We start from the raw sequence: 72,089 nt of genomic DNA, 5'->3' as shown, positions 1-72,089 counted from the left end.
ACCAAACAATAGAAAAAATAACAAAGACAAATAATTCAGAAGCAACAACCCAACACAAGGGCTCATCAGGAGAATACACTGGCCTATATAGGGTTTTGCCACTCTAAATTCTCTACCCAGCCAAGTGTTGTGGCTACCACATAATATCCATGGCATCCCTGTGTCAGGTATCACCCCCAAAATACATGCCCATGAAAGAAAAAAAAAACAGCAAATGTAAAACAATCAAGTAACACCAAAACAAGCTTATCCTGTTAATATATCCCTCTTTTTAGCAACAATAGGTTAACTAAATAGATCTTCTGCTTAAATAAAGTACAAGGAAACTTTTTCAGCTTCACAACTTTGCTTAATCCCAGTTTATGAGGATTCAAAGATCTGCAAATACAGTTCCTATTTTTAGAAAAAAATCATTTCCATTGCTTAAAATTCAGTAAATTTATAACAGCTAATATAACTTTCTTACCAATAAAGTGAACATACCACTTGATGTATTTTTTTATGTTCTTTACAAATATAATACTGCTAATTCAAATATAAGCACTTTTAGACCTAACCTATACTAATCTTATTATAAATAATTTTAGCACTAAGAAAATATAGAATTATTTTGTTGAAAACAAGCAATAACTCATACTTTAATTGAAAATTTGTCATTTTAAGAGATCAAAAAGTACTTAAACTTGAATTTGGGGTGGAAGCAACTAGAAGCATCAAGTAGTATGTTCACTTTATTGGTAAGCCAGTTATATGAACTGTCATAATTTTACCTAGAATTCTACTCAAATAACAGGAATTGCATTTCCAGAACTAAAACCAAAGAAAAAAAAACTGATAACTGAAAATTAAGGTAAAATGTCACTTTGTCTAAATTTCAATATGTATAGACATGCCAAGTAGACAAATCTCCTTAGTTAAGAATCAGAAGAGAGTTAACATTGAAACTTGACAATACCTTCCTAGGGTATGCTTTTGGCCCTGGATCTTTTACTAAAGGTTTCATTTTCCTAACCTAATCCTTTCAAAGATAGCAAAAAGTATCTAAACTAGAATTTAATAATTAGCAGTTTAAAAATTTAACTCTCTTTATGTTCTAGCATGTCTCCCTCTTGAGAGCTGTTATTCTACATCTTTACCCTGAAAAAACCTAAACAACAAAGCCCTTGCTTTATTATATGCAGCTTGTTTTTATTAGGCTAATTATTAGCCTAATAAAAACAAATGCATGCTTTTGAATGATTAGCAATTAGCTGCTGATTATATTATTATGTTTTCTTTAGTATTTATCTGTGTTCATAAATTATTTTTTAATTGATAGACCCACTTGATATCCAATAAATTTGAAATTATTTTATAATCAGATATAGGTCTATCACTCTTGACTGATCAAAAAACCTGTTAAAAAACAAAGCATCATAAAATTAGTCAAAATAGCAGTACTAAAAAAATTATCAAATTTTAAGTTTAATGTATTTGATCATTTTTAATTGATCCCATTTTGAACATATGACTTGAGCCTTGTTTGATTTACTTTACTAGTTAACTAATAAATTGATTTTGCTGTTTTTTTTAATTCTTAGTTTATTTTGATTTTTTTTTACAAATAGATTCTTTGTTCACTAAAAAGTTGACTACAAAACTACTAATATGAATTCCTTGCTTTTAGATATCTAGAAAACATTTTTGGCAAGAAATTTAAACTTGATCCAAAGATGGGGATGCAAAATTTTGGCTAGTTGCACCCCTGGGTAGACCACTCTATGGTAAAAGTCTTACCTCTTCCAAATATGATGATTCATTTAGGGTTTCCTGGATTGAATGATGCACTTGTTTATTAAAATTGCTTATTCAGAGAATTACCTACTCATTTTTAGTGCTTGAGGCTGTATTTTAAGAGGTGAAAATGTTTCACAAAGTGGCTGATTTCTTGTTAGTCTAGATGATTTTGGCCAACTTTATTGTTTTGACTGATTCAGGTCTCACCTTTCTGAACCTTATGGGTTGTTCCTAATTTTTGTATGCACATGTTGCATGAGCCATACATGTTGCAAGTCTGTTGAACTTCATTGGTTCACTTTCTGGCATTTTTAAGACTATAAGCCAAAAAGCAGACATGTTAGTTAACTAAGTTCTGTTAGATCAAGTGCAACTTTGGAAAGAATTGATTTATTCTTTGGTGTATTATTGTGGTGTATTTGGTGTATTGTGGTGAGTGAGTTTGGTGTATACAAAAAGCAGACATGTTAGTTAACTAAGTTCTGTTAGATCAAGTGCAACTTTGGAAAGAATTGATTTATTCTTTGGTGTATTTTTAACCAGTTTCTTGTTCTGAAGATAGAGAATTAGGTGTCACTTTAGGGTTCACTTATAGGACTTTAAATGTAATTTTGAGTGAAAGCATTATTATGTTTAGAAAGTATATGAAAAAGGCATTAAGTACTGTGGTCCCATTATCTCTACCTCAGTTCTCTTATGTATTTTTAACAATTTGGGTAACAATCTATATTAAATTGTTACATGAGAAATTTATATTAGAATCTGTATGAGAATCCTGTTAGCAAAGGAAAATAAAGCACCAAGGGATGCAAAAGAATAACCATGTTTTAGACCATCAGAACTAGCCTATGGTATTTGAAAAGAGTGTAAAACGGCAAATCTAATGGTAGTATTATGTTTTGTTCTATGAACATGTTTTTTTTTTTTTTTTTTTTTTTTTTTTTTTTTTTTTTTTTTTTTTTTTGTAAAGCCACTAATATTGACTATTGCTAAGTTTTGTTTTCTGAAAAAAAAACCCTTCAGTAGCAAAAGAGTAGGATTAAGCTTACTTATAGGACAGAAAAAAGATAAAAGGAAATGGAAAATTGTACTTGATTTTGACTTATACTTGAGTACTTGTACTTGTTTGAATTGTACTTGTACTTGAGTACTACAGTCTATGCTGTCTTGTAAAAAAGGATTGGATACCCAAATTTTTACTTTATGTTATGTAGTAAATTTATATTGAACCTATTTTCTAGGTTGAATTCATGTCAGCTGATGCTTAGTATATTGTTCTTTTGTTGTATTTGTACTGGATTAAACTAATTTCGATTGTTCAGTTTTTCCATATAACCATATTTGGAATATTTACATTACCATAAAGCAGGATAAACTTCACCCATGTGTGTGGCTTACAGCAGAACACAGATATTTTTTTAACTGCAACACTAGGTCAAATTCTCATCAGTAGCATCAAAGCATAGCTTCAATTTTAATATCTCCACAATTAGATATAAAATTAAAGATCTATATGTTTCAGTAGAGAAGAAAGAGACCCAATTACCGTTTTTCATGATTAGTGGACACTAACTTTAATTTTATTCAGTTCCCAACAAAATGAGAGGATGCTGAGAACATACATAAATTAACTTGGGGTCTAAGCATATGGACACTACAGTGACCAAAAATTACAAGATGCTGAATCAGCTATCAAAAGTGTTTGAATGACACAAATAGAGGCAGAGAAGACATTCCAAGAAACCCAGAATTAAGATGAAACTGACAAAGTTGCCCTCTTAGGCCCATGGGATTTCAGTGCTGAGTTAAGGCTTGATAGCACATGCTGCAGTTAAGTTTCTCAATGGATAGATTTGAATTGAAGAAGCTGGTTCACCTTGATCACAGCAGTCATTGAGAAGACTGGTTTTGGTTGTAATTTTCAAGGAATGAAGTCTAGTGAGAAATTTTTGAGTAATATTAAACATTCAAAAGCAGCTATTGGATCAGAAGCAGTTAACAAATACTTTAATCATTTGCAGTTGGAAGCTGATGGAATATTATCTGAGAGTGTGTAGAACTAGGTACTAGAACAAAATTAATTTTGCAGATGGCCCAGGGAATAAACTTCAAAAAGTTTGCTATTTCTTTAATTTTCCATAGCATATTGCAATTTTCGGTTGATGTAGCCCCTGTACACTTACAGCCCAGGTTATCTTATATATATTGTTGGAAGCTTCTTCTTTATCTGGGCCCTGAAAAAGAATTGGTGTCCACTGATGATGAAAAATAATGGTTGAATCCCTCTTCTCTACTGTAATATGTGGGTCATTTTCACCCAATATTTTTATTTTTTAGCTTGGTTTTTGGGCACTTGGATGTGAAGCTATTTGAAATTGCATTGGTGTCACTTTTGATTTCTCCATGTACCTATAAAAGAAGAAACCTCAAATATTCTGCCCAATGCCAGTCAGCAGAAGAATTTTCAGGGAATCTAAAAACTATATGAAAATCCTTCTTATACACAGACCTGTTTGTTTTCAGATATATACTTTTAACTCAACCTAGCTCATGAGATTGGTGATTTCTTGAAACTTTTAAATCAGTAGCATAGTTTTTGCATGTTTGAAGGTAAAATATCAAGTGAAAACAGTTAGTTTCGAATACTGTTTTGTGGACTAATGCCACCCCTCAGAAATGCTTATAGAAGGATAGATAAAGATTCCTTATGAAACAAAATAGCAAACACTAGTACAGGCTTTTCATATATGCAGTCAAATTAAAACTATAATATTTATCGGCAACCTTCACACAAATATATATAAGAAAATACATCAAATATCAAATACTTACTAAAGCTGGATCATAAGAGGGCTGAGTACAATAAGGAGCAAAATATTTACAGTACTGTTGGTACAGGAAGTTGTGTAAATTATTAATAGTAGACAATTATTTCTAATTTGAGTCTATGGTTTAGTGCTTCAGTTGCAGGGTTCTCAAGCTCAGGTAATAAACTGTGATGAGCTGGAAAGCTCAAACAATCTAGTCCAAATTGATGTGTCATATCATGTTGGTGACTATCAAGGGAGTTCAAGTTGAGCTGTTTCAATGCATCATTGTATGTTGAGAAGCTGTGTCCAAGTATAATTGTTACAGCTATTTTTGTATCATTTTTTGTCAGCCCTGGGTGCCAAGCTGGGCACGCATATTTAACAAAAGGTTTAAGACAACTGCAGCTTGCAGACTTTAAAGCCACAGTTGCCATACCGAATCTCTTTGGGTCAAAAAAAGAATGCAATGGCAAGGCACTTTTTTAGTCAGACAGTCAATGAGCAAATTCTATCTTTGTCTAATAGAATTCCAATAATTTTTTTTTCTTTTGGTAGTAAGAAATTATAGGAAGTGTAGTTGTCATCTTTTAGAAAGAAAAAAGTCATCAAAGAGTTCTTAGTCTCACTCACCATCAGCTTCACCCATCTTAATTCATTAAAAATTCCCCACATGTCAGTCAGTTCTGAAATGAACCAACCAGTTAAATTGCTCCTGTGGCTGGCAAACGTCTTAAAAATTGGGTTAAAAATGTTTGGAATTGCTCCTGTGGCTGGCAAACGCCTTAAAAATTGGGTTAAAATGTTTGGGATAGAGTTTTCTTAGACACTAAGGAAAAGGCATTGAATAATGTGATAAGAGCTGTTTGAAGTAACTCTTTTACACTATTTTTGAAGCATTGACAGGCAGCCATTGTATTCTTTTTCCAGGTATCAAAACACAACTACTAATGATCTGATGTACTGGGGTTTGGACTACCCGCCACTCACTGCGTACCATAGTTATGTTTGTGGCTATATAGCAAGCATGATCAATCCAAAGTATGTTGAGTTGTTCACATCAAGAGGCCTTGAAACTTTAGATCATAAACTATTTATGAGGTTAACTGTGCTTGTTGTTGATGTTTTAGTGTTTATATCTGGAATTTATGCTTTCTATCGTTCTCTTAGGAAAAAGTACAAAAAAATAGAATTTTTAACTGTGATTTTATTGTACCCAGGCCTGATTTTGATTGACTATGGACACTTTCAGTATAATTGTGTTTCTCTTGGTTTTTTTGTTTGGTCAGTTTACTATCTTCGTTTACAAAAACTGGTATCAGCATCTATTTTTTTTGTTTTAGCACTGAATTACAAGCAAATGGAGCTATATCATGCATATCCTATCTTTTGGTTTATTTTAAAACGAGTTCAATTAGCAAATCATAATTTTGGAAAATGCATTAATTTAGCTAAAGTTTCAATTACTGTAATTTTTATATTTATAGTCATCTGGAGCCCATTTATTGGAGACTGGAATTTATTGATACAAGTTGTTCATAGAATATTCCCTATTCATAGAGGAGTGTTTGAAGATAAAGTAGCCAATTTTTGGTGTGCTTTAAGCCCTTTCATTAAATTTCATTTAATTTTTGAAAAAAATCAGCTTGCAAGAGTATGCATTTTAATCACAGCCTTATCAGCTCTTGGGACTTGCCTATATTTGTATTTAAAACCAACTTTAAAAAACTTGCATATTTCATTAATTAATTGTTCTTTTATATTTTTTCTATTCTCATACCATGTTCATGAAAAGTCGATTTTATTAGTTGCAATTCCTGTTGCATTATATTTGCCATCAGACCCATTCACATGCTTTTGGTTTCTTTTAATATCAGTATTTAGTATGCTATCTTTATATATAAAAGATGATCTTTTCATTCCATATTGTTCTCTTTTTCTTTCATATTTCATGCTAGGAGAAATCATTGAGTTGCAGTCAAGTAGTCAAAAGAATGTGAGAAAGAAAGTTCGGTGTCTGTATTATTTATCCATTTTTGGGTGTTTTGCTCTGAGTATTATACATAAGTTTGTTGAGGCACCATTACTTTACCCTGACCTTTGGTCTTTAGGTGTGGCATTTTATTCTTTTGTACATTTTGTTGGTTTTCTTGCGTATTTTCACTTCAGACAATTTTCTATTTTGGATTATTTGATATGATTTTTTTTTATGTTAGTAAATATGCCAGAAAAAGATGGATTTTGTGTTTCTTAGTTGTTGTGCTTTCAGTTTTCTGTACAGGTTTAGTTTCCATTTTAGAGAAGAATACTCTGTAAACAAAATTATAAATTAAGAAAAAAAAATGTCATATCCATATCAGCACATTAGAGTAAGGGACTGTAATATCGACATGTAAGAGAGAGAAAAAAAACAACATATTGATAGTCAGAGGGAAACTAAACTTTTTCAAATTTCCTCCCTTCTTTAAAAAGATTCTTTGAAAATTGACAATTTCCCGTGTTTATTTACTTATTTTGCTTTTGGAATTATGCTTCACTTGGTATCAATACCATTCCGATTATACTTATAGCAAACATTCAATAATAGCTACCGGTCTATACCAGAAACAATATGTTAACTCAATTGTGGAATTTTACATTCATGACACTTTCTTTGTATGCACACCAAAATAGTAGTCCAGACCAGATTATATAATAGAAATATATATATATATATATTATATATATATATATATATATATATATATATATATATATATATATATATATATACTTTGTGCAAGTTTAGTGTCAGGCAGAGTCGTTCCTAGGGTTGGTGACGTCCGGGGTAAAAATAATTACAGTGCCCTTTGTCCCGATTCAAATATCAGCAAAAAATAGGATCAAAATTGACAATCCCCTTTGGCTGAGGCACCCAGGGCAGCTGACCTGGGTGAGACCGCGGCAGACCACATTTACCAAAATATTTGTTAGAGGGCTTAACGGTTGCTTCGGTTCACGACGAATCAAGTTCCGAAGAAATTGGAACAAATTCCCCTTTTGCGATGAAAGCTATCACTTCTGGAAGAAATTTGGGGTCAGACCTACTAAAAGGCTCACGCTGGATTGTGGATCTACCTTACCTTTTTGAGAATTACGAAAAGCTCGTGATTCGCCACATGTAAGTTTTTTCTTTGTCTTTCATTTTAGGTCATTGATTTACTGCTATCAAAATTATTAGGATGGGGAATTATTCTGGGTTACAATTAATACAACTTGTACCTTAGTAATTCTTGATAACTGTCTTTTCTGCTATAGAGAAAGAATGTTCGATAACTTTTAAAGATATTCTTATCCCAAAACAACAGAACGCTCCGACGGTATCTGCTTAGGTTGGTTTAATTTCACTATTGTTGGTTTTACCAACAATTTAAAGCTTATATAGAATAATCGGCAGTTGTTTCGCTATTTCTTTAGCAATCTCAACTTAGTACTCAAGTTCTGGCTCTTCTCTTGTCATATTTCACGGGTTATCTATCACATTATTTTCAAGCTATGGTTTAGACAAGACAAGATTTATTTCTACAAAACGGCTATTACAAGCCCAAAAGGGCCAAATTCACACTTTAGTGTCAATAAAAAATTAAAAAAATGGTGAATGTCAATCAGTAACAAATATCAAACCAGTTTAAACTCATAAAATTGCAATCAGTAAAAAAGTCAAACGATAAAAAGTCGTAAATTAAAACCGGGAAAGCAAAATGACAATTTAGGTTAACTAGCAAGAATGGTAAAGTTTGCAATTGCAAAATAAGCATTAAAACTACAAGTTAAAATTGGAGTGAGAAGAGGGGAAAGTTACTAATTTAAAATTTCAACTATGTGAAGGATGAACGTTCTTCTAAATCTTTCAGTGGAAACTCTTATTGGGGCAAGAAGGGGATTTTTGTTGAAATAGAACGTGGGGCAGTGGTGGATGCAGGGAGGCGCCCTCCCCCTGACATAGTAGTAGATTTGTGGTTGGGACCGCTTGTTCTAGTTCTGTTTGGGACGAATTTTTTTTTTGTATTTGGTTTTTAATTATTAAGGCTGTTTCTTTTTGCAAACATGTTTTAAACAAGGTTTCAGTTACTTTTTGCAGTCTCTGTTAGATTTTTATTAATGACACATGTCCCCAAAAAGTATTTAGTTAAATTTAAGTTTATCAAGGGAATCTGTCCGTATTACCACAATGCCAACTGGGAGGCGAAAATCTTCATTCGTAAGGAGGGGAGATTTAAAATTCTGACTTAATCTACTGCTAATAGCAACATTAAAAAATCATTATATTTCTATTTCTTTGTTCTATTTTTCCTGCTACACCATCAAACGAACTATTATTTAATGTTTAATCAACAATTAGTTCCAAAGAATGTATGATACCAAAATATGGTACTAATTTTCTTTTTGACAATACAAAGTTTAACTAACTCGCTATAGTCGCCAGAAGTGCAAATGCTACAAATTATGCAGAAAAGATTAAATATATTATTTTTTTGTAGAGGGTGAACAACCTTTTAATTGTTTTTGTGGCGAGGTGGTTCTTATAAACTTACTTTTTTGTATCAATATTTCTAATTGACTTTAATTTCAATAGAACTCATCAGATTTTATATTAAATAAAATTCCATGTCCACTACCTACCTACGACTTAGAAATTGTTTTAATTTCCTTTAAATTGCTGGTTTTTCTTTGCCCACAAGTTAATCGGAGCAACCTTTTATGTGCCCCCCCCCCCCAAAAAAAAAATCCTGGATCCGCCCCTGACTTAGTGGGTGGATAAATGTTCACTAGGGAAAAGAGAAGTAGTACAAGTGTTATGCATGGTATTGTTGGCAAAACACAAGGAAATTTGTACTCTCATTTCCTTAAGGGTGACTAGATTTGCTCTCCGAAGAAGGGAAATGTAAGGCCCTTTACCCTGTTTGAAAATAATTCTTAGACACGGTTTTTGAACTGCTTCTATTCTGTCCCACAATTCATTGGACATGCCAGGATGGCAAACAGAGAAACAGAAAAAAAAAATCTATTCATCCAAAAACGTTCAGAAATAAAATGAAAAAAAACAAGTTTTTCAACTGAAAGTAAGGAGAGACATTAAAGCTTAAAACAAGCAGAAATTACTCTGTATATTAAAAGGGTTTTTCCCTCCTCAACGGCCCGCTCCTTACGCTAAAGTTTTTTGCTGTTTTAAAAAGAAAACTTGAGAAAAGGAGTCAAACTTTAGCGTAAAGAGCAAGGCGCTTAGGATGGAAAAGCCCCTTTGATATACGGAGTAATTCCAGTTCGTTAATGTGGCTCCTTACTTTCACTTAAAAAACTTCATTTTGTCATTTTATTTCCAACATAAAGCAAACTTAACAGTAGAGGTAATTTCAAACAGTTACTACAGAGCTGTAGCAAGGAGCGACCCGGCTCAATAGTAACCAAAACTCTAAATAACAGAATTTTTGATACCAAGAAATACATCACAAGAATCATACTTCTATGCTGATTTTAAATATGTAAGTTTCATCATCAAGTTTAGTCTTACCCATCAAAAGTTACGAGCCTGAGAAAATTTACCTTATTTTAGAAAATGGGGGAAACACCCCCTAAAAGTCATTTAATCTTGAAGAGAATTCCACCATCAGATTCAGCGTATCAGAGAACCTTACTGTACAAGTTTCAAGCTCCTATCTACAAAAATGTAGAATCTTGTATATTTTGCCAGAACACAAATTCCGGATGCGTGTTTATTTTTTTTTTTTCCAGGAGTGATCGTATCGACCCAGTGGTCTTAAAATTTTGCGAGAGGGCTCATTCGAATGGAAATGAAAAGTTCTAGCGCACTTTCTAAATGGCCAAAAATTGGAGGGCACCTTGGCCCCCTCCCAAGCTTTTTTTTTAAAGTCGTCCGATCAAAATCCTGATATAGCAATTTTATTCAGGATAGTTAAAAAACCTTATAACTATGTCTTTCGGGACGACTTACTCCCCCACAGTCCCCGCGGGAGAAGCTGCAAGTTACAAACTTTGACCAGTGTTTGCACATAGTAATGATTATTGGGAAATATACAGACATTTTCAGGGGGATTTTTTGGTTTGGGAGGAGGGGTTGAGAAGAGGGGGTTATGTGGGGAAACTTTCCATGGAGGAATTTGTCATGGGGAGGAAAAATTTCCATGAAGGGGAGGGGGCAGGATTTTCTAGCATTATTTAAAAAAAACAATGAAAAATAAATATGAAAAAGTGTTTTCACCAACGAAAACCATCCATCTTTACTAATGAAAACCATCGTAAAAAACTAAAAGCTCTAGTTGCCTTTTTAAGTAACAAAAAATTGGAGAGCAGCTGGGCCTCCTCCCTCGTCCATTTTTTCTCAAAATCGTTCGATCAAAACTATGAGAAAGCCATTTAGCCAAAAAAAAAAAAAAATATGCAAATTTCGTTTTAATTATTAATCTGCGGTGAGCCAAAATCAAAACATGGATTAACTCAAAACCGTTCAGAAATTATACAAAAAAAACGATTTTTTTAAATGAAAGTAAGGAGTAACATTAAAACGAACAGAAATTACCCCGTATATGAAAGGGGCTGTTCCCTCCTCAACGCCCCGCTCTTTACGCTAAAGTTTTTGCAGTATTAAAAAGTAGAGTTGAGAGAAAGAGTCAAACTTTAGGGTAAAGAGCGGGGCGTTGAGGAGGGAACAGCCTCTTTCATATACGGGATAATTTCTGTTCGTTCTCAGTTTTAATGTTACTCCTAACTTTCATTTAAAAAAACTTGTTTTTTATTTAATCATTAAAAAGTGCGGATAAAGGTTCTGAAAGAATATCTGCAAAGGCTTAAAAGGATTTGAGAAACTAACGAGCTAATTTGATCCTCCTAACTCATAAAAGCATATTGGTATTTTTAATCGTACTAATAAGAACTTTGTGGATTACTCGAATAAAAATCAAAATGATAGTTGAGATGCAACTGAATTTGGGGCACGGATTTTTACTTTGAATTTGATTTTAGGGAGTCAAGTGAGACTTAATTTTTCTTGGAATTCGGTTAGTAATTTTTCTTGGAATTTGGTAAATCGACACGGGTCGATTTAGAGGGCATTTCCTGTCATGCCCCAAAGGATTTTATAAAGTTTTGAAATACTTGGCTTTCCTGATTGGTAGTTTCAGGACAGTTTTTGGCTTGCTTACATACATAAATAAAATTGGGTTGTTTAATCTGACAATGAAATACAACAAATTTTCGGTTAGATCGTATAATTTCCACTTCTCACCCATTTCTAGCTATATTTTATATTTTATTTCATATTTTAATTACCTACATCGCTCACTACTCTACATACTACCTATCCTTTTTGAAGCTATACTATTTTACTTCCTCACAACCAATTAGCTTTTTATTTACAGGTGCCAAGACATCAATTTGGTTTCGAATATGATGTTTTCTAAAGAATATAGAGCTGGATTGCGCTCAAGACTCATCTTCAAATGCGAATCATGTCACGAGGAAGCCACAATTCACACAGAAAAGCCCCTTGCTCCTCGAAGTCTTAAAAAAACAGACTCAATGGAAACAGTAGTCAAAAAACGGAAAAGGATTGATTTTGATAGTGTGAATACTATCAGAAAGAAACACAAAACAGGAACAGTAAGTGTCAACAAAGAGGTAGTGGCTGGTAAAATAAATGGTGGAATGACTCACGCCCAGGCTCAAGAACTTTTCTCTATGATTGGAATAAATACTCCGTCTCAAAAAGTCTTTACGAAACTTTAGAAAGAAATTTGCGTAGAATTGGAAAAAGTTCTCTATGACTATCTTATCGAAAATGGGAAAACCGAGCGAAGCACTGCACATAGCACTGGAAGCAGGTGAGAAAATTCACCCAAATGGAGCTGTAGAGACATGTATTATAGTTGATGGAAGCTGGTGTACAGGAAGTTATGGGAATAGGTATCGTGCACTCTCAGGCTGTGGAGTGGTGATAGGTTTCTATTCGAAGAAACTCTTAAATCTATGAATTAGAAATAAATTGCAGTACTTGCGTGAAATACAGGCATCAAGTAAATAGATCTGTTCCTGACCATACATGTTTTATAAACTGGCAGGGGCCTAATACAGGTATGGAGTCAGATATATTAGTTGACGCATTCCAAATAGCAACATCCATGCACAATCTAAGATATGCTCGATTTGTTGCCGACGGCGATTCCAGTAACCATTCTGAAATTATAGCAAGGGTACCATATGGCAGAAATGTAGAAAAAATTGAGTGTGCTAATCATGCGCGCAAATGCTTGAAAAACAGACTATATAAGAAGCAGCATGAAAATGCCGAATGCAGAAGATTTCTTAGTGCCGCAATAATAAAGAAAATGTGTGATTTTGCCAGAAATGCAATTGCATGTGCCACCACAGAGAAGAAAAGCGTAAAGGATCTCATCAGTTCGGTGAAGGCAGTTCCTCTGCATTTTTTCCGTCACGACCATAGATTTTGTCCTACACGCTGCTCGTTCTCCGGGAAAGTTCTACAGGTTAATCCTGAATACGCCCCTAGCAACATCTTTCTCAGCCATGTGTATTCAGCCTTTGATACGCTGACCAGAAGGGCTCGTCTACTGATAGGAAATAACACGAGGAATTAATGCATGTTTTGATTTTGGCTCTCCACAATGGCTTTCTCATAGCTCTGATCGAATCAATTTGAGAAAAAAAGAAGCGGGGGAGAAGGCTTAGTTGCCCTCCAATGTTTTGGTTACTTAAAAAGGCAACTAAAACTTTTAAGTTTTTACGAAAGTTTTTGCTAGTAAAAGATATACGTAACTTACGAGTTAGCTTGCGTAACAAACTTCTGTATTCTGTTCGTTTTAAATCTTAATGCTGCTCCTTACATTCAGTTGAAAAAAACTGTTTCATATTTTTTTTTATTGTTTTATTTTTAAATAATGCAAGAAAATCCTGCGCTCCCTTCATGGAAATTTTCTTCCCCCATGGAAAGTTCCCCCAACATAACTCCCTGTTCTCAACCCCTCCCCCCAACCAAAAATCCCCTTGAAAACATCTGTACACTTCCCAATAACCATTACTATATATAAACACTGATCAAAGTTTGTAACTTGTAGCCCCTTCCACAGGGATTCTGGTGGAGTAAGTCGTCCCAAAAGACATAGTTATAAGGTTTTTCGACTATGTTGAATAAAATGGCTATCTCAGAATTTTGATCCGGTGACTGTGGGAAAATAATTAGCGTGGGAGGGGGCCTAGGTGCCCTCCAATTTTTTGGGGTCACTTAAAAAGGGTACTATATACTTCATTTCTTATATATAATTCACTTATATATAACTTCATTTCCGTTGGAATGAGTCCGCTCGCAACATTCTAGGACAACTGGTTCGATAAGATCACCCCTGAAAAAAAATATCCACATTTGTGCAGATAGGAGCTTGAAACTTACACGGTAGGGTTCTCTGATATGCTGAATCGGATGGTGCAATTTTGGTTTTATTACTTTTAGCGGGTGTTTCCCTCTATTTTCTAAAATAAGGCAATTTTTCTCAGGCTCGTAATTTTAGATGGGTAAAACTGATGTATTTAAAATCAGCATTAAAATGCGATTCTGTTGATGTAGCTGTTGGTATCAAAATTCCGTTTTTTAGAGTTTTGGTTACTATTGAGCCGGGTCGCTCCCTACTACAGTTCGTTACCACGAACTGTTTGATAAAATGAAGTAAATTGGTCACTTTGCTACGAGCAATTATTTAAATTTTATTTTTGTAAATAGGTCTGCATGAAGTAAAAACCCGGAAACATGTACTTTCTATTTGTAATTTCCACAATTTTATACCGCACCCTGGCAAATAATGTTGACCAGACCACAGGCACGCACGCAGGGGAGGGATTCACCCACCTCAACTTTGTAAAATGCTTAATTTTCCCAGCGAAATGTTTAATTTTCCGTGTTTGCTGGTATTTCTTTCATAAGAATTGAACCCCCCTCCTCCTCAAAAAATTCTCGAATAATAATTTCTCTAATTTTCTCCTCGAATCCTTTCCTCCTGTTTTGCAAATAAATATTCCTATTTACTTGCCAAATTACGAAGAATAACAATGCAATAATCGTAATTTTCAGTGAGAAACCCCTTGAGTTTTATGACGGCAGTGAAATCTGATAACCTTGAGTGTTTGTCGATTTGCCGCATATGAAAAAGAACTGGATAAAGAGTATAATGTCTGGACTCCCGCGTGGCCTTAAGGGAATGACAGGGCTGGAGGAATCTAATATATATCAATCAAAGTTAATCTTGCAGATCTAAGACTAAAATAATTAGGTAAAATAACGTCAGCTTCAGACTACAATGCAAGGTCTGGAGCTTTACTTTAGCCTTTTTTCTACTATTTCAAATTATTTCTTATAATCTATAAAACTGAAAACTATAGGATTCTGATGATTCACAAAGCTTTTCAAAAATTAATTGAGGCTAATCAGGTTTCACACAATTGAGGCTCAATTAGTTTTCACATAATGACTAAGTGCTTCTCCTTTAAAAAACAGAATAGTCAGAAATAGATTGACGAATAAAAATGATTGAAGTAGTATAATAGAAGAACTGACCACCAGAAAACATTGATGAATTCAAATACATCAAAAATCTGATATGATTCAAAGCATAATTTCTGAAAATCTTGAGACCTCTGGTAGGACTTGGCCCCTTTTATCAAAAACCATTAAAAGTTTGTTCTAGAAATTAGAATTATTTTTTTTGTTTGGTTTGATGTATCTCTTTACTTTTCTTCGAAACACTAATTTTGCGGAAAAAGCTTTTTTGAATTAATCCAAACAAGAATAACTACTAACATGACTTCCTATTTTAGTTTGAGCAATGCTTATTTTGACAGATGGCATTTTTCATTATATGTACATATTTAGCTCACCATGCATGATCTGAAGCTTTTCTTCAGCATTTTTTCCGTTGTTTCTAATTCTTTCTTATAATCAACAAAACTAGACTACATAGGATTATAATGATATATAAGCTTTTCAATAATTAATTGAATTGAGCTTATCCCACTCTTCCACAGAGTAGATTAATTAGTTTTCACAGAATCACTAGGTACTTCTCCTTTTTCAAAAATAATAAATAGAAACATATCGACGAATGATAAGAATTAATACGTTAAAGAATTAACGTAGTAATATAAAAGTACTAACCACCGAAAAACACTATCTGATCCAATTGCAGCTAAAATTAAATACCATTTCAAGCATCATTTCTGAAAATTTTTAGACATCAGGTAGGACTTCAGGTATCAAACCAGTCAAAATTTAGATACAATACCAGATACTTGGTTATATAAGAGTCCCATTATTGATGTTTAAAGCAAAGATCACTATCTAGTCTAGAGTTAAAATACAGCTGAAATTTCCGAAGCGTAGCTACCTTCCGCGAAGGTATGCCGTTGCTTGACTCCAGGATGAGAATCTGAGAAAACCTTTCTAAGAACGAACTTGGATGTGAATGAAGATTTATTTTGTGAAGAAGAATCAGTGACATTACTAAAAGGATTAAAATATAACAAGGCCCCCGTTGCTGATAGTGTGGTAACTGAGTTTCTTACATATGGTGGATATGAGGCTAGAAATAAGTTACTGAAGATTATGAAAATGATTTTTGAAAAGGGGTACCTATCGATTTTAGGAAGGCCCTAATTAAACCTCTTTATTAGAAGGTGATAAGCTTAAGTATGATAATTATTGAGTTATTGGCTTGGTCTCTGTATACGGCAAATTACTTAGTATGATGATAATTTTCAGACTTAGAGATGTTGTAGACAAAGTTTTAAGAGAAGAACAGCGCGGTTTCAGGAAGGATAGAGGATGCGTCGACCAAATTTTCACTTTTTGGCAACTGAGACGTGTCCGAGTCATCAGACCCCTGTAGTCCTCAGCTTTATAGATTATGAGCAAGGGTTTGATTCAGCTGATAGAAGAGCTTAAGCGAAGGTTTTATCCTTGCATAGTATACCGGACAAACACATTAGAGTGATTAGGCCTGTGTACGAGAACAAATCTACTGTAGTTCAAATAGGAAACTAGGCTAGTAGCTGGTTTTGTGTTAAGTTAGGAGCTAGTTAGGGTTGGGTTCTATCCCCATTTGTAAGAACTTTTTCTTAAGGAGCATAGGAAAGGCTATGAGAGAGCACGGAGTCAAACGGGGAGGAAAAATTTTCCTGGACTTGGATCATTCTGATTATTTAAGCATCCTAGGTAAAAGTATGAGCAAAAAGAATGAACTTTTAGAGGTTTTGCGAAATCAGGGTTCTAGAGTAGATTAGAAAATAAGTATTAAGAATACTGAGTCGCAAAGGCTAGAAACAAGTGAAAAGGTGAGGTTGGCTACGAAATGATCGATCAAGTAGATAGCTTCACTTACCTTGGTAGTATTAGTAGTAAAGTCGGTAGATGCAGTTAAAATGTTAAAAGTAGAATAGCCAAGGCCCAGGGTGTTTGTTTGCAATTGAAAAGAGAAAAAATCTTCAGAAATCACTTTCTAACCGGGAAAATCCCCCAGCCGAACTTGCAAGCGAAGCGAGTCTGCGCGAGAATTGTGCCGGCTCTGGTGTTGATGTTCTGGCTACAAGTTGACCTTGAAATGCCAGTAAAAATTTGTTCTGAGCATTCGTAGGGGTGTCTTCTACCAATTGTAACATTTCAGATGCAACTGGCTAGTTATCAATCTCCCAAAGTCTATTAAACTGCTCGAAAGCAAGTAGTAGTATGACATGCTGTTCCATTTTTTTCCCCACTATTTTTTCTGAGGTTGTAAGCTGAAGAATTTTCTCTTCTGGTGTTACTGCAAGTAAAAAGCCAGGAAACAAAACGCCTGGAAGCTTCGGGCGTTCAACAGAAAGCTGGATCTAGAAAGCACTCAAACGCGGTTCGGATTTCTATTCGGTCTGTTTAAAAATCATGAAAATTCCGACACCTTAATACAGAAAATCTGACTATTTTTCAGACACTATATGATCCGAAATCCAGCAAATATCCGTGTGACAAAATCTCAAATTCAAGAATGAAGCTTCTCATTTTCTATAAACTCATTGACCCATTTCCTCGCCCTTTTCTGTGGGAAGAAGGGTTGAATTGATTCGACTTTTTAAAAAAAATATTTTTTGTTAATTACAAAAATCCCTATTTGTGTTGCGAGAGAAACACTTTGGTTTTGTCTCTTTTTTTATTTTTTTTTTTATATGAAAGTAAAACAAACGTAGAAGTCATCTACGTTTTTTTGTTTTTTTTTTTCTCCTATGCCGTCGATGTCGGCTAATTCCTGGAAACTGGTAAGGGTCTAACCTGTGCGGTTTTTACGGAACGTGTCGATCGGACGTATTTGGGAAAAAGAGGGCTAGTGGGGGAGGAGGTCTAGTTGCCATCCAATCCCTTTTGACTCTTAAAAAGGGAACAAGAAATTTTAATTTCTAATCATTTGAGTCCCGTCCGAAGTCTATACGACCATCTCTTCCATCAAAACCTTGTATACACCCGGGGCATAAGTTAAAACCCTTCCCCCGGGCTCTGGGATGTTTTGTTGTCTCCCAAGTTTTTACTTTCTGGTCGTTGGACTATGTCGAATAAAATGGCTATATCAAAGTTTGCATTTGGGAAAAAGGGGCTGTATGTGTGTGTGTGTGGGGGGGGGGGTAGACACCCTCTGGTCACTTTTGGCTCTTAAAAAAGGAAATGGAACTTTCAATTTCCATTCAAATTAGCACTCTCTGAAATTTATACGACCACCTCTTGCACAAAAACCTTATATGCCTCCGGAGCACAATCTACAACACTTGCCCCTGGATTCTGGGGAGTTGTGTCGACCCCGGAGTTTTAATTATTTGACCTTTGGACTATTTTGAAGAAAATGGCTATCTCAAAAATTTGATCGGAAGCATTTGGGGGGGGGGTTAGTTGCCCTCCGATTACTTTTGACTCATAAAAGGGTCACTAGAAGTTCCAATTTCCAATCGAATGACCCGTCTCTGAAGTTTATACGATCATCCCTTCCATGAAGACCACATAAGCCCCTAGGCCACAGCTTATGACACCTACCCTCCGGACCCTGGGGGTTTGTGTCGGCCCCGAAGTTTTTGTTATCTGTTCTTTGGACTATTTTTAACAAAATTGCTATCTCAAAATTTTTATCGGATGCATTTGGGGGAAAAAGGGTGTGGGGGACTAGTTACCCTCCAATCATTTTAGACTCTTAAAAAGGGCACTAAGACTTTCAATTTCCAATCGAATGAGCCCCCTCCATGTGAAGTGCCTCTGAGAAAAAAATAATAATAAAACATTGGAGCCTTATGGTCTTTACTAGAGTGGGAGATGCTTTTCGTACAACACTGGAAAAACGAATCTTGCATACGAAGATCAAAATAGGATTTCATTTTTAACATTATTATAAAAGGCACGTAGAAAATACAAAATGAATCGTTTTTAAAATTATAAAAAGCACATAGAAATAGTTATATAAAATACAGTAATGTTTTTATGCTTTTAACAGAAAGTCTAATCTTTGAATTGTAACTAGAATAACTCTAAAATTTTTAAATTGAATAATTTATTTAAATTAAATATTTTTGTTTCATCTCTAAGTTCTATGTTATATACAAAAGTATTTAAACTATCTTAGCAACAAAACAATTAGTATATAAACTGCAAAGATATTACATTAAAAAAAAAAATAAAAAATAAAAGCCATGACTCTCGTGCTCTGTATGCCCGATAAATTTCAGGAACCAGTGAAAACCCAGTCGTGTCGAACTTTCAGGAGGCTTAGTTGGAGGATTAACTCTGTGCCTCCAATCATGCCCGTTTGATATTTTTACATGATTCCACAGGAAACACAAATAGAAGCCGTTGTACATTTTCTGGTAAAACAACAGGAAATAATCAGGGAATGTAGGAGAGGCCATGGAGTCAGTGTTAGCCGTCAGTCAGCTGTAGTAAGAACTTGAAAGAACAGCAAAAGATAACACTTTAATGGGAACTTCCAGATATGTTTTATGACCTCGATATGCAACTGAAACATATTATATGGCTCTCGAATTTATTTTTTTCGCTTCATCACCATAACAAACAAGCATAAAATCATCTTTTCTTCCGTCGTCATTGTCCAACTTTAAACAATTTTTCCTCCATGAGTGACTTTTAAGTGGTAATGAGCAAAAATCTGGAGATATACTTTTATTATCTTCAAAAGCTTTGATTAGGCCAGCAATTATTTCTTGTAACTGGTCTAGATAACAAAGATAATTACGATTGTAGAACGAATAAAAATCTGAAATTCACTAAACTTCAGATGACAAAGAATCTAATCGTCACATTACCAGTTACACGATCTTGAAGTTTTGAGCTTTAAAAGGTAATAAAGAAAAGGGGGACTGAGAAGGAAGAAACGGAAGTTCTACTGTTTTTGACTCTGAGAGTATTGTTTTTTACTTTGAGAGAATGAATAGTCAAGGATTTTGGGGTTTTATGTTCCCTTTGAGATATACATTCCACGACCCAAAGAGACAAGTGAACAAAACAGATAAGATGCTTAGATCACTGAACAGCTTAGTTTTAGGTCTATCCACTCACCAAGACATATCTATGATATTCATTAGACTTTCCTTAGAGAAAGATCAGAACTTGCTAAAAAAACATTTGGAACATTTTAGCATTTTCTAATGTTTTTGACGCATTTTCCGTCTTAAAACAAATGCAAAAAAAAATTCAAAAATGTAACATGTTAGATGGATAGACTACGTTGAAAAAGTAAAACTACAGAACAGCGTAGAGTCTTTTTTTTTTACAGTGACAGGTAGCAAGGCTGTCGCCAAACCGTGCGACAGCAGGATTCGAACCCTAGGTTCTAAGCTTTAACAGTTGCATCAACTTTGTTTAGAGAGCAAACTCAAAAAGGGAAGAAAGAAACATGAACAAATAGGATTTTAAGTCAACATTTAAACTTAAACATGGAGGAGGATCCTTAGGCCCAAACTCATGGGCCCGTATAGGTAAATATGATAAAAATTGAGCTTTGGCAGTTAATTGCTTTATAAATTTTTGTCTATGATAAAACTATTTCTGAATGCAAGATAATGCTCTTGAATCTAAATGTTTTTGTGCGTATACATTTATTGTACTCATATACGTTCCAACATAACACACCCTGCACTGTTTGTAATTTCAAAACTCATTTCATTAAACTAAAACTTACAAATATTCAATTGCATTTGGTTGATCAAATCTGTTAGGTCTATTCAATTTCTGCTAATTTTCTTTTCCGAGATTTTTCAATTAAAGAAGAAGCTACAATTTTTTCTGATTCTCCTGTTAGCCAAGATTCAAATTGAAGCGCTGCTTTTCGCCCAGCTTCATACAGTTTCTTTTCGAGTGAATCGAGAATTGAAGAGACATTGCCTTGTTCTTCTTGACGACTGTGAAGAGAAGAATCTAGTATATTTCTTGTACGAAGACGGAGAGCCTGTAAAAAAACGAATAATGTGATGACTTTTATAAGTAAACTATATAATTTTGAAGACCAAGCTGCCTTTTCATGACGATAAATAAAAGTTCAAACAGGGACGAATCCTTTTAATAGACGGTGATAATTCATAAAAAAAAAAAAAAAACTGGATACTGGTCACTGCACATGTGACCGAAACGTTCAGTATCTTTTGTGAATTGTCAGTGTCTATTGAAAGGATTTATTCCTATTTGAACTTTCATTTATCTATAAGTAAACTATATGCCTTATAAATTGACAAGTCGGATTTTCAGGGCGGAATAGGAGTTTATTATGATTCGAAAGCAAAGGAAAATCCCCCTTCCTCATATGCAGGCATCTATATACACGAGAAGCTTAAAACATGAAACTCAACATTTTTCTAGTTGGAGATGGAGCATTGATTATCAAACAGCGTTATCCTTCAAGAACACATGCTCGTTATTTTTTACTTGGGTTTTTAGGTTTTACATTTTTAAAATAAAACTTATCTCATCATAAACAAAGTTGTCCAATTGTAACTACAGAAAAAGTTGATCTCAAAATCCTGTATCTCTCATTTTCGTAGTCTAACAGGAAAACCTTTGTATAGTCATTGGTTTGCAAGGATTTAAATCAGGAAAAATATATATCTGTAAAAATTACAATATGCTTATGGATATTATGGGTTTTATTTTGGTATATGGTATATAAGACTATTTGGAGTAGTAAGAGCTAGATATCTAAAGATGTTTTCCTCTTAATCAGGGCTAGTCCCCCTTACTGCTATGAAATAAAAAGGCATTTGCGAATCTTACCAAGGGAAAGAAGATTCATTTGTCAGTTCTTGGGTGTAAAAGCTCTTACTGTTCTTTCTATTGCTCAATTCCATAGGCTATTTGAAATTTACATACTGTCAACGAATTACAGTTCAATTAAATATATTTAAATCCACTATTTTTTCCACAGACAACAGCGATTGGAATGACATGATTGAATGACAAAACAATCAATTTTAGTCAAGCAAATAATTTTGAGTTACATTCAGGGCTACAACATGGATCTAAATTCTGAGTTACAACACAGATCTATGTTCAAAGCTACAACATAGAGCTAGAATTCAGAGCTCAGTATATGTTACACAGAGCACATAGCTAAAATTTGGCTTCGTAAATATTCAACCTAGAAATATAAAATTTGTGTTGAACAAAATCAGGGGTGTGGGACAGGGAGGTACAATTGAGATTTGCTTCAAATGCTTGAATTTTGTGATAATTCTCGTGCTCAAACAATTATAATTCTGTTTGGAGCTAACATAACATTTTTAGGCAATTAAATTTATATTTCAATCCTAAAACATTTCCAAGTCACTAAAAATATCAGCAAAATTACAATTCAGAAATATAAAAATTAAATCTTATTATTTTCAAAATTCTACTATTAAAGATGTTCACCAGACCTAAAGCAACTTACGAGTCTATTATCTATCCAAAAAACTTCCATTTTGATGTTCTCCATTCTTCTATAAACCTAAGCTATAAAAGATCGAAGGACCTATTTTGAAAAGAAATCTGTTTAGAAAAAGTGTTAAGGTTGAGGTTTGAGGGGGTGACATCGTCCCTGATATTATAGAAACAGCACGAGTTGAAGACCCTATTGATTTTCTTACCTACACAGAGATATAGATAGAGATGGAGAAGGGAATCGGAATGTTTATAAGACTAAAATCCATTTCAAGAGTCAACGTCCCTTTGAAGTATTGAACATAATTAACTAGATATTTATTTTTCTGGCATTTCATAACTTTAGAATTGTGTTGGTTGGTGTGCTCTGTTTCAGGGTTGATCGTATTCACCCAATGACCTAAGAAAACGGAAAGAAGGCTTTTAAAGCCAGATTTTAAAGGCAAGCGCCCATTTCAATTGGTAAAAACTCGTCCACCGTTAAACTGTTATTTCTGTCATTTTGTACCCCAGTAATAGTTGGATAATAATACATTGTTTACAAGTCAAATGAGTAAATGATTAATGATATTAGACAGCTGTTTGAGTTATAAAAAATTCCTTTCAAAATATATCAATTTCCAAGGATGCACTTTCCGGCAACTCGTCCATCCTATACAAATTTATTTAAAAAAACAAACAAAATCTGTCAGATAAAAGCAAAGAGCGAATTTGAAAACTCTTTCAAACAAAATGGCCCGTGATGTTTCCCTATACTGGTAGAATTCTGAAAAACTACTGCTGTAATGAAAAGACAAAACCAATACCACAGAACATGAATAGAAAAAGAAAAATATTTAAGTGACCTGCAGGAAACAAGAATAATTCATAAAGCTTTCAATAGGTTTTTAGCGGCCACAAAATTAATATCCTTTACGACACGACTTTAATTTTCTAGATAACTAAAGAAAGCTCAGTTTTTAGAACAAGCAGAAGGGGACTATAAACCTCAGGATTGAAGTTTTCAACTATGGAGATTATAATAGTACCCTTTTCATTCTTGCCAGCCTTTCCACTCGGGTAATGATAAACAAAACACATTCTCTGGGTGCTACATGGTGCTTAATGACCACGTTTCAAGTTGAATTTATAAACAGTAATTAGAAATAAAGATTAGCTTGTGAATGGCCCTTATATAGCTCTCTAAAATGGACAAGTGCTACCCCCAACATTTCCATCCCAAAAATAACTTTTTTTTAGAAATAATACACTCAGGATCCCATCCTTTATTTAATTTTTTAGTGTCGTCACTTTTTGTGCGAGGTAGAGTGACAGGAAGAAAAAGCCTCAAAAGGCCTGCAAGTATAGTTGGAACTTAAACATAAAAGTTTATGAGAGCCAGCGTATCCCCCCCCCCAACCCTGAGGAAAATTCCCGCATGGAAAATTCCTTCATAGGCAAAATTCAGAAGCCAAAGAGAAAGTAAAGAATAGGTGCCTTAAAATGTCGATAAGATGTACTAATGAGTAAAATATTATACTGGCATGTTAATAAATTGAAAGGGAGTAGCCGATCCGGACTAGTCCCAGTTAAAGATAGAAATGGGGCCACAATTAGTGATAAGGAAAAAGTTAAAGAAAGATGGGTGGAACATTTTGAGAATGTGCTAAACCGAGATACAGTTGCAGGAAAAGATATAGATGAAAATGAAAAAGTTTGTGATACCTTGGATGTGAAGGAAGATTTGTTTAGTGAGGAAGAATTAGCGACAGTACTAGAAGGATTAAAAAATAATAAGGCCCCAGGTGCTGATAGTATGATTAATGAGTTCCTTAAATATGGTGGCTCTGAGGTTAGGAATAAGCTACTGAAGATTATGAACATGATTTTTGAAAAAGGGGAAGTACCCAATGATTTTAGGAAAACCTTAATTAAACCACTGTATAAGAAAGGTGACAAGAGTGAATGTCGGAATTATCGAGGCATTAGTCTGGTCTCTGTAGGTAGCAAATTACTGAGTAACATGATACTTTTTAGACTGAGACATGCTGTAGACAAAGTTTTAAGGGAAGAACAATGCGGTTTTAGAAAAGGTAGAGGATGTGTCGACCATGTTTTTACTCTTAGGTTAATAATTGAGAAGTCCCTTCGTTGTCAAACACCTTTGGTCCTTAGTTTTATCGATTATGAGCAAGCTTTCGATTCTGTTGATAGAACAGCGTTAACAAAGGTCTTATCGTTATATGGTATACCAGAAAAATACATTAAAGTGATTTGCGCTATGTACGAGAATAATACTGCTGCGGTTAAGGTAGGAAATGAGGTTAGCAACTGGTTTTGTATTAAATCAGGAGTTAAGCAGGGTTGTGTTCTATCCCCCTTTATATGGATCATTTTGATGGACTTCGTCTTAAGGAGCACAGGAAAGGCAATTGGAGACCATGGAATCAAATGGGGAGGAAGAACGCTCCTGGACTTAGATTATGCTGATGATTTAAGCATATTAGATGAAAGTATGAGCAAAATGAATGAATTTTTAGAGGTTTTACGAGTTCAGGGTGCTAAAATAGGCTTGAAAATTAATGTTAAGAAGACTAAGTCACTAAGGTTAGGAATAAGTGAAGATGAACAGGTGACCTTAGGTAACGAAAAGATTGATCAGGTTGGGAGCTTCAGTTACCTTGGTAGTATTATTAGTAAAGATGGTGGGAGCAGTGAAGATGTTAAAAGTAGAATAGCTAAAGCTCAGGGTGTTTTTCACAGTTAAAAAAAGTTTGGAAGAATAGAAAGATAAGCCAACAAACCAAGATTAGAATATTGGAAGCTACAGTGATGACAGTGGTCAAATATGGCTCTGAAGCATGGACACTCCGAAAAGCAGATAAAAATTTACTAGATGTTTTCCAGAGAAATTGCCTACGGATTGTTCTGGGTACCCGGCTGACTGACCGTATTTCAAACAGTAGGTTGTACGAAAAGTGTGGTTCAATCCCGCTTTCTGGGGCTATAATGAAAGAAAGGTTGAGATGGCTAGGCCACGTTCTACGGATGAAGGATGACAGATTACCGAAGATTGTCCTTTTTGGCCAACCGTCTGGGGCTACACGGAAAGCAGGTCGTCCTTGTCTGGGTTGGGAGGATGTCATAAATAAGGATTTAAAGGAAATGGGAACTTCCTGGGAGGGTGTAAAGAGGGAAGCTTTAAATAGATTAGGTTGGAGGAGGAGCGTGCGTAGCTGTGTTGGCCTCAGGCGGCTTGGTGCTGCAGTGAGTTATTAGTAGTAGTAGTAGTAGCTAATTGGTCTCCAATCATTTTCGACTTATAAAAAAGAACTGGAACTCTCAGTTTCTGATCAAATGAGCATCATCCAAAATTTCGAAGATCGTCAGGCGGAGGTAAAGATGAGAAAGAGGAAGCTCCTTCCTATAAATAAATTCTGCTCATTTTGGGGTTTAAGGTTACTCTTTACTTTCATGACAACGGCGTAGACCAGAAATGTTCCCAGAAATCAAGAGGGATTAAATATCTGCCTTTCCCTTTCGCCTCATCCTTAGAACTAATTCTGTATTCACCTGAAGAGTTAGGATGTCTTGGCATTAAAATACATCTTTTGATGTCAGATCCTTTGACAATCAGAGTACCCTATGGCAGAAGTTAAAAGCTCTCATCTGCAAATGTTTGGAATTGTTTATTTTTGGCAAAAGGATGGTCATGGATGAAAACAAGACCAAGTAAAACAACAGGGATTTTGGGAATTCGATCTTTAAGGGAAAGAGAGTAAAATTTGTACCGAAAAAAAAATAATAAAGAGTCGCCCACAGCAAACTACTTATATAAATTAAATAAAACTATTTTATATATATATACTAGCTGTTGGGGTGGCGCTTCGCGCCACCCCAAAACCTGGTTGGTGGGGCACTTCGCCCCCCCCAAGCCCCCCCGCACGCGTAAGTCGTTACGCGCCATTGTATTTGTGTCCCTGGGTCCCACCTGTGAATAGATATATATATATATATATATATATATATATATATATATATATATATATATATATATATATATATATATATATATATATATATATGTTTTTAACTACGTAAAACATGCGAATATACAACATTCTTCGCTGTCCCATTGTCTGTGCATATAAATAGATTGTCAGGTTTACTGACTCTTGAACATGCAACATATAATTGTCCATGGGAAAAACAATCCGTATTCAGATCTATACCTCATTATTCTAATGATATGTACCTGTGTCCCGGTCGTCATTTATATTCCCTGTGTCCCGGTGTCCCAGTTTGTAATTTCTCTTTGAGTGTCCCGGTCGTCATTTATATTCCCTGTGTCCCGGTCGTCATTTGTGTCCCGGTCTGTAATTTCTATTCGAACAATCCCTGTGTCCCGGTCGTCAGTTATACATCCCGCCTGTGCCCCCGGCGTCCCCGTTGTAGTTATGTCCCTGTGTCCCGGTCGTCATTTATATTCCCTTTGTCCCGGTCGTGATTTGTGTCCGGGTGTCCCAGTCTGTAATTACTCTTTGAGGTTCCCGGTCGTCATTTATATTCCCTGTGTCCCGGTCCTCATTTGTGTCCCGGTATGTAATTTCATCAGTTGACAAACATGACGTCAGTCGACAAACAACTTCATGACGCATACAGCTCAATCCTTATAATGACGTCAGTCGACAAACATGACGTCACTCGACACACACACACACACAGACAACTTATTTATATATATATATATATATATATATATATATATATATATATATATATATATATATATATATATATATATATATATATATATATATGTTAACAATATTTAAACAATATTTGTTTAGTATAGACTAAAAAATTAAATGAGACGTTTAAAACTAAAATTGAAAAATTGAAACACTCATGTTTATTTTATGATGGAAAGGAAGAATTCACCAGAATTCGCCTCCATCCACCAGAATTTTTTATTAAAATTATTGTTAAGAACTTATTCAGCAAAACTACTGTTCATAAAAACAAGAGCTAAGAGCTCATATGGCACTTGTGACGAGGCAAGAAGAGCTAACAGCCAAGAGCTCATATGCTTGCAGCTCTAACAAAATTCTAAGAACCAATAGATTGATTTAAAAGGAAAATCAGAGGCTTAATGCCGGTTGGGATTTAAAATAAGAGCTCTGAGTCACGATGTCCTTCTAAATATTAAAATTCATTAAGATTTGATCACACTCGTAAGTTATAAATACCTCATTTTTTCTAATTTTTCCTCTCCCTTTAGCCCCCCAGATGGTCGAATCTGGGAAAACAACTTTACCAAGTCAATTTGTGCAGCTCCCTGACACGCCTACCAATTTTCATCGTCTTAGCACGTCCAGAAGCACCAAACTCGCCAAAGCACTGAACCCCACCTCCCACCTCCCCCAAAGAGAGCGAATCCAGTAGGGTTATGGCAATCACGTATCTACGACATTTGCTTAATCTATCCACCAAGCTTCATCCCGATTCCTCCACTCTAAGCGTTTTCCAAGATTTCCGATTTTCCCCTCCAACTCCCCCCCAATGTCAATAGATCTGGTCGGGATTTGAAATAGGAACTCTGAGACTTGAATTCCTTCTAAATATCAAATTTCATTAGGATCCGGTTACCCGTTCTTAAGTTAAAAATACCTCAATTTTTCTAATTCTTCCAAATTAACACCCCCCAGCTCCTCCAAAGAGAACGGATCCGTTCCAATTATTCCAATCACGTGTCTAGAATTTGTGCTTATTCTTCCCATCAAGTTTCATCCCGATCTCTCCACTATAAGCGTTTTCCAAGATTTCTGTTTCCCTCCTCCAACCCCCTATGTCCCCGGATCCAATTCGAGTCGAAAATGGAGATCCTTCTATATATCAAGTTTCATTAAGATCCAATCACCTATTCGTAAGATAAAAATACCCCAATTTTCACGTTTTCTACGAATTCCGGTTCCCCCTCCAACTCCCTCCATGTCACAGGATCTGGTCGGAATTTAAAATAAGAGCTTTAAAGCACAAGATCCTTCTAAATATCAAATTTCATTAAGATCTGGTCACCCATTCGTAAGCTACAAATACCTCATTTCTCCGAATTACTCTCCCCCCAACTCCACCAAAGAGAGCGGATCCGGTCCGGTTATGTCAGTCACGTATCTTAGACTTGTTTTTATTCTCCCCATCCAGTTTCATCCTGATCTCTCCGCTTTAAGTATTTTCTAAGATTTCCGGTCCCCCTCAGCTGCCTCCCCCCATTGACGCTGGATCCGGTTGAGACTTAAAATAAGAGATCTGAGTTACGAGGTCCTTCTAAATATGAAGTTTCATGAAGATCTGATCACTCGTCAGTCACGATACGTCAATCATGTATCTAAGACTTTTGCTTATTTTTCCCACCAGGTTTCATCCCGATTCCTCCACTCTAAGCGTTTTCCATGATTTTGGAAAACGCTTTGTAACCAGATCAGGTCGGGATTTAAAATAAGAGCTTGGATACACGATATCCTTCTAAATATCAAATTTCATTGACATCCGATCACCCATTCGTAAGTTAAAAATACCTCATTTTTTAACTATTCAGAATTACCCCCCCCCCCCCCCAACTACCCCAAAGAGAGCGTATCCGTTCCGGTTATGTCAATCATGTATCTAGGACTTGTGCTTATTTTTCCCACCAAGTTTCATCCCGATCCCTCCACTCTAAGTGTTTTCCAAGATTTTAGGTTTCCCCCACCCAACTACCCTCCAATGTCACCAGATCCAGTCGGGATTTAAAATAAAAGCTCTGAGCCACGATATCCTTCTAAACATAAAATTTCATTAAGATCTGATCAACCGTTCGTAAGTTAAAAATACTTCATTTTTTCTATTTTTCCAAATTAACCGCCCCCCCCACTTCCCCCCGATGGTCAAATCGGTAAAATGACTATTTCTAATTTAATCTGGTCCGATCCCTGATACGCCTGCCAAATTTCATCGTCCTAGCTTACCTGGAAGTGCCTAAAGTAGCAAAACCGGGACCGACAGACAGACCCAAAGACTGACAGAATTTCCGATTGCTATATGTCGCTTGGTTAATACCAAGTGCCATAAAAAGGATTAAATGCACGAATCATACCCAAACTTTTACCAAATATAACCATTTTACAATTATTGGTACATACATTTTAACAGCATTAAATGGTGTGTTTATTGGGCTAGTAACCCACATCACATCTTATTTAAGCCTGTTCATGATTTGAAAAACAATCATAAATTGAATTAAAAAATAACTTTTTTTAACTAAAAGTAAGGAGTAATATTAAAACTTAAAGTAAACAGAAATTATTTCGTATATGAGAAGGGCTACCCCCCTCCTCAAAACCTCACTCTTTATGCTAAGTTGGACTTTTTGTAACAATTCTTTAAAAAAGACTGCCGACACCCAAGGGCCGTTGAACTGTAAGAGAAACTTCTAAAACACTATAGTCGGTAAGAGCTCATTCGATAACAACTGGCTGAAAAGTAGGCTAAATTCTTCCAAAAAGTACTGGAACTTTCAATTTTGAATTGATTGAACCCCCTTCCAAAGTTTATTCGACCACCCTTCCAATAAAAAACCGTTTATCTTAACAATGGGCAACTTACACAGCTCAAAATTCTTGCCCCAGGGGCTGGGGACTTTGTTAAATCCAGAGGCTTGGCTTGTGACCTTTAGACTGTTTTGAACAAAATAGCTATCTCAAAATTCTTCTCGGATACGTTTGGTGAAAAAGTGGTGTAGTGAGGTCGCTTGTTTCCCTCAATTAATTTTGACTCTTAAAAAGCACACTATAACTTTTAATTTGCAATCGAACGAGCCGAAGTTTATACGACCACCCCTTCCATATAGTGCCTCTAGGAAAACAAAAAATTGTAAATTTTATTTAGTATGTGTATGTGTGTGCTTTTAGGTCATTTCTAAGGGAGACATGATTTTATATTTATTAAAGAATAAGGTACTCTAGCACCGAAACATTCCTACTAATGGTAAATATGAAATATAGAAATCGAACTATGGCGCATCCTTTAACACCAAGAACAACAGCATAATTACGCATAAAAAAATACATTTTTTTCCTTTACGGATCTTTTTTTCAATGGGAGTGCATATTAATTTGTGCTGGAAATGAAAATCTAGATTAATGATTAAAGCATTTTTTTGTAAATCAATTTTCGTTTAGCAGAATCCTTTAATCTCACGACAAGAATAAAATATGTAGGTTGAACTCAATGTAACTAACACGATCCATGGAGTGAGAAGTCAGAATTTAACTGGGGGAGGTGATCTTTTATAAGGAGGACAAGAAAATAAAATTTGAAAATAAAAGAGAAATAAAAATAAAGAAAATAAAAGATAAATGAAATATATATTATTTCAGAAACCAAAAGGACTTACATCATAGAGAATCTTTCTTATATCACTTTGTTCTCGAATATTAAGTCTTTGCAGGTGGAGACCAAGTTCATAATAATGCGGACCCCATTTCTTGAGATCAACAACAGACGGGTCAGCATTCAATATTTCCCTGGAAATTCGGAGACACACGTAATTCTATGTTTGGTTTGGTGAAAAGGTAGCTATTATTAAACAAAAAAACAACACAAATTGAATATCATACAAAGACACGGAACGCTCATTACTTTCCATTGTAGGTATTTTTTGGGCCATGTACTAAGGTTCCTGAACCCTAAGCCCAATGGCACTGCAAAGTGCATAGATATTTTTTTCTTTACTGTAATATTTTGTCAGTCCGAACATGAGAAAGATTACGTAATCCTACTGCCCGGCTAGAGACTCTAAAAAAAAGTTTGATTTCCTGGATCCGATTTAGCAGGTCAAGAAAATTTCTAAAAATACAGAGGATGAAAAAGGACCATAATAAGCTTAAAATCTGGGACATTAAGATGACGATGATGATCATAGCTAAGTACAGCACACTTACACAGACACGATAAAATAGGAAAAAAAAACACATATGGTATGTTTCTCCAGTTATCCAGCAGAACTGACATATTTCTCTGGTTTTCCAGAGAAAATATACAAAAACGACTCTAGGCATGTAGTTTAGTGACAAGATGTCGAGTATATGTCAGAATACACGAACCAAACTATTAAGAGACAGGTTAGATATGCTGGGATAACACTATAACCAAAAATGAAATTGATTCCTTCAAATATACAATGTACATGCCGAAAATAGAAGCTCTACAAGAGATGGGAAAAGGGAAGAATTTGTGACAGATGTATCAGTCACTGGTGGATCAAGAGTAGCCATTTAGCAGAGAGACATTTCAAAGTTCATCAAAGATAATATAGGCTACCCTCCTTTTCCACCCCAAATTCAGTTTAAAGAGCATAAAAAGCAAACAAACTTAAGTACTTGACTTGGTTTGCTAGTAAAAGCTAACTGACTTTTGCAAATATTTTTACAATTTGTGGTTGAGTATGACACTCGAATTTAGTCTACACTTTTCAATGATTTTCCTAGATAATTTATGACAAAAAAGAGGAAGGTATGTTAAGGAAAGCTTACAAAGTGGTAGCAAATCTAAGGTGAACATTCCCTATAGAGTAGTTATTTCAGTGCATCACCAGGCGAAATAACAAAGGGTAAAAGACATTATGTCCTGCTTGGACTGATTAACTAATAAGCATGAGGATATATAACATTTTATCTATCCTATTTCTTTTTAAAAACAATTATTTTTGTTTGTCATCTAAAGCTTCCTAGTAAAGGAAAAATACAAAAAACATGTTGACCACTGATATTTTCATTAGCTAATATTAGCCGAAGAATCAGCTGGACAATAGGCATACAAAAGAAAAAAATTATAGCATATACTCTTTTATATGAACTAAAAAAAAAAGAAAAAAGAAAAAAAAAACACTTTGCCGCATTCCTCCAAACACAGAACTACAATTCCCTTTACCCCCTTCAAAATAAAACATTCTGAAAATTTCAACTTAATCCCCAGCCGTGAGACAAAACAGGATATAAAAGAGGTCTGATCAGGTAGGTCAACATGATTTTCTTATGAGGCCAAGGGGAGTCAATTTAAATAAAAACAGAACATATTAAAATTTTATGATAAGCACAGGAAATTATAATAAACATATTTAGATATCAAAACCATTGAAGATTGTGCTAAAAATTATTAAATATTGGCAGCCATCAAACTCTCCTATGTCCTATATCCAAATTACTTTTTTTTTTCTTGTCGTGACTAATGACCATGCTTATGATCAGGAATATCCTCCCAAGAGTTTTTTCCACTTAATCAAGATTTCCTTTGGTTAGATTATCATCATAAGATTCGCATTATGGTTTCAAAATGCTTTTTTTTCTCATAAAATAGTATTTGGTTGACTAATAAAAGAAGGGCACTTATGATATGGCAAAGGTAAGAATGTTTGATTTTGCAACATCCTAACCAAATTTGATTCAGTTTTTTTTGTTGAGTTTTAACCAGGTCGTTACTAGCCAAAATGTTTGGGAGGGGGGAGCAAGAAATTTTACCAACTGTCTGATCATTTTTACCAACTGTTTTTGTCAAAAATTAGTATCATGTCCGTTTCGAATATAATACGTAAAATGACTGCACGAGTCGGGAAAACCACAGCATTTCCCAACCGTGATTTAGATTTAGGTACATATCATATGACTAGTACATATCATTCACTTCCAATGTAACATTGCCAGGGATTTTTGCCAGAAATAAAGTGATTTTCCAAACTTTTTAATTTGCTCTTAATCCTATTTTCCTTAAAACTCTTTTAGGGAGGAGTCCTTCTGTCGACCTTTATTAGGGGGTGCGGGAGAAGTTCCTATATACGCACCAGCATGTACTGAAAGGGTATTTTAGGAAAAATTGGTAGAACTGATTATCTTATTGATAAAACAAATCTATTACTTTAACTTTCTGAAATCTCATAATCAAATTTATGTACAACAGTACTAATTAGTTAACCACCTTATGATGTAAAAGGTCAATCTCAAATGCAAATAAGAATAAATGTATGTCTGTGCGTCTCTGTTCCCTGTATTTTTTTCTTAGAACTCTTTTAGGGAGTTCTTCCGTGGACCTCGGTTAGGGGATGCGGGAGAAGTTCCTATATGCGTACCAGTATATACTGAAAGAGTATTTTAGGAAAAATTAGTAAAATTGATAATCTTGTTGATGAAACTATTACTTTAACTTTCTGAAATCTCATAATCAAATTTATATGCACCAGCCCTAATTAGTTAACCATCTTATGATGTAAAAGGTCAATCTTCAATGTAAATAAGAAAACAATGTATGTCTGTGCGTCTCTGTTCCCTGTATTTTTTCCTTAAAATTCTTTTAGGGAGGAGTCCTTCCGTGGACCTTGGTTAGGGGGGGGGAGCGGGGTCGGGAGAAGTTCCTATATACGTACCAGTATATACTGAAAGGGTATTTTAGGGAAAATTAGTACAAATCGATAATCTTGTTGACAAAACTATTACTTTAACTTTCTGAAATCTTATAGTCAAATTTATATGCATCAGCACTAATTAGTTAACCATCTTATGATGTAAAAGGTCAATCTTCAATGTAAATAAGAAAAACTGTATGTCTGTGCGTCTCTGTTCCCTGTATGTATTGCTGCACGGTTTATGCGATCACCAAGAAACTTTAACAAGGCGTTGAGACCACTCTTGCAAACGTCCTCTTCATTTTTCTAATACTTCTCATGCTGACTAAATTTACAGAACACAAGTACTTGAAATAGATGGCATTTAGGTGGCAAAGCCGGAATTGACGGTATTTTTCAAACACTATAAAATTTAAAAATAAGATCATTCTTAATGCGAGAGGGGAATTTCCGGGGCAAAAATTGTCCACGAGGGTATTTTAATGGGGGAATTTTTCAAAAACTTGAAAAATTAAGAAAATACCATTGTTATTAATACGTTGGGGGATTCTTTACAGGGAGGATTTCTCATGGGAAAACTTCCTGAGAGAAATTTTTCGGGGGTGGGAGAAGGTGGTTGCAACCTCCTTGCATCTCCTTTCTTTTGAGATCGTAGCAATGCGCAACCGGTAAGCTAGTTGGACAATATACCTGGTCTTTAGTGGTTCGCTAATAACAACCTTATTTTTATAATTAATTCACATTGTCATTTAAATAACTGCAAATAAAAGAGTCTCAAAACGTGTAAACTTTTTATTGCAACAATAAGCAGAATCGTCCAATTTTCATGATTTTTTAGCCAAACTACCGCGCCAACCTCTACTGGTAACCCTGGAAACCCGCCTTATCTACTTATTTCCGGCTTCACAGAATAGTAAAATTCTTTGGTAAATGTGTGCTTTAATAGTTCATATCGCAAATGGCAAGCTCTCAGCGTAGATGTTGCACTGCGCCTCATCAATTTTGCTACATTTGCGGATGTTTTATATCAAAATTACAAGGCATACACTTATCACAATAAGTAATATAAAAGCTTATTTTCTGTATTTCGGGTACAAAGTTGGTGAACAACAAAAAATTGGGCTCCTCAGCTATGCTCTATTCTGTCACATGAGCACATAAGGATATTGAAAACAGCAAATAGCCTATATGAAATTGAACATCCTAATATACCATCTACACTCCCACTTGTTCTTCATAGCGAAACCTTGTTGATACCATCTCCACCAATTAATGAAAAGATTTTGACATTTAAAAGGTGGGCGACACTGAAAACGCATCTAAAATCGATATAGCAAACAATTATAATTTTGACCCTAACTTTAAACCTGAGACTTCGACCAAACCGCGTTTTATTCTTTAATCCAAATTCAACGAAATGTAGGATTTGGGCCTACTGAAAAAAAAAGATAGAACTTCGCGGTTCTAAATTGCAAGAGTGGAATATGTTGGCACGTGGAATAAGTGTTACATTTTTTTTTACAAGAAATGTGCTTTAATAAGAGTTTTAAAGAATGAAAGGGTTAGTTTGTGTTTGTTTTGATATAAATGGATTAATGAAGGAATAAGACATCGAGGATGAACCAATGAATGGGACCTCTTTGTAGATTCTTCCAAATATAGCTTAAAAACCGTATTACTCCATAATGAGAACAAGAAACCATCTATACAAGTTACTTATTCCGCTTCGGTGAAAAAAAAAACTTACACAAACATGGTTGCTATTCTAAATGCAATTTTGTATAAGGAATTCAATTCGGAAATTTGAGCCACATTAATGGTCCTTAAGGTGTGTTTACAAAATATTTTTGCCTTTTATTTATGTGGGATAGCCACGCAACATGAAATCACTTTATATAATTAAAAAAAAAAAAAAAAAAAAAAAAAAAAAAAAAAAAAAAAAAAAAAAACAAGCAGAACATCTTTTCAGCCTGGAATTAATAATATTAAGCATATTCCTCTTATTGAATCAGAAAAAGTTCTGCTTTTTCCACTTGATATTAAATTAAGACTATTAGGACTAGGAATATTGTGAAGGCTATGGACAAAGAAGGTGATGGAATGTGAAAGAAGGTGAGAAAAAGTTCTGCTTCTTCCACTTGATATTAAATTAGGACTATTAGGACTAGGAATATTGTGAAGGCTATGGACAAAGAGGGTGAGGAATTTAAATATTTAAAAAGACTTTCCATAGTTAATTGAAGCTAATCTTCAAGAAGGCATTTTTATTTGATATTAAATCAGAAAAGTGATTTGCAACTCAATTCTTAAAGAAAACTTATACTCAAAGCTGTTCCTGAGATACGTCCTTTTTATAATCTGCATGCACGTAGTGTGTTCTGATGTAGCTCAACAAACCCCACGAAATTTTCTGAAACGTGGAAATGACAAATTCGGATTTGTTTTAATTTTTGTTTCTTGTAAAACATCTTTATACATAAACATACAGATGACATCATTTTATTTACCTAATATTCTGTCTTTTCTTCTTTTATTGTTAAATACCAGCAACGGACGCACACTTTTGATGACGGCCCGGGATTTTTCAAAGTGTTTACAATTATCTGCAGATTTTCTATGTTAAAGTTTTATATGTGTTCTTGCAGTTAAGCCTTGTAAGGATGAAAGACCCACTAATGTTTTTTTTTTTATATATATATATATAATACTTATACACATTTAAAACACATTTAGACTATGCAAGGACGACTGAAATAATCAAAAATAAAATGAAGGTAGAGAACCCCTTTTTTTTAGCAGCTATGCTTAAAATATCAATTCTTAATCTTATAGTCCCTTGCTTGAGAGAGCCCTTATTGAAATGCAATAGTGTAATTCGTTGGATCAAAACTTCAGTAGATGGATTTATTTACACAAATCAAATAAATGTCTATATGCTAAAAAACTAAAATTCTGAAAAATTCTTAAAAGTAAATGGTTCAAAACACACTTGAGATATGCAAAGAGGGAGGAGACCTGGGAACAGACTTCGCAAATTCTAAAGATTTGTAAAAATTTTATGTATGGATTGCAGGGGCCAGGAAATATCTCTAAGACCAGTAAAATCCCCATGGAATTTGGTGAATTTTATGCTGAAAAATACAACTTTTCCAAATCTGTCAATTTTAATCTACCTAATGGAAGGTAGTAGGGAACTACCCATGACTGGTACATATTTCTTTTTTTCAACTTTTTCCACAAAAAAAAAAATTTTTCCATTGAAGAAATTCAATTTTTTTGTCTGCTTTTGTTCAAACATACTCATCAACATGCTGTCAGTTCAAGTAAATGGGAAAATTTGCTTTTTATTTTTTTTAATAATCTTTTTTTTTCAAATATCTCGGTCAACAAGATCTTTAAATCTTGGTCAAAGAGAAACATAAATCATTAATATATCCAGGAGACACAGTTCATTCCAGCACAAGACCCATACAAATTGATTGTAAAAAAGATAAAAATAATTGGGGCATTTGCCCCCCCCCCCTGTAGATCTTGAAAAATAGCTATTTTGGTATTTTCATTGAAAACACTTTTTTGCACAGCTTAATTCAACAGTTGAGAAAAATCTCCCCACCTAAATTTTGAAAATTATATTCCACTCCCCCCCCCTCTATGATTCTGCTAATTGGTGCCATTGCATCATCTCATCACCAACTATAATATATATATATATATATATATATATATATATATATATATATATATATATATACTAGCTGTTGGGGTGGCGCTTCGCGCCACCCCAACACCTAGTTGGTGGGGGCGCTTCGCGCCCCCCCCCCAAGCCCCCCCGCGCGCGTAAGTCGTTACGCGCCATAATAGTTACGCGCCATTGTAGTTGTGTCCCTATGTCCCACCTGTGAATATAGATATATATATATATATATATATATATATATATATATATATATATATATATATATATATATATATATATATATATATATATATATATATATATATATATATATATATATATATATATATATATATATATATATATGGTTTTAACTACGTAAAACTTGCGAATATACAACATTCTTTGCTGTCCCATTGTCTTTGCATATAAATAGATTGTCAGGTTTACCGACTCTTGAACATGCAACATATAATGGTCCATGGGAAAACAATCTGTATTCAGATCTATACCTCATGATTCTAATGATTGCCCTTGAGCTTTGTTGATGGTGATTGCTAATCGACCATTCCCTGTCCCGGTGTCCCGGTCGTCATTTACATCCCCCTGTTTCCCCCGGTGTCCCCGTTGTAGTTGTGTCCCTGTGTCCCGGTCGTCATTTATATTCCCTGTGTCCCGGTCGTCATTTGTATCCCGGTGTCCCGGTCTGTATATACATTCGTTTTTTAGTTTTGTTTTTCTCCTTTATTTTTTTCCTTTTTTTTTCTTTTTTAGCTTATTTAGATTTTTAGATTTTTTAGTTTTTTTATTAGTTTTTAGTTTTTTTTTCTTTTTAGTTTTTTTGTCCCGGTCGTCATTTATATCCCCCTCCCGGTGTCTCCCGGTGTCCCCGTTGTAGTTGTGTCCCTGTGTCCCGGTCGTCATTTATATTCCCTGTGTCCCGGTCGTCATTTGTATCCCGGTGTACCGGTCTGTATATACATTTGTTTTTTAGTTTTGTTTTTCTCCTTTATTTTTTTCCTTTTTTTTTCTTTTTTAGTTTATTTAGATTTTTAGATTTTTTAGTTTTTTTATTAGTTTTTAGTTTTTTTTTCTTTTTAGTTTTTTTGTAGTTTTTACCTTCTTTTTAGTTTTGTTAATTTTTTTTTTTTACTTATGTCCTGGTCGTCATTTATACTCCCTGTGTCCCGGTGCTTTGTTGATTGCTAATCGAACATTCCTTTTGTCCTGGTCGCTTTCTCTTTGAGTGTCGTCATTTATTTTTTTCTTTTTTAGTTCTTTTAGTTTTTACCTTTTTTAGTTTTTTTTAGTTTTTTAGATGAAAATTTTTTTTAGTTTTTTCCTTTTTTTCTTTTTAGTTTTTTATTGGTTTTTACCTTTATGTTAGCTTATTTTTCAGTTTTTTCCTTTTTTTTTATTTTTTTTTTTATTTTTTATTTTTTTTAGTTTTTTACCTTTTTTTAGTTTTTTTAGTTTTTTTAGTTTTTTTAGTTTTTTTAGTTTTTTAGCTTTTTTACTTTTTTTATTAGTTTTTAGTTTTTTTGTAGTTTTTGCCTTTTTTTAGTTTTTTCAGTTTTTTTTTTAGTTTTTTATTGGTCTTTACCTTTATTTTAGCTTATTTTTCAGTTTTTTCCTTTTTTTTAGTTTTTTTTAAGTTTTTAGTTTTTTTAGTTTTTTACCTTTTTTTAGTTTTTTTAGTTTTTTTAGTTTTTTAGCTTTTTTATTTTTTTTATTAGTTTTTAGTTTTTTTTGTAGTTTTTGCCTTTTTTTTAGTTTTTTTAGTTTTTTAGCTTTTTTATTAGTTTTTAGTTTTTTTTGTAGTTTTTGCCTTTTTTTAGTTTTTTTAGTTTTTTAGCTTTTTTATTTTTTTTTATTAGTTTTTAGTTTTTTTTGTAGTTTTTGCCTTTTTTTAGTTTTTTCAGTTTTGACGTCACCTGATCAAGTTTTTTCAGGTGACGTCACCTGATCCACGATCCACAGATCCACAGACAACTTATTTTTATATATATAGATAGTTTTCTTTTTTTACTTATGTCCTGGTCGTCATTTATACTCCCTGTGTCCCGGTGCTTTGTTGATTGCTAATCGAACATTCCTTTTGTCCTGGTCGCTTTCTCTTTGAGTTTCGTCATTTATTTTTTTCTTTTTTAGTTCTTTTAGTTTTTACCTTTTTTAGTTTTTTTTAGTTTTTTAGATGAAAATTTTTTTTAGTTTTTTCCTTTTTTTCTTTTTAGTTTTTTATTGGTTTTTACCTTTATTTTAGCTTATTTTTCAGTTTTTTCCTTTTTTTTAGTTTTTTTTAATTTTTTATTTTTTTTAGTTTTTTACCTTTTTTTAGTTTTTTTAGTTTTTTTAGTTTTTTAGCTTTTTTACTTTTTTTATTAGTTTTTAGTTTTTTTTTGTAGTTTTTGCCTTTTTTTAGTTTTTTCAGTTTTTTTTTTAGTTTTTTATTGGTTTTTACCTTTATTTTAGCTTATTTTTCAGTTTTTTCCTTTTTTTTTAGTTTTTTTTTAGTTTTTAGTTTTTTTAGTTTTTTACCTTTTTTTTAGTTTTTTTAGTTTTTTAGCTTTTTTATTTTTTTTATTAGTTTTTAGTTTTTTTTGTAGTTTTTGCCTTTTTTTAGTTTTTTTAGTTTTTTAGCTTTTTTATTAGTTTTTAGTTTTTTTTGTAGTTTTTGCCTTTTTTTAGTTTTTTTAGTTTTTTAGCTTTTTTATTTTTTTTATTAGTTTTTAGTTTTTTTTGTAGTTTTTGCCTTTTTTTAGTTTTTTCAGTTTTGACGTCACCTGATCCAGTTTTTTCAGGTGACGTCACCTGATCCATCCACAGACAGACAGACAACTTATTTTTATATATATAAGATAGATATATATATATCTATCTATATAAAAATAAGTTGTCTGTCTGTCTGTGGATGTGTGGATGGATGTGTCAGGTGACGTCACCTGAAAAAACTGGATTAGGTGACGTCAAAACTGAAAAAACTAAAAAAAGGCAAAAACTACAAAAAAAACTAAAAACTAATAAAAAAAATAAAAAAGCTAAAAAACTAAAAAAACTATAAAGGTAAAAACCAATAAAAAACTAAAAAAAAACTGAAAAAACTAAAAAAAGGCAAAAACTACAAAAAAAAACTAAAAACTAATAAAAAAAGTAAAAAAGCTAAAAAACTAAAAAAACTAAAAAAACTAAAAAAATGTAAAAAACTAAAAAAAATAAAAAATAAAAAAAAACTAAAAAAAAGGAAAAAACTGAAAAATAAGCTAAAATAAAGGTAAAAACCAATAAAAAACTAAAAAAAAAAGGAAAAAACTAATAAATGACGACACTCAAAGAGAAAGCGACCAGGACAAAAAACTAAAAAAAAAGGCAAAAACTACAAAAAAACTAAAAACTAATAAAAAAAATAAAAAAGCTAAAAAACTAAAAAAACTAAAAAAAGGTAAAAAACTAAAAAAACTAAAAACTAAAAAAAAACTAAAAAAGGTAAAAACTAAAAGAACTAAAAAAGAAAAAAATAAATGACGACACTCAAAGAGAAAGCGACCAGGACAAAAGGAATGTTCGATTAGCAATCAACAAAGCACCGGGACACAGGGAGTATAAATGACGACCAGGACACAAGTAAAAAAAAAAAATTAACAAAACTAAAAAGAAGGTAAAAACTACAAAAAAACTAAAAAGAAAAAAAAACTAAAAACTAATAAAAAAACTAAAAAATCTAAAAATCTAAATAAACTAAAAAAGAAAAAAAAAGGAAAAAAATAAAGGAGAAAAACAAAACTAAAAAACGAATGTATATACAGACCGGTACACCGGGATACAAATGACGACCGGGACACAGGGAATATAAATAACGACCGGGACACAGGGACACAACTACAACGGGGACACCGGGGGAAACAGGGGGATATAAATGACGACCGGGACAAAAAAACTAAAAAGAAATAAAAACTAAAAACTAATAAAAAAAACTAAAAAATCTAAAAATCTAAATAAGCTAAAAAAGAAAAAAAAAGGAAAAAAATAAAGGAGAAAAACAAAACTAAAAAACGAATGTATATACAGACCGGGACACCGGGATACAAATGATGACCGGGACCCGGGACACAGGGAATATAAATGACAACCGGGACACAGGGACACAACTACAACGGGGACACCGGGGGAAACAGGGGGATAACCTGACAATCTATTTATATGCAAAGACAATGGGACAGCAAAGAATGTTGTATATTCGCAAGTTTTACGTAGTTAAAACCATATATATATATATATATCTATATTCACAGGTGGGACATAGGGACACAACTACAATGGCGCGTAACTATTATGGCGCGTAACGACTTACGCGCGCGGGGGGGCTTGGGGGGGGGCGCGAAGCGCCCCCACCAACTAGGTGTTGGGGTGGCGCGAAGCGCCACCCCAACAGCTAGTATATCTATATATATAAAAATAAGTTGTCTGTGTGTGGATCTGTGGATGGATCAGGTGACGTCATGTTTGTTCGCATATGACGTCTGAATTATTTCACACTAATACAAAAGAAGAAAAAAACTAAAAAAGGTAAAAACTACAAAAAAAACTAAAAAGAAAAAAAAAACTAAAAAAGCTAAAAAACTAAAAAAAACTAAAAAAATGTAAAAATCTAATAACTAAAAAAAAACTGAAAAAAATAAAAAAAGGCAAAAACTACAAAAAAAATAAAAACTAATAAAAAAACTAAAAAAGCTAAAAAACTAAAAAAACTAAAAAAAACTAAAAAAAGGTAAAAAACTAAAAAAAACTAAAAACTAAAAAAGAAAAAAACTAAAAAAAAGGAAAAAACTGAAAAATAAAAGAGAAAAAGAAAACTAAAAAAATATGAATAAATATATATAAAAATAAGTTGTTTGTGGGTTATGTCTGTCTGTCTGTCTGTCGAGTGACGTCGTGTTTGTCCGCATATGACGTCTGAATTATTTCACACTAATACAAAAGAAGAAAAAAAACTAAAAAAGGTAAAAACTACAAAAAAACTAAAAAGAAAAAAAACTAAAAAAGCTAAAAAACTAAAAAAAACTAAAAAAAGGTAAAAAACTAAAAACTAAAAAAAACTGAAAAAACTAAAAAAAGGCAAAAAAGATATATAAAAATAAGTTGTCTGTGTGTGGATCTGTGGATGGATCAGGTGACGTCATGTTTGTTCGCATATGACGTCTGAATTATTTCACACTAATACAAAAGAAGAAAAAAACTAAAAAAGGTAAAAACTACAAAAAAAACTAAAAAGAAAAAAAAACTAAAAAAGCTAAAAAACTAAAAAAAACTAAAAAAAGGTAAAAATCTAATAACTAAAAAAAAAACTGAAAAAAATAAAAAAAGGCAAAAACTACAAAAAAAATAAAAACTAATAAAAAAACTAAAAAAGCTAAAAAACTAAAAAAACTAAAAAAAACTAAAAAAGGTAAAAAACTAAAAAAAACTAAAAACTAAAAAAGAAAAAAACTAAAAAAAAGGAAAAAACTGAAAAATAAAAGAGAAAAAGAAAACTAAAAAAATATGAATAAATATATATAAAAATAAGTTGTTTGTGGGTTATGTCTGTCTGTCTGTCTGTCGAGTGACGTCGTGTTTGTCCGCATATGACGTCTGAATTATTTCACACTAATACAAAAGAAGAAAAAAAACTAAAAAAGGTAAAAACTACAAAAAAACTAAAAAGAAAAAAAACTAAAAAAGCTAAAAAACTAAAAAAAACTAAAAAAAAGGTAAAAAACTAAAAACTAAAAAAAACTGAAAAAACTAAAAAAAGGCAAAAACTAAAAAAAACTAAAAACTAATAAAAAACTAAAAAAGTTAAAAAACTAAAAAAACTAAAAAAACTAAAAAAAGGTAAAAAACAAAAAAAAACTAAAAACTAAAAAAGAAATTAGCAATCAACAAAGCACCGAGACACAAATGACGACCGGGACACAGGGAGTATAAATGACGACCAGGACATAAGTAAAAAAAAAACTAAAAAAACTAAAAAGATGGTAAAAACTACAAAAAAACTAAAAACTAATAAAAAAACTAAAAAATCTAAAAATCTAAATAAACTAAAAAAGAAAAAAAAGAAAAAAGGAAAAAAATAAAGGAGAAAAACAAAACTAAAAAACGAATGTATATACAGACCGGGACACCGGGATACAAATGACGACCGGGACACAGGGAATATAAATGACGACCGGGACACAGGGACACAACTACAATGGGGACGCCGGGGGGCACAGGGGGATATAAATGACGACCGGGACACCGGGACACAAGGAATATAAATGACGCCCGGGACACTCAAAGAGAAATCACAGACTGGAACACCGGGACACAAATGACGACCGGGACACAGGGAATATAAATGACGACCGGGACACAGGGACATAACTACAAAGGGGACGCCGGGATGCACAGGGGGATATATAAATGACGATGGCGACTCAGGGAATGGTCGATTAGCAATCACCATCAACAAAGCTCAAGGGCAATCATTAGAATCATGAGGTATAGATCTGAATACGGATTGTTTTCCCATGGACCATTATATGTTGCATGTTCAAGAGTCGGTAAACCTGACAATCTATTTATATGCACAGACAATGGGACAGCAAAGAATGTTGTATATTCGCAAGTTTTACGTAGTTAAAAACATATATATATATATATATATATATATATATATATATATATATATATATATATATATATATATATATATATATATATATCTATATTCACAGGTGGGACATAGGGACACAACTACAATGGCGCGTAACTAATATGGCGCGTAACGACTTACGCGCGCGGGGGGGCTTGGGGGGGGCGCGAAGCGCCCCCACCAACTAGGTGTTGGGGTGGCGCGAAGCGCCACCCCAACAGCTAGTATATATATATATATATATATATATATATATATATATATATATATATATATATATATATATATATATGTCAAAATCAGTTTGTAATATCCTACCTGTAGTAATCCTTGTAAAACTTGGGAACTTCAATAGAAACTATCCTTTGCTTGAAAAGAAATGAAGCCAGCCAAAAGGGTAATTCCAGTTTAGTACCAGCAACTACATCAGGTGAGTCACTAGAGGGGTCCAATGATCCTAGTTTTAATACGGGTCTCTCGAATTTGCACAGGACTCTTTCTTCAGTAGCCGCAATGTCATCAATAGAAAAATAATTAGGACAATAAACAAGCTCAAGATTCATTTTGAACTTGGGTCAGATAGTTTTACCTGGAACATAGTAAAAGGCATTCAATCACATATTCATTTATTTAACAAAACATTGTAAAGTATTACAGAAGCTTTCGGTGAGGTTACTTCAGTAATCCCATTTAGTACTATCTTCTTGTGTGTCTAAACACCAAAAAACAATTCATGACAACTTGTCACACACACGAGGAATAAATAGAATTGATTCCTTCATTTTGAAGTATCTGAAATTCAGCCTCTGATTTGGTCCATTTAAGGAATGGGAAGCTGGAGGTCAAGCAGAAATACAACAAGGCTTAACAAAGAAAAATGTCAAGTACTTACAATATGACTTTACTGACGGATATCTAAAAGCCATACAAGGAGTTCTTTTTCAATAGAAGTTGATGATTGAGCATTTTATACAAATACCGGTTAACACATTACATTTTTGTTAAAAACATTTGTCAACATGCTATGAAATTCAATAAGATGGAATACCAATCAAAGTGGATTTTATTTTCATAACCAGGACTTCAATAACATTAACAAATTTATATCACGTGAAAACTTTACATTAGCAAGTAGCCTACATTAGAAAACTTTAGTTTTAAACTTCACTACAATGCAGCTTTCTAATGGCCTTTAAAATCTTATGATTTCAGATCACAACACTCAAAAATTTTACTTTCAAATTTAATACTAACTTTGTCTGTTTAGATTGAAGACAAAAACAACAAGAATTAGATTTATACTCATCACTATTCCAAGGTGGGTGGGAGTTATTTGGGCAGTATTAATCTTGGAAATGATGTTACCTACCCTCTCCCCCTCCATGTACATATAAATCCAATTTTTCCTTTTACACTCAAATAGCTCTAAACGAACCACATAGCTGATATCCCCTCAGTGCCCAGAAGGCCTATTATGGATCCCCTTCTCTTTTGGACAGATTTGAAAAGTCTAATAGAAAGATAGGTGGACTTCAGTCAAAGAGTGCACTTGTTGAGGCTTCTACTTGTCATTGAAGGACTGACTAGCCCTTACCCCTAAAAGTTGGTGAGCAACAGTTACTGAGAAGACAGTTCATCAGAATCAAGACAATTAATGATTTTCAAAGAATCAAGGATACTTTACCAATCCTCAAAACAATCAGTTTTGATTGTTTTGCTGTTTTGATTGTTTTGCCAATCCACAACCAAGTTTTATTTTTTAAGAAAAAAAAAATTGCATTTTAGATTGCCATTTGTTAGTCAAATGGACCTTAAACAAGTCCCTGATAGAAAGTATACTGATTTTCTTCTTCTTCTTATTCAGCAGACGGGCTTTTCAGTTGATACTATTTAGCCCTTTTCCTTTTGGCTCACTCTGTGAGATCGACAGAGCTATGGAGCTGGTTTGTCTTGTATGATTTGTATCTGCTCAGATTTCTTGAAGTATATCTTTTGATACCAGCAGTTGAATTATAAGAGAGTATATATTGATCTCTGTGCTCTGCGGGAGAGTATGGTCAGCAAGACTCTTGGCTGTTAGTGGAATTTTGTGGTGTTTGAAGCATTCTACCATTTTACGTCGCAGGGTATACTGTGCAGACGTCAGCATATTACATTCAAATAGGCAGTGATCTATTGTTTCATTCTTAAGATTACATGACCTGTAAAGGGGGGACGAGGGAACTTCGCCACTTGAATTAGGAATCTGATATGAAAATGCCTGAAAATTTAGCCCATTTGAACCTGACCGAATCCTATGATAAATCTTGGAAAGGTGCTTACTTGGGAAAGGTGATGGGGTAGGATTCTTATTAATTATCAGTACCTCTGTAAATCTCCAGCGGTAAATATCTCTAATGGGGATTGGTCTCCCACTTGGCTGGTCAATATTTAAAGCATTTTTGGCTATTTCATCTGCCTTATGGTTACCTATTATACCTGAGTGGCTTGGAATATACTGTATATGAGTTAAAATACCTTTTGAAGCAAAAATATCAATAATCCTAAGACAAAGAAATGTGTCAATATCCATCTTATTTTGAGAAGCTGACGAAAGAAGCTCTAGGCTTGACAAAGAATCAGTATATATTATAATATTTTTAATATTAACTTTCATATATTCATTAACCATGAGGAAATCTAGTGCCATGATTATGGCGTTTAGCTCGGAAGACATTACAGATGAATTATCTTGTAATCTCTCTCCTAAAGCGATATTATGGGTTGGGAAGAAAGCTCCGCTTGCCACTTTCTCATTCATTTTGGACCCATCTACAAAAATTTGGAAATAGTTTTTATAAGCAACATTATTTAGTTCGGCAAATTTTTTCTGAATAAAAGAAATGGGGGTAAGTTCTTTGGTCCACTTTGAGAAGTCAATCTTTATTATGGGGGTTGACCAACTCCAAGGGGGGGTGTGGGGGAATGTGGGTGCAATAGATTTTACTGGCACTGGGAACTTCTTCTGGATATTTGCATATTCATTTGCAACGCCTCTAAACATAGATGGATTTCTTAACCAGTTATGCAGGGTATGAGAATCATTGGCTTCAATTTTTGTAAGGTACTTAATTAGTAGAGATCTTCTTCTTTCATTTATTGGTGATAGTCCACTCTCAGTAAGCAGAAACTTAGTTTTTGTTGGTTTCCTAAGACCAAATATAAGACGAATTATATCATTTTGTGTCGTTTCGATTTTTTGCATGTGGGTCTTAGCACAAGCACCATACACTATGAGGCCATAATCAATATGGGGTCTTATATATGATTTATAAAATTGGATTAGTGTTTTCTCATTACAGCCCCAAGGTGTGGCTAGTAGCCTTTTAATTATTCTTGTTTTTCTATAGCACTTTTTTATTGTATTTGTGATGTGGAGGTGGAAATTTAGTTTTTGGTCAAGTATGAGCCCTAGGTAATTAATTTGATTGTCCTCTGGGATAAGTATTCCATTTAATGTTAGCCTAGCATCATAATGATTTCGCTTATGGTGGAATTGGATAATTTTTGACTTTGTGGGTGCAGTAGGTAAAATGGACTTTTGGGAGAACTTTTCAAATTGGAAAAGTGCATTTTGCAACTTTGAATGCGTAATCTCGAAGGTATTGCCAGTTGCCCATAATACCAGATCGTCAGCGTACTGTAGATTGGTATGTGGGAGGTTCATGTCCCACAGAAAAAGTGAAAATAGGAGGCAGCTCAGGACTGCACCCTGTGGAAGGCCTTTGGTTATTGAAGTTTTGGGTGAAGAGGCTGAACCTACACAAACAATGAAACTTCGGTTTTCTATAAAGGATTTTATGAAGGATACAAGTTTGGGGGGTAGTCCAAGGTTTGTAAGTTTAACTAATAGAATCTGGTGGTCAACATTATCATAAGCTCCTTCAAAATCTAGGAATGCAGCAGTTAAGACATTATTTTTTTATAGGGATTCATTTATTGCATTTGTTAACACTATGAAAGCATCTGTTGATGAGTGGTGTTTCCTGAAGCCAGTTTGAGTATGAGGTATCAGATTATTCTTCTCAACAAACCAAAGCAGCCGATGGTAAATCATTTTCTCCATTAATTTTCCCAGCACTGGGGTAATCATTATGGGTCTATATGACTGAGGGTCATGTTTAGGTTTATTTTTCTTTAAAATTGGTATGAGAGATGAACATTTCCAGATATTAGGGAATGTGGATGTAGCCCATGCATGGTTATAGCAATTTAGGAGCTCCTGTTTGTACAAAGGGGAAAGATTCTTTATCCATATAGGGTGTATATTATCATAGCTACTTGTAGCATTGGCCTTGATATGCTGAATTGCATTATTCAATTCATGTATCGAGAAGGGATGGTTTATATATTCTGAACCTGGTCGGGGCTGGTAAATAGGATTTGTCATGATTTGTGTGGTGATATTTTGGTTTTTTGATGTTAGCTTTTTTGAGAAAAGGGAGGCAAATAATTTTGCCTTATCAGTGTCGTTATCATAGTGGGAATTCTCATGTATTAGTTCATACATAAGAGGGTTGGAGGATGTTTTTTTCCCACAGATTTTGCTTATAAGTCTATGTATTCTTGGCTCAGATGTTTCTCTGGAAAGATTATTTGCAAAATTATTCCAATAATTATATTTGGCATTAGTTATTGTTCTCTTGAGGTTAGCCTCTGCTTGTAATTTACTTAAATATGTGTCAGGGGATGGTTTTCTTAGGTATGCTCTCCTAGTTGCATTTTTTATTCTCCACAAAATTTGGCAATCTTTTGTCCACCATGCTTTAGGGGTGTGTTTAGGGATGGTTTTCCTAGGTGAAGTTCTGGGGATAGCTTGATTAGCTGCATTTGTTAATATTGATGTCATAGCTTCAGCACACGTGTCAGCAGTTACAACTGAGGTATGAGATTTCTGGGTTAAACTTAGGACTTCTTCATTAAGCTTATTTCTAAACATGGTCCAATTTGCTTTGGTGTTGACATATTTAGGGATATGTGGGAGAATGTTGGCTGGTTCATTTAAAGAGGATACTATTGCAAAATGGTCAGTGCATAGATTTTCAATTTTCTTAATATAAATTTTATTTAGTATATTTATTGAAACAATTTGTAGGTCAATAGTTGAAAATTTACCACTTTTGGGGTTAAAATATGTATTTAGATTAGGAGGGGTAGCAATTGCTAAATCGGCATTATTTGAAATCAATCTTTCAATGAGCTTACCAGCTTTATTTGCTGGCTTATCCCCCCACAGAAGACTGTGGGCATTAAAATCCCCGCAGATGATTATGTTTTTTAGCATATTAGAATTAGTAATATAAGTGAAAAAATCCATGGCATCTGTAGTCTGGCCATTGGGGTTATAAAGACTTAATATGTATGTTTTTGTATTATTTATCCAAACATTGATGCCAATAACATCAACATCATTTGAAAAATCTGGGAAATTAATACCGCAAAATTTAATATTATTATTTAAAATTATAGCTACGCCACCTCCTTTTCTCTGAGAAGACCTATCCTTTCTCAGGATAGTATATCCTGGAAACTTTGTTTGTTGGTTATTAGTCAAATGGGTTTCTTGAAGGCAAGCAATATCAATGGAATTTTTATTCATAAAAGATAAAAGTTCATTTAACTTATTTTCTGAAAGTGATCTTACATTCCACTGAAGTATTGAAATATGCTGCTTTGTTGTTTTAATTTTCATTTTGCTGTGTATCAATCTTTAGCTTTGCTAGGAGCAGAGCAAGATCTTTTTTTGCTTGGATATGCATGTGATTGGGTAGGTACAACTTTGCCAATTCGCTTATTATTTTTGCTTTTTGTGGTTGTTTTAGGTTCATTGACTGTACTGCATTAGAATTTAGTATAAATAGGCACATGTTAGGTGTTAATTCATTTGGATATTCATCTGGCTTTTTGTTGATAATTTGATTAATACCCGTTAATACTTCTGATTCATTTCTACTCGGGAGAGGTGGCCATTCTGATATTCTATCATTACTTGTAGAGGCTGGAAGGTTTGTCCAGGGTGAACCTCTCTTATAGGAATGTGAGCTTGGTTGCTTTGAGGAAGGAGTCTTATTGGGGGTGCTTGATGCTTTTGGTAGAATGGTTGGTCTGTGGGTGAGAGGGTTGGGTGGTTTCATAAAGTTTTTGGTCAGGTGTGATTGAGCTGCATTTGCTTCCATTGCTGCAAAAGGGTAAGGTATGTTTTTTTCTGTTGCTATTGCTATTGGAGTGTTAGTGCTCGTTTTTTATATACAAGGCATAAAGTTTTATTAGTAGAATCGTGGGGACCATTGCAGTTGATACATTTTGGCTGATTGTTTTTACAATTTATCATTCCAGTGGGGTGGGAGTTTTTACAAGAATTGCATTCATGTAATGTTTCACTGCATGTGTTTTTTGTGTGTCCTAGTCTTAGACATTTTTGGCATTGGATAGGTTTTGGCTTGTAGGGCTTGTGGGGTTTCCTTTGTCCAAATAGGAATATCTGATCCAGGTTATTATTTTCTTCTCTTAGTGTGAATAAGAAAGACTTGCTTAACTTTTGGCCATTGGCATCTGGTTTACCCAATTGGGTTACATCAGCTACTGGGATTGGGTTACCAGTTCTGTCAGAGAGTCCTTCTTTTAGATCCTGAATAGGAATTTCTGGAGGGATGTTATACACTACTATTTTAGTTGGGTTTTGGTTTGGGGACCAGAGAACAGATTTTATTGGTATGTTAAGAAGAGATTTTGAATTCTGTAATATGTCTGCTGATTTAGAATCTTGAAGGGCTATTAGCAGAGATCCATCACGGTTAATGTTTAATGAAAACATTGATTTTAACATTTTAAAGATTGCAACCCTCAAAAGAGCTACCTTTTTTTTTATCTCAAAGGGGGTATCTGGAGTGATTTTTAAGTAAATTCCAAGGTTTTGTGAGGGGAATGTTGGATTATGGGAAGGGGTATTATTTTTGATTGATGAAATCTTTTTCCTTTTTTTTGAGTTTCTTGATAGGACCTCTTGAAATTCATTTTCAGTCTCATCCTGTATTGTGACATACGCTCCCGACTTCCACCATTGTATTATTCAATGACCCCTCATGTGAGCTTTGAGAAAGTTGACTTGACCAGCCAAGGGGTTGAATGTTTTCAGTGGTACTTGGGGTAGGGTCAGGGGGGATTTTTTTAGGTGGTGTTCTATGCATTGCCTATTGGAATAAGCTTTAATACAATCAAAAAGAAGAAGGGAAAAATTGATAATATAAAACCAGACTGTCTGCCACTCTTTCAAAGGGAGGACTTCACCATCCACAAAAAAACACTATAGTGTTGTCTAGAAGATGGTTTGGTATAAGATTGGTTCAACTGACTGCTGATAAATCTGGGTAAATATCACAAGAACTTTTATTATAAATTTCTTTAAGCGTTGCTGTTGTTATATCAGAATTGATATAATATATCATATCCAATTATTCTACAACTTTAGCATCTATTTCTTCCAGATTTTCTTGCAATAATAATGATTGGTTTCTTCTTCTTCATGAATAAGTCAGTCCTGGCTAAATTATCATAATCTTAAATGCAAGCAGAATTTCTTTTCAAAATACTGTCAGTTCTATTTACACTGCCTAACTAACTGTTTCTGTTAGAATTTGTCCTGATAAACAATTTGACCATACAGTGTTCGTTTTTTGACTTTTGCCACTTGTCACTAGACAGATGATACTTCCCAAATGAGATAGTATATCAACTTTTAATTGGAAAGAAGTTCACTAATTTCCCGAATGATTCTAAAGTGTGCTCTGATGGGTTAAATAAAGAACATGATAAAGGTGCTGCCTCTTCTATTCTTTTTTAAACCTTAATAATGCTATATCTCTGTCCAAATCTTGCTCCTATGCTTTTTGTGTGAGCTCCAAGCGATTGAGACAGCTTTAGAAAGTGTTATATACATTTCTCATATATTTCTTTTGACTGACTCTCAATTGGTTGCATCTCTGCAGAGCACAATGGTGTGCTCTAAAGAAGGCTCTCTTAAAACTATATCTACACCATCTCCTAGTCTAATAGCATTATCACAATTAATGACTTGCTTTATACAAAATCATACTAATGTCTCTGTAGTTACCATACTCACTCTTATCAGTTCCTTATGAAGGTGTTTAATTAGAGTTTTCCTGAAATCAAAAGGCACTTCCTCATATTCAAAATCCATACTCATAATCTACAGTTATGTATGTCTAATTTTGCAACCATCAAATTTCAAAAACCCATTCACCACTCGATCAGCAGCTGAGGCCTACTTATTCAATCCTTTTAGTACTATTGCTAAGTTTTCTTCAGAAAACAGATCTTTCTCCACTTCCAAATTGTTAGAAAATTTTCATTTTTTCTACATCGTGTCCTACAGCTTTATGATTGTTTAACATATTCTCAAAATGTTCTGTCAATCTGTTTTATCACTTTCTTAATAACTAATTGAGTTCCTATCTTTAACAGAAATACTACTTCCTCTCAATTTCTTTATATTCCAATAAAATATCTTGCTACTGTGCTGTCTAGATTCTTGGTAATATTATCCATGACATACTTTTCACATTTCCCTAATTCACACTTTAATGCTGTTTCTGCTTCCCTTGCTCTCCTTTAATTCTTATAATATCCTAGCTCTACTTCCAACTTTCCTCCCAAAGATGCTTTCTGCTACTTCATAACCTATTTTCACAAAATTATTCCAACCATATTTTACATTTTCGAATCTTAAACTCTCAAATTTCATATCCAATTGTCCCTGAGGAGTTCTTCTCAAATCGGGAACAAAAGTATGACAAAAAGGCTGTTACTTTAGAAGAAAAATTTTAACTTTATAAGAGTCACTGCAACAGCAATGTCTTAGTAGAGAGCAAAACAATAGATTACTAGATGGTTCAAAGACATCAATTACCTTGAGCAACAAAACTAGGAATGACAATAGCTTTAACAGAACTCCACTTTATTGGATTTTTGCAATCTTGAACAGCTGTTGAAATAACTAAGCCAAACTAGATGTCTGGCTGATTGTGGATGACATAATAGGCATTAATTGTAGTGATATTGTACATGATCAAAACATAGGACAGTAATTTGCTTCTAAGTCAGAAGCAACAGTGGAGTATAGTTTGACAGAGAAAAATGCATTCTCAATGCTACCTTTAGAACTAGCTTTGGCTAAAGATTGACAACAATCAGCATCACCCCTGATCAACAGCAAGAATTTGTATGGAATCCCACTAACAACAAGGCAAAAAGAGCAATTCAAATGTCAATCTGTCATAACCTCTCAAACTTTGATTTGGAATCCAAGGAGATTAAGTAATAACAGATGCCTCTAAACAAGGTCTGAATGCACAACTGATTACAGACAGAGCAACTATTGCCTTTGAATCTTGTTCCTTAGGCAACTCAGATCAGCATCACATGCAAGTATTCTTATAAAATTGGATACGTCTAAAGCGCCGGATATAGACGGTTTCCCGAACATAATGATAAGACAAATTGCTCATGAAATTGCAGAACCACTTACCTATATATTTAACTTATCTTTGGCGCATGGACTGTGTCCGTCAGGGTGGAAGAAGGCCTTGGTAAAGCCGCTTCACAAAAGTGGCTCCAGGTCAGATTTTAAAAACTATCGGCCAATTTCAATCACGTCTATTTTTTGCCGAGTGATGGAAAAGTTGATTGTTTCACGCGTTCAAAAGTATTTTGACGGAAATCATCTTTGGAATCCTGCTCAGCATGGTTTCCAAAAAAAATAGGTCTTGTAATACTCAGCTTCTTGAGGTTACTTTGGATTTTCAACGTCTTGCCGATTTAGCTATACCCTTTGACTGCATTTACATCGACTTCTCGAAGGCATTCGACAAAGTCTCAATACCCACCCTTCTTAAAAAATGTGCAGCTTATAAATTGGGTAAAAAAACAATTGCATTTATTGCTGATTATCTAAATGGACGAACTCAGCAGGTTGTTGTTGGTGAAGCTATGTCATCCTCAATTGATGTGTTAAGCGGAGTCCCCCAGGGTAGCTGCCTGGGTCCAATTTTATTTTGTTTATTTATTAATGATCTGCCTTCCTCTGTTCAGCATTCTACTGTCAAGATGTTCGCGGATGATGTAAAACTTTATCTACCAGTACGAGACCAAAATGAGGTGCAACTTTTACAGGAGGATCTTGACTCTCTAACTTATTGGTGCGAATCTAATTCCATGTTCATAAACCCTTCTAAGTGTGTTATTCTACACTATGCTCGCAAACTCCCACCTGTGCATACTTACCAGCTGTCTGGCATACAAATCCCTTCTAACGAAATAGTGCGTGACCTTGGTGTTTACTTTGATACCCAATTGAAATTTGATAAGCATGTTTCGGAAATTGTAAAGAATGCGAATTATCGTTTATCGTCTATAAGGAGAAGCTTTAGTAGGTTCAACCTTCGTAATTTCTTACTACTATATAAATCAATGGTCCGCCCTCTTCTTGAGTATAATACTTCTGTTTGGTTTCCATTAAGTCTAACGGATGAGCATAGGATAGAAAAGGTTCAGAGAAGGGCCACTAGATTGGTCCCATACCTTCAGCGCCTTTCTTATCTGCAGAGACTTTCTAGGCTTCAACTCCCGTCGTTGAAGTTTCGTAGACGTCGCAATGACCTTGTAAATGTGTTTCGTATAATTAAAGGAGTGGATGATGTTGATCCAAATTTATTTTTTAAATTTAGCCATTATCACTCTACTCGTCAGCATGATTATAAATTATATCCCCCAAAACCACTGAAAAAAATTGGTCAATTATCTTTTGTTAGTAGAGTTGCCAGACCATGGAATGGTTTGTCTTTGGAGGTTGTCGAGGCGGAGAGTGTTCGAAATTTTAAGAGTGCATTAGTAAATACGCCTTTCTATTTAGACGCTTTTGTTGTCTAGTGTCGTTTTATTTAGAAGTTTTTGCTGTTTAATTTGTCGTTGCCAATTTACTTTAGATTAGTATTATGATTTTGTGTTTTTGCGACAAGCATTAATGCTTACCGCTATTCGTAATAATAAATAAGTAGAGGAAGAAATGATTGCAAGAACACTTAATTGCAAAAGATCCCACCAATATCTATTTAAGAGAAAACTCTGAGGTACCAAAGACCACAAGCCTCTCAAGTTTATCATAGGGAAGCCCATAAAAAAGCATCTTCAAGGCTACAGTGAATGACTTCAGCTGTTTAGCAGTATGATATCAAGTCCTGAGTTTTCAAATAAAAGCAATCATTTGATTCAGCTAATAGATTAGCTTTAGAGAAGGTCCTATATTTGAAGGGTATCCTAGAAAAATACATTACAGTGATTAGTGCTATGTACAAGAACAATACTGCTGTATCTAAGGTAAGAAATGAATGTTTATGTAAATGTATTAAGAAACACAGCATATAATATGGGCAAGAAGGGAATCATATGTTGATGGTCAGTTTTGCCTAGATAAAAACACTAGCAAAATGAATGATTTTTTGAAGGTTTTCATGGTTCAGAAATAATTTTGAAAATTATTGTAAAGAAGACCAAGTCACTTGGACTAGAAAAAAAAATGAAGGGGAAGAGGTGATGTTGGGTATCAAAATAAGCTAGATCCAGGGGGGCAGAGACCCGGGCCCCCTCAATATTTTTTCTGGTGCCCTCTTATCCTGTTTTTTTTACTCTTTTTTAAGAATAAGTTGGTCAATTTGATCAATTATTGATATTTTTGTCATGCCCCCCCCCCAAAAAAAAAAAAAATTTGCTTATTGGCACCCTTGTAACACCAATATCTATTTAAGAGAAAACTCTGAGGTACCAAAGACCACAAGCCTCTCAAGTTTATCATAGGGAAGCCCATCAAAAAGCACCTTCAAGGCTACAGTGAATGACTTTAGCTGTTTAGCAGTATGATATCAAGCTGAGGTACAGACTTGAAAACCCTATCCCAGTTGTGGATGCCCTATTTCATTTGCCCCTTGCAGGTATAGACATGGAGTCACAGTCAGACATGGAAACTCTTGCCCACACAGTTGTTCAAATCAAACCCATAAAAAGCAAAAGGCTAGCCTAAATACATCTTGCAAAGTGTTGAACTCCCTGAGACAAGGTATAAAAGAGGACTGGTCAAACAACAAGTAAGACCTGGACAAAAAATGAATATAATTCTTGAATTACCGTCAAGAATTGGCAGGGCTTAATGAAATCATTGTGATAGAGGACTGAATATTCATTTAAGTATTATCCATCTATAAACAAAAAAAGAAAACGATGGAGTAAAATAAAAGAAAGGAAAACCCAAAATGGGGTAAAATACAGAATATGCAGGAGAGCATCACTATATTAAGTTTGAGAAAGGGCTTTCTGTTCCAGATTAAGTTGCAATGTAACCACACTAGTATAAACAATTCAAAGTTTGTATTCAGCATTTTGAAGCAAAAGCTGTTGTGTATTCTTAATTGAAGACCCAACTGAGAGACCTAAATATGTTAGCACAGTGGTGTGTGCCACCTCACTATGCTTAGACAGACACTATTGGGCACATAACTATATTGAACATTGAAGACAAGGACTTGGGACTTCACAGCATTCATACTTAGTCCTATTAGCAGATATATATCAGATAGGTTATCAAAACTTTGGTGAAGGCTAGCTATTGATCAGCACGGATTTAACAGATCGCATAACAAAGCACTCATGTATTCATCCCTTTTGAAATACAACGAATAGGTAGGACAAGCTGCAGAGGAAAAAATGCATTCTTGTAGATAATAGGTGATGTGATGGCTCCTTGATTTATTATGATAAATAAAGGAAGCTCATTATCAAAAAGCATATTTCACAACTAGAAACAAAATTTAGATGCCAATACATATAATATAATGGAAACCAAAAATCCTGCAAGTGGATAAGGGAACCAAAACCATTTGTAACACTGTCTGCTCCAAGAACCAGAATGCTCTCAGATGCTTCTGCATATCTGAGCATTTTACAGAGACTTCCAAAGGCATGGAAGCAATCTAAACATGACTGGCACCCAAACTTGAATGACGGCATAATAAACTTTTTTTAAGTGGTCAACAATCAGAAGCTCAAATATCTTTGCAAAAACATTTGACAGTCACTAGCCTACATGATGAACATTGTAATTTTGGTTTATTCTTTTCCAGAATTGGGCTAACCACTCAAATGCATAAAACTGTCTGGAACTGTAGTATTTTTATATTACGTTGTATGGAAGTTTCATGTTATGTTTTTTGTAGGTAGCCTGGGTCAATAAACCTATTCAATAGACGACATTACATGGTGTCAGAAGTGGGATCTGAATAACAATGGACGTCCTTCAGCCATCAATAAACTGGGAGGTCAACTCCCTTTCAGAGGAATGGGACCGCTTCGAAGAACACGCTAAGCTGATGTTTGCAGGGCCACTTTCAGGCAAAACAGAAAAAGTACAGTGTGCCCACCTACTCATCTGGGCTGGAGCAAAAGGTCGGGAAATATTCATCACCTTAAACGTCACGCCTGAAGAGCTGCATAAAATCAAACCTTACCTCGCTAAATTCAAAGCATATGCTTCACCTCAGCAGAACATAGTTTTTGCACCATAGCTGTTCCAGAAGCGAGACCAAAACGACACAGAGACTGTGGAAAAATACATCACAGATCTAAGGACATTAGTGAAACCATGCTCCTACTCAGACCCTGATGAAATGGTTTGGGACTGAATTGTATATGGAATCCAAAACCAAAATGTGCATGAAAAGCTCTTGGCTGAAGGCAATGAACTCACACTGGATAAAGCAACCTTTATGTGCAGAAGCCACGAAGCGACCCAGGCTCAACTCAAGACATTCAACGGAACGAGGTCAGCCCCCATAAAACAAGAGATCAACGCTATATCCCGCTACCAAAACCGGAACAGTGGTAGAAACAAACAAACAGAAGCAAGCGGTTCCAAGAGTAAAGCATGCTACTTCTGTGGCGGAACATACTCCCCCTCACACATCTGTCCTGCAAAAGGGAAAACCTGCTCCATATGCAAAAAGACCAACCACTTTGCCAGGGTCTGTCGAAGTAAGACGGTCAGTGCAGTTGATGAAGATGCCGCAGATACAAACCCCAGCGACGAAACTGTTTTCCTTTACTCCATCGAACAAAGTAAGAACAAAGACGAAGCAGTTATCCCACCGACTATCAACTACCAGTTCCCTGTACAATTTAAGATCAACACAGGAGCCCAGGTGAATATCATCCCAAAGAAGTATTTTGACCTCATCACGCCAAAGCCCACCAGTAAGCGCCTCACAAGCTATTGTGGAGCACGGATCCTAGTAACAGGAGTCTGCGAACTATCCTGTAGAAAGACAACATGAGTAGCACACAGCTGTTCTACGTAGTCGAGACCTCATCCTCCCCAATCATTGGCTACCGTTCTAGCCTCAACCTAGACCTGATCAAGCTAGTCCTAAACATAGACGTAGCAACTTCCCAAGTACCACACCTGAAGGAAAAGTACAAAGAAGTATTCAGAGGAATTGGAAAGCTGGACGGAGAACGCAACATACACCTAAAGGATAACGCTACGCCAACCGTCTACCCAGCCCGACGAGTCCCCGCTGCTATGCAGGATAAGCTCAAGACAGAGCTCAGTCACCTAGAAAGCCTAGGTATCATAAAAAAGTAGTGACCCCGACCGAATGGGTTAACTCAATGGTAATGGTAGAAAAGAAGGACGGCTCCATAAGACTGTGCATAGATCCAGTTGATCTAAATAAGTCCATCAAGCGACCGCACTACTCGATTCCCACTCTGGACGATGTCACCTCGAAGCTACACGGAGCCAAAGTATTCACCAATCTTGATGCCCGATCCAGTTACTGGTCCATTCTGCTGTCTGACGACTCTTCTTATCTCATGACATTCAGCACGATCTATGGGAGATACCGTTTCAAGCGAATGCCCTTCGGAATCATCTCAGCCCAAGATGAATTTCAGCGGCGAATGGAAGACGCTTTTGAAGGCCTAGAAGGATTTGAAAGCATCATTGACGACATGATCGTGTATGGCGACACCCAAGAAGAACACGACGAACGCCTAGCAGCAATATTGGAACGCGCCCTTGTCAAGGGCATCCAATTCAACAAAGAGAAGTGCGAGTTCTCAGTATCCAGAGAAAAGTACTTCGGACACGTCATAAGCTCTGAAGGAATGCAGCCAGACCCCAATAAGATCCGTGCCATAAACAACATGCCAAGCCCATCATGCCGAGAAGAACTCCAAACACTTCTTGGGATGATCAATTACTTAGCCAAGTACATACCAAGTCTCTCAACAAAGAACAAAAAAACTCCGTGACCTGACTAAAGCAGACCTGTTCATCTGGGAAGAGGAACACACACAGATCCTAGAAGACTTGAAGAGCTCCATAGTATCCAACACCCCGTTCTTCAACCACAAGAGTAACAACGTGGAACTCATAGTTGACGCCTCTAGCCACAGACTTGGTGCACACCTGGTCTCGGAGGGGAAAGTCATAGCATACGCATCGAGATCGCTCAGCAAAACAGAGCAGAAATATTCCCAGCTAGAAAAAGAGCTGTACGCCATCGTATTTGGCTGCAAACATTTCCACCATTATCTCTATGGCCGGCATGTCGAAGTTACTACTGACCACTGCCCACTCGAAACGGTGGTGGCAAACCCTATCCACAAGGCCCCACCCCGAGTACAGAGATTAATGCTCCAGCTCCAGCCTTATGACCTTAGCCTAAAGTTCCGACCGGGCTCAGAAATTCCTGTAGCCGATGCTCTATCCCGCCTACACCTGGGCGATGCGGATCCAACACTGGAAGAAAGTCTAGACGTCTACGTACATCAAATTGTACAAAACCTACGTGCCAGTGACCAGAAGCTCGAAGAGATCCGGGTGAAAACAACAAAGGATTCAGAACTGAGTACCCCAGTCAAAACAGTCCAAGTGGGGTGGCTGAGTGCAAGAAAAGACTGCCCAACCAACATCCTAGCATACTGGAACTTGCAGCATGAACTCTCCTTTGAAAAAGGCATCCTACTCAAAGGAGAAAGGCTGATCATCCCCAAGAATATGCAGGCAGCTACACTGCAGCAGTTACATGCAGCCCATCTCAGAATCAAGAAAACTAAACAGAGCCAGAATGCTGGTATATTGGCCAGGACTCAACGCAGACGTCAAGCGGTACATAGCAAAGTGCCAAACATGCGCCAACAACATGCCAAGTAATTCAAAGGAACCGATGATCAACCACAACATCGAGACGCTGCCGTGGCAAAAGGTTGCGACCAATCTCTTCGAATGGAAAAGCGCCAGTTTCTTGGTAACCGTCAACTACCTCAGCCGTTTTTTCGAAATCGACAAGCTTCCGACGACCTCATCCAGTGCAGTCATCACGAAACTCAAGGCCCATTTTGCCCGACACGGCATATGGTCTCAGCTAATGTCAGACAACAGACCTCAGTTCACATCGAGAGAATTCACCGATTTTGCCAAGACGTGGGGAATCTCACTAGCCACGTCCAGCCCAGGATACCCAAAATCCAACGGACTGATCGAGAAGGCGGTATAAATCTCAAAAAACATCATGACAAAAGCGACAGAAAACGGAGAAGATCCCTTCCTGGGTATACTAGAGTATAGGAATACACCAGTCGACAGGTTCGCGTCATCAGCCCAGCTCCTAATGTTGTGTCAGCTAAGATGCATCCTGCCGTGCACCTCACAACACCTCAAGAAGAAAGTCATTCCGACCACACAGTTCACTCGACGAAGAACTGAAATGCAGAAACGCCAAAAGCTGTATCATGACAAATCAGCTAGATCACTGAAACAACTCACCCCTGGAGACGCGGTTTACGAACAGAAGACACCCGACAGACCATGGAGTCAGGCTGTTGTGCTATCCCATGCAGGACAGCCACGATCCTACCGGGTGCATACCAACGAAGGTTCTGTGCTAAGGAGAAACCGTAGACATCTCACAGCCCGTCCACATCAAAGCCAGCAAGGTTTGAGCCGAGTCAGTGAGACAAGCGATGAAGCAGCTCCACCAACAACAGAAAGGGCTATTGAGTCACCACCCTCAGCTTCACAGCCAGACCTCTTCATGTCCCCATTGCTACTGCAGGACGGTCAGCAGGCCAGCCCGAGCCCCAACCAGACGGCCACCATATCTCAGCCCCAGGGTACCAGCAAAACACCATTGCAGCTACACACGCGCTATGGTCGAACAGTAAGAAGACCCCTGAAGCTAAACCTGTAAAAGGAGTGAAGTGAAAAGAAGTATAAAAAGCTGCAGCCTTAACGCGGCCAAAGACGTGGACCACCCTTGAAGTTAAAGTGTTTTGGAAGTTTAGTATGTTGCTTTTTATTATGAGAAGGAAGATGTAGTATTTTTATATTACGTTGTATGGAAGTTTCATGTTATGTTTTTTGTAGGTAGCCTGGGTCAATAAACCTATTCAATAGACGACATTACAGGAACAACACCAATACTAAAAATCATTTGAAAAAGTAATGCAAGGTAGTTATAGAGGAGTTTACTTGCAGCAATAAAATGCTCAGCACAAATACAATTGGCACCAGCCAAGAATTTCTTCTTTCTAAGCTTCAACAGCCTCCTTAATAGCATACATTGTTATCACAATAGAATTTGGTTTTTGAATAGGATCAAGCAACAAAGCCATCTCACTATTAAAAGAGAACTTTCTACATTGTTATTAGATGTTACAAACTGACTTTTGAAATGGGCAGCCCACTCAGACTCTGAGATGCTATCAGCAAGACTGATACAAATAGTTTATCACTGCATTATGCAACAATTTACACTCCATCAAAAAGATGAGGTAATGTCTGTTTCCAGTCCCTAGTTACTATCATAAGAACCAGAAAGTATAGTTTCTTGCTATCTGATCCCTGCAGTTTAAGAGAGACACCACTCCTGGCAGGTACAACACCCCTTGTGACAAAGAACTCCCCTTTCTTGCTCACTTATTAGTAAAATTGGCAAAAATGGTTCAAGAGTAATAATTAGGTCACATCAGGAACTATAATCCTTTGGAAACTGTTTCTTCACTGAGATTAGATTGCAAAACTTACTAATTTAATGATGTTTGTAAAATATCCATTTTTAGACAATTGTGATCTCTTTAAACTCTGAGTCAATACTATGAGGACAGGCACATTAGACCAGCTACATACTTCTGAGCTAGGAGCAGGGAAGTGAAAGAAAAGGTTAGGACATCTGCATTCTGGCCTCACATAAGACATCAAAAGATTGGTCAGCTAATGCAAGGTATATGCAAAGTTTACCCCCAGCTAACAGGGGGAGCCAATTATAGTAAGCAAACTAGTGGAGTACTCCTTCCAGCATTTGGGCACTGACTTTTTCCAGCTAAACAGGCAAGAATAATTGGCTACCCTTGACTAAATGATTCAATTCTTAAAGGTGAAATGACTACATCATGTTATGGCCAGTTATTAACAATCTGAAATCTCATTTAATCTAACATGGGATACCCAAGCAACTTAGTCAACCTAAAACCTGAATTATCTCCAATTAAAAAGTATGAGTAAAAAGGCTGCTCAGACAACAAAAGGCTACTAATGAAAGCAGATGAGAGCAGGAGCAAGCTATAGCTAGTGCTTTTGGAGTATCATAATATATCAATTGATGGATGTTCCCCAACTCAGATAGTGGTGGGATGCCAACTGAAATCATTCCTACCAAACATAACACAAACCTTGCAATCCAGAAGTGTCCATTTTAACAGATTCAGACAACAGAGAAGAAAGTCACAAGAGGCCCCAAGCTGATACTATGACCAGCAAGCAAAAAAAATGAACATAAAACCACTGAAGACAGCTCAGAAAATCTGGGTCCTGCTGATAGACTAGGGGCTCATGAAAAAAAAAGTGGTTGCAAAAATAGATGACAACCCTTGGCCATACTATGTTTATCTTGAAGAAATAGAGACATTCCCTCACATGTCAAACCAAGACAGGTCCCAACTGCAACTTACCAGCAAGACATGACAACTATAAGCATTTAACATGTCAAAGATCCCAGCAAACCAAGAAACTTCTTGCCCTCCAGCCATGTGCCTGATCTGCAAGCTGATTGCTACAAGACTGTCTACCCCAAACAGCACAACAGTCACTTCAACTCCAGTAAGGTTACATTTGAGCATCTACAAAAACCAGCATTAAATGAAATGAAGAAGAGAGGGAAGTTGTATATCACTTGAGTTCATTTGTGCAGAAGAGAGCAACAGCAAGTAGGATGAGCTAGATTAGTACCAGTCAACCTATAGGCATTAAACTACAAGCACTAGGAATAGGCAGCTTGTGTACATGTACTTCCTATAGCCCTGTCTAATTCTTCTTAAAAAAGGATAGCTTTTTTTAGTTTTTGAAGATTGTATTGGAGATGGAGGCATAAAAAAAGCTTTTTGTTTATGTCAATAGGGTACTGGGGATAGAAGCATCAGGTGCTCTTGTTGCAAAGAAGAAACAGGAAGACAAATTAGTTAATTATTTTTCTTTTTATTATTTTCTGTTTACAGGTGCTTAGATATAACATATTAACCTACTAAGTGAGTTGAGTTTAGCAATGAGTACAATATGATGACAATTGCTGTAGATGCTTCAGATGCTGTAGGTATAGGTATTTGAGGATAAGAACAGTGTGGCTTTAGGAACAGGAAAGATGTATCAACCAAATTTTCACTCTTAGATTATTGAGAATGGCATGAATATCCAGGCTTCTTTAGTCCTCAGTTTTCAAATAAAAGTAGTCATTTGTTCAGCAGGATTGTGTTCTATCTCCCTTTTTATGGACTTTGTCTTAAGGAGCACAGGAAAGGCAATTGGAGACCACGGAATCAAATGGGGAGAAAAAATGCCCCTGGACTTAGATTATGCTGATGATTTAAGCATATTAGATGAAAGTGTGAGCAAAATGAATGAATTCTTAGAGGTTTTGTGAGTTCAGGGTGCTAAAATAGACTTGAAAATTAATGTTAAGAAGACTAAGTCACTAAGAGTAGGAATAAGTGAAGATGAACAGGTGACATTAGGTAATGAAAAGAAGATTGATCAGGTTGGGAGCTTCAGTTACCTTGGTAGTATTATTACTAAAGATGGTGGGAACAGTGAAGATGTTAAAAGTAGACTAGCTAAGACTCAGGGTGTTTTTTCACAGTTAAAAAAAGTTTGGAAGAATAGAAAAATAAGTCTGCAAACCAAGATTAGGATATTGGAAGCTACAGTGATTACAGTGGTCAAACATGGCTCTGAAGCATGGGCGCTTCAAAAAGCAGATGAAAATTTACTAGATGTTTTCCAGAAAATTTGCCTATGGATTGTTCTGGGTACCCGGCTGACTGACCATATTTCAAACAGTAGGTTGTACAAAAAATGTGGTTCAATCCTGCTTTCTAGGGCTATAATGAAAGAAAGGTTGAGATGGCTAGGCCATGTTCTATGGATGAAGGATGACAGATTACCAAAGATTGTTCTTTTTGGCCAACTGTCTGGGGCTACACAGAAAGCAGGTTGTCCTTGTCTGGGTTGGGAGGATGTCATAAATAAAAATTTAAAGGAAATGGGAAATTCCTGGGAGGGTGTAAAGAGGGAGGCTTTAAATAGATTAGGTTGGAGAAGGAGCATGTGTAGCTGTGTTGGCCTCAGGTAGCTTGGTACCGCAGTGAATTAGTAGTAGTAGTATTTGTTTCAGCCAATAGATTAGCTTTAGAGAAGGTCCTATCCTTGAAGAGTGTCCTAGAAAAATACATTACAGTGATTAGTGCTATGTACAAGAACAATACTGCTGTATCTAAGGTAAGAAAGGAATGTTTATGTAAATGTATTAAGAAACACAGCAAATACTATGGGCAAGAATGGAATCATATGTTGATGATCTGTTTTGCATAGATAAAAACACTAGCAAAATGAATGATTTTTTGAAGGTTTTCATGGATCATGAATAATTTTAAAAATTATTGTACAGAAGACTAATTCACTTGGACTAGAAAAAATGAAAGTGAAGAGGTGATGTTAGGTAGCAATAAAAGGTGGATCCAGGGGGGCAGGGACCCAAGCCTCCTCAAGATTTTTTCTGGCACCCTCTTATCCTGTTTTTTTATTTTTTACTCTTTTTTTAGAATAAGTTGGTCAGTTTGATCAATTATTGACATCTTTGTCACATCCCCCCCCCAAGATTTTGCTATTATTGGTACCCTTGTAACATGGGGCCTCCCCCTAAATTTTGCTCTGGATCCACCCCTGAGTAACAAGAATATCAATTAATTGGATAGCTTTACTCAATTTTGTAGGATTAATAGTAAATTTTGTATATGTAATGAAAATCTTAAGTACAATTTGGTTTTTAATAAGTCTAGGAAGATAAGTCTGCAGGGTATCAATGAATTGGAAGCTATAATAGGCCTAATTGTTGTCATTGTAGCTTATAAGTGGTCAAGTGTGGTTCTGGGGCATGGGCATCTAAAAAAAAATCCCACAAAAGAGGATTTGCTAAATGACTTCCATAACATTGTCCATATGTATTTTTGGGTCCCAAAATGACTGACCATATTTCAAATAGTAGGCTGTTCAAAATACAGATCTAGTTAATCCTGCTTTCTAGGCCTACAATAAGAGAAATGCCAAAATGGATAGGACACATTTTGCATATGAAGTATAACATATTGCCAAAGATCATTCTTCAAGACCAAGCAAGAAGTAGGTCACCCCCAAATGGAGCAGGAGAGAAGTCATAAGAAGGGACACATAAAAAAAACTTCTTTGGAGGAGGTAAGATTTGAATAATTAGACTAGAGGGGCAGAGGGTAGGCAAAGGAACTGAAGGGAGTATGCCTGGATTACAGCTTAAATCCACTCCTGAATGTTTTAATTCTTTTATGTCTCAAAAGCTTCCAAAGTTAGGAAAAATACAAAAAAAACTCTTTACCCTGCAAATAGGCTATGATACAGAAGAAAGCATGTGGCCAAATTTTGAATTGAATTTTTCTCTACCAGGTTTATTGTTTGGAATATATTCGCTTTTTTGAAGAATTTGCGACACCACCATCATTAGAAAATAAAGGCCTTTTTTCGCGTCAACCAAAGAGACTGTTTGAGCTCAACCACTCGGTGTGGTTGAACTCAACCGCTGTTTTTGCGTGAAACAGTGACAAACCAGGTTGTCATGAAAAGTGATTTTGCGTGAAACAATTGACTGGTTGAACTCTAATTTAACCAGAACTGTCATTGTTTTTAACCGTAGGGTTCTACCATTCATAATTGTTGGTTGATCTTTTCAGGCGTAGATTTCGAAAAGAAGAATTCGTAGGCTATAAATAAGTCTATATAAAATAAGAATTATAAGCTGACAAATAGAATTCTAGCCACGCAAAAGTAAGGTTTAATTTTGTTTTTTTTTTCGTATTAGGGCTATTTGGATAAATGTTGGGTTATATCCTGCAATTTGATTCACATAGGCCTTAATACAGGAAGTCAAGAGTTTGAATATGCTTTTGAAAACTTATGTAGATACTTGGAAATCTTTGTTTCATCCTTTTGATGCCCTAGACTTGACCTTAGCTTGGTAATTTGGCTTCAGAGATAAAACCTTGATGAAGCAAGACCCTAGTGGTTATAAAGCATTGTTAATCCAATTACTATTCTTACTAGATGCTTCAAGATGTGTTGCATCTTTGTCAGAACTCTTTACATTTCAGCCTTACCCTATAGGGCCATGGACAAATTTTCAGGTCAAACTCTAGTTTGGCTACTGTTTGCTATCTTAGAAATGGGTTAAGTCAGGAAAATAGAACTTCCAGTAATGAATCCAAAGCAAAAAATATGTAAAATTCTAGTTTAGCTAATTTTCATTATCTTGGAAAGGGAATAGGTTACAAGAATGAAACTCAGTAATTAATCCAGGGTCAAAAACACTCTGGGAAGGTACTGCCAGGCTTCTATGTCAACCCTTTTCTGATTTCTAAGTCTTAGATAATTGCTTACTCAAAAGGTCTATACCTATACTATTGAAATTTTGACAAAACAAAATTTACCTTAATTTTTAATTATCAGTTTCTTTTTCTCTGGCTTTAGCTCTTAAAATGCAATTCCTTTTATTTGAGTAGCATTTTAAGCCATATCAATATTTTTTTTTTCAAAATTTAAGAAATGTCTTTGCATATCTTTAAAACCTTATAAAGTGGATTGAGGAAAGCTGTGAAACAGTTTCTTTGTACTCCATGTAAGCAGACCTTCCCAGAACATACTTTAGCCTTTAGACCCATCCCTGAAAGTTTTTTTTTTCAATCTCACCCCCTGGTGCTCTTTTACACATTGTATAAATTGTGAAGAAATGCCTGCCCCCTTGCTAAAAGTCTTAGAAATATCTTATATCAAAATACACCTGATACAGTTTAATTTTTTAGAGATGACACAGAATAGCATTAAAGCTGAGTATTTGCTTTGCAAGAAATGTGTCCCTTCTGTTGTAAAGCATTTTGGATAGACACTAATCTAACCATGGACATATTGCTGTTGCAAATGGTTTTGCTTAAAATGGTTTGGAAAACAAATAGCAAATGTAAATTTGCTTTTTTATCATTATTTAAGACTAGAATATCACAAAGCTATGCAATCACATTGCTTGTTGTATCTTAAGTAAATACAATCCCTGATGGAGTTTTGTTGATACCTGTCTTAAAATTAATTTGTCTAAATAAAATATATTGTTTATGGGACAGTAGAGAAAAGCAACAACCATGAATTGAGTTTTTTTCAATATTTCTTTTTTCAAATAATAGTTCTCTGGTCACATTTGTGTTCCTTGCTAAGTTGTTGGCACTCTGGTTTGGGAATCCTTTGTCCAAGGGGTACAGGTTTAATTCCTGGCATTGCTAGTGTATTGGGTTTTTACCAGCTAAGTATTCACCATGCTAGTTTGCATCTTAAGTAAAGCAATCCCTGCTGGAGCTTTGTTGACACCTGCCTTACAATAACTTGTCTAAGTAAAATACAATGTGTATTGAAGATTAGTGAAAATGGCTGTAAATCCATCTTGTTTTTTTTTCAATATTTTTTTTTTTAATAGTTGTTCTACTCTGTTCGTAATAATGTTCTTGGCTAAGTGGAAAGCACTCTTAGTAAGAAATCCTTTGTCCACGGGGTACAGGTTTGATTCCTAGTATTGCCTGTTTATTTGTTTTAAATGGGGGTCAGTGATGTTAGACAGATCTAAACCAGCTCTAAATAGGCAAATGGAGAAATATGCAAAAGGTAAGCAGGGAGGGTGTACAAAAGCACAAGATTTCTGGCCCCCAGCCCTTAATTGCAATTCTTGGCCAAAGGGTCACAAAGTGGAAATTAGCACTGCCACTTTAGACCTTGATGTGTCAGTGCTGCCATACTTACTTACTTGCATATTGGTGTTGAGTTTGCCCACATTTTATCTTCATTACTATCTAAAATCATTTAGACATTCAGCAAACTGTCTCAAACCACAATTAGTATTGAATAGTTTTTGGGCCTTACTGACTTTCCCTTTATAGCAAAGGTTTATTGTTGTGTATAATGTAGATATTTTAAAGTAATCAATCATTAAGAAGTCCCTTTTAGTTTTATCAAGTTTTTGAGTAATAAACCTTTTTAATTACCTTAAAATATTTATTCAGGTCCTTTACTATTGGCTGCCCTTTATATTACAATAATGATTGAAATATATTGTGGCAACTAAAAATTTGGATAATCCAACCTATTTTACCATCTTAAGGTTGTTTACAAAGGTATATGAAATATTTAAGTACTGACTTAGCTACAGAAAACCTCTAGATATAATAAAATGTAAGCAAGATGGCTCTTACTTTGACCATATCTATGGAAGCACTAATGAGAGAGTGGGTTATTTGATGCATTTGTAGGATTGAGTGAGATGAGAAATGAAGTGTAGGCTTGATGAGAGATGGCTGGTGAATGTGATGAGGGATGAATGTTTTGCAAGATTTTAAAATTTTGGACAATGTCTCATGTTGACAGTAGAGTGCAGAAGTAAAATTTGGTAATTTTTTTTCTTTGTTTCTGTTATGTTAGACAATATTGAATATTCTAAAGTGAAGTTTCTCTTTTGTTTGGAATTGTGATGGCCCTAGGGCTTTAGTGCAATACAAATTACTAATGTTTATTCACTTTCTTTAAACAAACACAAGGTCTATGTCTCCTAGCTTTAACAAAGTCAAATGTAATTTTAAGACCAGGGATTTCAAAGTAGGTCAAATGAACTTCTGGTAAAAATGAGCAATTTATGAAACATCTAGATTAAAAAAAAGTCTTTTAGACAACAAAGAAGACAATTGAGTAAAGAAAAGTACCTTATATCATAATTGTTGTGCACCCTTAAGATAGAAATGAACAAAGCTTCAATTAAGATTCTGTTTTGTTTAAACAGACAGAAGGGACAAACCTCCAAGCTTTGACAAATACAATCTCACTTTGTGGCTCCTATCTTTTCAAAGGGGACTTTCTTTGGATTTTTTCTATCCAACTAAAACTGAAAAGGACAGCATGATATACAAGTGACTTTCCAATTACCCTACATAGCAAGAGAAAATCATTAAGTTAGGCTATGCTTTATCTCAATCCCCCTCCCAATGTGCAGAAATATGGCTCAAATTTCATATTTTCAATGCATTTAACCTCCTGTCACCTGTTTTTCTAGTTATTGTTTGTCACATTTGTTTAATTTACAGCTACATGGGATGAAGTTAGAGAGACAGATTGACAAAACAAATGGAAAATAGGAAATTTCAGCAATACATTTTTATATTGGGAGGATTGAGGGGTAAAGTAGAGCAAAGTTGAATATAAAATGTGTTACCAGCTATTATTCTAAAAATTATGAAGCATGAATTTTTTTTTATTATGTTTCTTTCTCTTCAGGTCCTTCTCTAGGGCTTTACCAAATCAAACATTCTATGCCCAGAAAAATTAGCAACAAGGTATAGTCTATATACAAAGGCTTATGTTATTTAACTATGAATATGGAATTTATATGGCAATCAGGAACTGGATACAGGCAAAAGCAAGTAAAAAAGAAAGAAAAAACTTCCCTAGTTAGCTCAGGAGACTTTTAATAGATTACTCTTCAGATAATTGCCTATGATACATAATTTAAATATTTACCCCTGTACATTAGGGCATTAAAACAATCTATCACAATGTAAGATACAATATATTTAGATATGATGCTGATTTACAAATTCCAGGATTCTTTGTTGTAGTTTTCATAATTTTGTTGATAAAGTTTTATATATTCATCATATTTTATTTTATGTCATTAACATTAGCCAAACTAAACTTCTCAATAGAACTTGAATGTGGTGGCTATAATGCACAAGTACTGCAAAAATCTTAAAACACATTATGTGTTATGGTAACTGTTCAGTGAGAAAAAAACTATTTTCCTAGTTTAGCTTAATTTGTTATATTTTTGTGCTTATCAGAAATATTTTATTAATTTTAGGCAGCTGTCCCCCCACAAAAAATTCTTAAACATTTGCTGGTTTATACTTAACTAGTATTCTACTGAAAACAAAAATTACTATATATTTTGAATTGAAGAAATATAAAGTCCTTTGGATTATTTTTTATTAAGATTAAGCAGTTTGCTACTTTCTTTTGTTAGGCTAAGCCTGTAATAGTGCTTTATTGTGAAGAGCCAAAATTTGTAGGGATTGCAAAGGCTAGCCTGAACAATATGTTATTACAAATTATTAGGTTAAACTTCTGTTTGGTAAAATTCTATTTTAGATAAATTTGTATTATCTTGAAAAAGGTTTAGGTTAGGAAAATGAAACTTTTAGGGATGGGTCTAGAGACTAAACTATATCATGGGAAAGTATTTTGGAGCATCTAACTCTACTCTTTCTCTCTCTTAAAAACGTTTGCCTTAAATTACCTTAAATCACATTGTCTAATGAAATAAGGATTAAATCCCATAGAATTGCTGGTTAGTGATGATGACAGTTGGAAATCTCAATATTTGGTCCACGCCCTTAGAAATGCTTGTGTTATAAAAGTGAAACCCTTGCAAAATAAATCTTCTACTTAAATGACAAGAAAAAAGCGTTTTTAGTGTCCTAACTTTGCTCAATTTCAATTTATGAAGTTTCCAAGATTTGGAAACTTTCAGGATATACATTTCCCTATATTTAAATACGAAACACTGATATGGCTTAAAATTCTACTCAAATAACAAGAATTGCATTTTCAGAGCTAAAACCAGAGAAACAGAAACTGCTAGCTGAAAATTAAGGTAAGATGTTGTTTTACCAAAATTTTAATAGTTACAGACCAGTCCAGTATGCAAAATTCCAAGATTTAAAAACAGAAGAGGGTAATCACATAAGCTTAGCAATAGCTTCTCAGAGTATGTTTTTAGCTATGGATTAATCACTGAAAGTTTCATTCACCTAACATAACCCCAATCAAAGATAGCAAAAAGTAGCTAAACTGGAATTTGACTGGAAATTTAATCTATAGCCTGGTAGGCTAGTAGAATTCCAAATCAAAACAAAAAGAAGTCAAACTAGAATTTTATCCTCTGTTTAGGGTAGCTCAACAAAGCTAAAGTCTTATCATTTAGGACTTTTTA

General features: G+C 34.9%; 3 protein-coding genes and 1 long non-coding RNA gene across 8 annotated transcripts in view; 3 read left to right on the top strand and 1 right to left on the bottom strand.

Moving 5' to 3' along the window:
- The window catches only part of LOC136033911 (dolichyl pyrophosphate Man9GlcNAc2 alpha-1,3-glucosyltransferase-like), a 7,378-nt gene extending 542 nt beyond the window's left edge, over positions 1-6,836 (top strand). Inside the window, exon 2 of the mRNA XM_065714919.1 lies at positions 5,514-6,836. Coding sequence (XP_065570991.1) covers positions 5,514-6,783 — 1,270 coding nt within the window. The 3' untranslated portion in view covers positions 6,784-6,836. The remainder of the gene's footprint in view (positions 1-5,513) is intronic.
- A 13,906-nt stretch (positions 6,837-20,742) lies between these two features.
- LOC136033908 (DNA replication complex GINS protein PSF3-like) lies at positions 20,743-66,491 on the bottom strand. Of its 5 annotated transcripts, none has more exons than XM_065714915.1 (4): positions 66,396-66,491; positions 44,653-44,923; positions 30,986-31,115; positions 20,743-21,109 (listed from the first exon to the last, which is right to left on the bottom strand). In XM_065714915.1, the coding sequence occupies exons 2-4, from the start codon at positions 44,895-44,897 to the stop codon at positions 20,882-20,884; spliced, it is 603 nt and encodes a 200-aa protein (XP_065570987.1). In that variant the 5' UTR covers positions 44,898-44,923; positions 66,396-66,491; the 3' UTR covers positions 20,743-20,881. The 5 variants fall into 5 exon arrangements, with proteins under 5 accessions (XP_065570987.1, XP_065570989.1, XP_065570990.1 ...); XM_065714917.1 differs by lacking the exon at positions 66,396-66,491 and adding an exon at positions 53,918-54,031; XM_065714918.1 differs by lacking the exon at positions 66,396-66,491 and adding an exon at positions 53,672-53,695.
- Positions 40,535-43,274, top strand: LOC136033910 (uncharacterized). The gene is made up of 2 exons (XR_010619058.1): positions 40,535-42,658; positions 42,904-43,274. It is a non-coding gene; the product is annotated as an uncharacterized LOC136033910 (long non-coding RNA).
- Positions 58,763-59,077, top strand: LOC136033481 (uncharacterized). The gene has a single exon (XM_065714228.1). It carries the CDS (start codon positions 58,763-58,765, stop codon positions 59,075-59,077), a length of 315 nt encoding a protein of 104 aa, XP_065570300.1.
- Positions 66,492-72,089: the final 5,598 nt, after the last annotated feature.

This window comes from Artemia franciscana, chromosome 12 (assembly GCF_032884065.1).
Source record: "Artemia franciscana chromosome 12, ASM3288406v1, whole genome shotgun sequence".
Lineage (NCBI taxonomy): Eukaryota > Metazoa > Arthropoda > Branchiopoda > Anostraca > Artemiidae > Artemia > Artemia franciscana.
The sequence above is the reverse complement of the archived record's forward strand: the minus strand, read 5'-3'. Positions and strand labels throughout refer to the sequence as shown.

What these genes read in the sequence shown, in the direction of transcription:
- LOC136033481 (XM_065714228.1), top strand. Translation starts at nt 58,763, where the DNA reads ATGAGTAGCACACAGCTGTTCTACGTAGTCGAGACCTCATCCTCCCCA.
- LOC136033908 (XM_065714915.1), bottom strand. Translation starts at nt 44,897, where the DNA reads ATGAATCTTGAGCTTGTTTATTGTCCTAATTATTTTTCTATTGATGAC. An exon ending in TTTTACAAGGATTACTACAG is followed by an intron (nt 31,116 to 44,652) that starts GTAGGATATTAC and finishes CCGAATTTCCAG; the next exon opens with GGAAATATTGAATGCTGACC. An exon ending in TAAGAAAGATTCTCTATGAT is followed by an intron (nt 21,110 to 30,985) that starts GTAAGTCCTTTT and finishes GTTTTTTTACAG; the next exon opens with GCTCTCCGTCTTCGTACAAG.